The 72,089-nt window shown below is 43.2% G+C and overlaps 1 protein-coding gene across 1 annotated transcript; it reads left to right on the top strand.

The window, feature by feature from the left end:
* The first annotated feature begins 45,777 nt into the window (after window positions 1-45,777).
* Window positions 45,778-47,545, top strand: ALG2 (ALG2 alpha-1,3/1,6-mannosyltransferase). Its single transcript, XM_075744588.1, is given in 3 exon segments — window positions 45,778-45,836; window positions 45,838-46,171; window positions 46,618-47,545. Coding segments are annotated over 3 exon segments (1,281 nt in total). The 5' UTR covers window positions 45,778-45,792; the 3' UTR covers window positions 47,521-47,545.
* The last annotated feature ends 24,544 nt before the right edge of the window (window positions 47,546-72,089 follow it).

The following is a 72,089-nucleotide window of genomic DNA, read 5'->3' as shown; positions in this document are numbered from 1 at the left end:
TTTGGTTAAACCATCATGCATGCTAACCGTTGCTTCCTCTTTCCCGGTATCTGACATCAGAGCCATGCCGTTTGAGGAAGTCACAGTTACAGCGACTGTTTCGGAGGACTGCTCCCTTCTATTTTAGTCTGGCTGAGAACCATCCCATCCCTTTATACTCTGCTTCTGGCTAAATACACTTATATCTGTAACCTGTACACACAGGAACATTGTTTGAGAAGACCAGAGGACAAGAAGACATTTCTGCACAGAACAAAGGAGCAGAAAAGGAACGTGTGGCTCTTTTTTTTAATTTATTTAGTCTGTATCGATTTGAAATTCTTTAACAACAGCAGTGCTTTGATTGATGCGAAGTCACAATGAAGTCACAGTAGACTTGGCGGTGTGATGAATGCTCCTTTGACCTTTAGAGATGGTTGGCCTCATTCCCCCACTGCTGTGCACCTAGGGTTGTAATTTATACCTGTGGCAAAGTGGTTACCAAATCAGCATGGCAGCAGTTTATAGCGACTTGCGCGAATCACAACACAAGGAACCAGGCAGGGGGAAATCAGGCCCAGTGCCTTCTCTCACACGGCATCAAAGAGAGGATCTTCTATAATTTACTACAATACCGCCTAAGTACCAACCTAAAGCAAGGCCCTGCCAGGCATCCTACAAACACAGTATAGCGGATGGCCGCTTGCCGCAGCCCGAGAGCTTGTCTACGGAGGGAAGTTACTGCTCATTAAATGAAGGTGTGTGCAGGGAAAGCAGCTTTTTGTGCTCCGGGAGGAGACGGTGCAGTTTGCCAGCTCCCAGTTTATCCCAGCACAGAGAGTTCCCGGGCTGACCGCAGGCGCTGTGTAAACCCGCCTGGCTGCACAGCAGCTAGGCAGAAGGGCTGAAGCCCCACTAGTACCCCTCCTAAATCTACCCTGCTTCCCATGAGGATTAGCCCTGTGCAGAGAAATCTCTTTAACCCTTTGCAAGTTGTAAAAGCCCGGGAAACAGGCAGAAGAATTACGTCGGGGAAGAGGTTTGCAGAGCTGTGCATGTAACCCTGAAAGGATGGTACTGGCCACATCTACAGGGCCGTGCTGGATCGCTCCTAAGACTGTCTAACTCATGGTGGCCCAAAGTGGAGGAACCTATCTGTGTCCACACCGAAGGCCCTCAGGCATCCCAAATCCCTCCTGAGGCGGAGACCAGCTCTGTGTGAGATCTCTAGCATGATGTCAGTCTCCAAAGCCCACCAGGAGGGAAAGGGGTCCATCATCGAGGCCCTTTAGTCATCATATCAAGGCAAATGCACTGTGGTCACCCTATAACCTCACCATGAAGCCCTACAAAGGGGTCCTGCCTTACTGAGCACTATCTAAGATCACCCAAAAGCAGATCTAGCTGATCACACGAAGGTGTGCCATGTCTGGGGCAGGGAAAACTCAACCCATCACCTCTTTGCCTATGACTGGGGGCCAAAATGCCCCTTTTCTGAAAAGAGTGGGCAGGCTTGAACAGAAATAAGAGAGGTCTTACACAACAGGTGTTGTGACCATGGGAGTTCCTGGGCCCTCTCAGGGAGATGGCTTTTCAGATGGTGCAAGGCAAGTTTGCAAAGGTGTCTCATGAAACGTGCCTCCACTAAATACAGCGATCACCCACTCCCAGACCCTAAGAACAAAACCAGTTCCCGGCAGAAGAAATACAACCCCCCAATTTCTTCCAGATTTCCAGGGCACCTCCCAGGACCATCTTATTCCCTTTTCTTTAGAGGTGTGTGTTTGGAGTCGGTGATACACAGCAGTTTCTGACTCTAAGAGAGCAGCCCAAGCAAGTGTCCTAGGACAGGACAATTTGGGCTGAGAGTCACAGCCTGTGACCATAGGAGATGGCTTGTCTTGCCCTTTGTGAGAAAAGTAGAGTCAGCCAGAGAGCAAGGTCTGACCAGGGCCTACAAAAGGAATACAGAACTGTGCAGCCTCTTTTCTGTCTTCCAAAAGTACTGCGATTCCTCCGTGTATATCTAACATACTAATTTTGAAAGTGCCCAACAGGAACTGGGATTTAGGCTTATTGGCAGTGTTGTGATAGGCAAGTTTGTAGGAAACGTGTATAATATCACCCCAGACGCCAGTGGCTCCAGGACTAGGCAGGCTGTGTGTAAGTCCAGGAGCACCTGCACTTCATACATTCCCTTGCAAAAGGCAGGGTATGTTAAAAGGAAATACAGCAGACAGTGGATACGCTGGGGGAACAAGCATCAAAAGTTCACCCAGCTCTGAGATATGTGATAAAATAGTCTTCACGGAGCAGATAAAACGCCATTCTTTGTCTAAGGCCATGTCTAATGCCACCTCACTCCATGACTAATTTCTGCCAGGATTAACTCCATCAACAATTTCACAGAGCTCCCCTAGACACACATCCACAACTACATCCCCGTCCCACAAGTCTTGCCTCCTCTGTGGCCAGCAACACCTCCCGGCGACCCCCTGCACTGCAGTTCTTGGCTGAAGGCAGGACTTGGTAAGGAAATGGAGGGGACAGTGAACTTCTGCTTCCACAGGCTCTCCCTACTTCTGAGATGCCTTCTTGCTTTTACAAGCACCCAAGGGACAAGTGCTGTTTATCTAGCAAAAGCTCTGTAATTAGTTAACTTAAACCAAATAGTGGTTTTGAACCAGTTACTGTTCACAGCCCCTACTACATACCCAGATATGATGAAGCCTATGAGGTGTCTCAAGCATAACTCAGTGCAGAGTTTGTCCTGTGTGGTCCTTACCAGTGATGGTGCATGAGTCAGCTGGCTAACCACTAAAAAGCAAAACCATACTCCTCATAAGCTTTCAATTAGAAACAGTAAATTAACAAAGCCACAATCACTTCTTAAAAGCTTCTTTTTCAAAGCAAGCCTTTTCCTCTGTCCTTTTCAGATCCTGAGGTGAGGATGAGCTCCATCTCCTGAAAAATTTGAGAGGAGAGCAGGGCCAGGTGAACAGCAACGCAGAACATCAGGAAGATTTTGGCTGGAAGGGGTCTCTGAAGGTCTCCACTTCCACCACCTACTCAGGGCAGGGCTAGCTTCAAGGCAGACCGAGTTGCCTTGCAAGCTTTCAATGTCTCCATGGACAGAAACTCTGCAATGTTTCAGAGAGATCTGTCCCAGTGTTTGACTAAGTCTCCTGGTGAGGAATTTCCTTCCTAAAGTCAGACCTTCTCTTGCTGCATCTTGTGACCATTGCCTCTTGCCCTTATGCTGAGCAACTTTGAGAGGAGTCTGGCTCTGTCTTCTGTGTAACCCCCCTTTAAACAGTTGAGAACAGCAATTAGATCTCCCCTTATCCTCTTTTTCTCTGGGCCAAATACCCCCAGTTCCTTCAGCCCACCCCACTATGTTACACACTCCAGCCCACAACACAGGAGCATTTTGCTCAAAATTAATGACACTACTCCATTCATGCAGAGGTCAAACCCAATGACCTCAGGATGGCACCCTGTGTATTTTAATGATAAAATGCTGACATTTTAAAATAATTTGAAGATTTTTTTGCTCATTCTATATAAGTTAAATGCTCATATAAAACCACAATAAATTAAAAATTATATGGAGTTATGTTTTATTACATAAAATACAGCAGCAAAACACATCCTAGCAGGTGACCCTCCCTCTCTGTTAAGTATTAAGCCTGCCACTTGGCCAGCTGAGCTACACTAAGGATCAGATAAAACCTGCAGATTGATTAGACCCAACTGGCACCTGCAGAATTAACACCTGCAATTTTGGTCAGCTAGCTAAACTAATTGAACTGAGCCACACAAAGCTATCAGATTTCACTCCTTCTCTTTTCACACATAACTCTTGACGTCCTTTGCAAGCAGTTGTGAGAGACTGCATATTTGATTTAGTCTGAAATTTGATCATTTTCACAGGTGACCGCAGCTTTTTAATGCAAACATGGAGATACCTCTTTATTCTTGCTGCAGAACAGAGTGGGTTTGGGGTTTTTTTATTCTGCTTTAGGAAACTGCCATTGGATATTCAGTGACAAGCAGTTTGAATAGATAAGATTTAATTTTTGCTACAGCCCCAGTTACAATAACAATCCTTACATCTCTTGTAATTACCACCTAGCATTTCCACCCACAACTACATAACAGCCTCTCTTTCCGTATATTTAATCACCCTCTCCTAACCTCCAACTCAACTAATGGAGCTGCTGGTTGATTGGCAAACAAATAATCACCTGAGTGCCAGATACAGACAGCTGCACTGCGTGTGTGTCACTCACGACCCATCTGCAGGACGCAGCAAATGCCAGACGCTTGTCTTGGAGCAAGCTTGGCAGCAGGGCGCTGGACACAGGGAGCGGTGCATACGTGAACGTGTGTGCGAGTATGTGTGCGGAGAAATAAGAGCGAGGAAAGCAAGGAAAATGTTACGGAAAGGAAACATTTTTAAGAGTTTGGTGGAATCTCATGTAGTCAAAAAAATGAGCTGATTGCTCAGATTGTGTGGTGAGAGGAGATTTGGTAAGTGGTCCTGACTAATGTGGTGTGTGTGTCTCACAAGTTTTGTAGTTTCTAAACACTACAAGAGGGCAAGCAGTTACGACTAATATAATGTTTGGCAAAATCTCCTGACTAAACCCAAATTTTACATTTGATTCACAAAGTGACTGCGCAGTTCAACAAAGGTGGGCTTGTAATAATTGTCAGCATTATTCACAAAATACATTAATATTTTGATATTGCACACATCACTCTGAAAAGAAGTTAGAGATTCAATGCCAGCTTCAGTGTATTTACACTAGAATGCTTCTGAAGTACATCTGAGAATTCTCATTTAATGACGTGATATTTTATTTTAAAATACACATTCAGGTGTGTGGTGATTATTCAGGAAAGATATAAAGCTCACTCAGATCCACTGGCTTCTCTAAGGCTGGATCTTGCTTTATTGTTTGATTTTCTTGACAAAAAATGGCATTAATACTTTAGTGCAAACTGGGATTATAGCAGAGCCTTATTAAACTGAGCACTGCAAAAATAAAACAAAAGAGACCAAACTTTAGAAAGTAAAGATTTGTTGGGCATCCTTCCACTTGGAAAGAGATGGTGATTAGGTTAGAGGTAACCAGTCTTTTTTAACTAACCTTAAGCAAAACTCAAACTTGTGTCCAGTGTAGATGCACATTAACACCATATTAACGTATTTACTTCTTTTTAGCGGTAAAGACAGATGCTAGCAAAGACACAGTCAAACTGAGGTAAAGAGGCATTAAACTTTTCCCTTACATGAGTGTAACTGTAAATGTTGGATTGGATGTTGCAAGCAGAGAAAACAAGGAAATGGATGGGAGCAGCAATACCAGAGCAGAAATGTTTTCCTCATCTTATTAGGGAATGTCTGCCTCATTACAACGAGGAGGAGAAGGGAAATGTCCTCTGTCTTCATTACACTTACTGCTTCTGTCCTCATAAGGCTTTAAATACCCATCCACTTGTTTAGATTGTACTATTCCCTCAGAGCAACATATTGTCTTCTGTGTTTGCCAAAGATGACAGAAACTCTCTTAAAGATTTCCTCCTAGCTGAAGTTGCCCACCAAACTAGAGAACTCCCTAGGTCTAAGTCTATGTGAGGAAATGCAAGAATCCTACGCAGAGCTCACCTGAATATTTCCCTGGTAGGATAATACCACTGTGTGCAATCTCTGCTTGTGCAAACAAAATTTGAGAGCAAACACAGGTGAACCTTCTGAAAGATATAATCTCAGAAAATACTCTAAGATGCTTCATAAATACGTGCTTTGTGGGCTATATCTATACTGCTGGATCAAAACTTCATTCCTTCTACACTTTTCCTTCCATACCTTGGCATTTAATACTAATTTAGTTATGTGGAATCATCCATAATCACATTTGCCATAGGTGAGCTATTACCAGAACTAGAGAATATTCATTGCTAGGAAGAAACTGAACTAAAACCGCATTTGACTGCATGTGTTATAATACGTAAGGGAAAGAAGAGAGTGCGAACAGCATCCTGCCCTCCTGCTCTGCTGTGTAGTGTTGCAGCACTGACTCCATGAGAATTTGTGTGTGTGAGTGCATGGGTGTTGATAAATCACGGGTGATACTAACTTTCTCAAAGTAGGGAAGGGAAAGGAGGGTCCACAACCCCACCCGCATTGGCTGTGTATCGATGCCCACTGGCATCTGAGGAGAGTGAACTTCTGTTACCTACAATCTGTTAGATCTAACAAAATGAACCCTTTTTCTCCATAAAATAGCACTATCTGGAAGTAATCTCCAGGAGAACAGTGTAGATGGAGGGGGGAAATGCCAAACTACGTATTTCATCATTTGCACTTAAGAGAGTGGTATGAGAAGTGGTTTGAACAATCCCCTTCTGAGCAAAACAAACTGAACTCGGTGCCTGAAGGTCTTGAATGCTGGCATCCACCTATTGGGTCACAATTTATATCCTCTGCATCTATATGACAATTATACATTTCCTTCCAAATTGTTGGTAAAGGTACTGAGCAAAGCTCAACCAGGAATAGCTCCTTATGCAACTTCAGTTCAAAATTTACAGCCTTCTCTGCCAGCTCTTCTAAACCAGGGATTTCCAATCTGTAGTATATAAAACCCACTGACAGTCTGCGTGCAACCTCAAAGGAGCAGCCAAACACAATTAAAACTCTGTCCTGCTGCTTTCTTCTGGAGGCAATGAGAGACCACTTGAGCAGGTAAGAATTTACTGTCATACTTGGGCTCAGTCTCACACTGTGAAGGGAGCTACTACCGTGTAGCTGCTGTCTAACAGCCTCTTCTCCCTCCACCACTTAGACTACTACAGGACATACACACAGAAACTAAGGGCCAGTTCTTTTTCCTCTGAATAACTACTACAGTTGCTTTCGGTTTCACTGACAGCAATATTTGTTCTGTAGCTGAATCACAGAAATCACTACAGGATCATACTGTTCAGGGATAGTAATGGAAAGAGAAGTAGTGTCAAAGTAAATCCAAAATGGACAGCTGAAAAAGCTGAATGTGGTAGTAAAATCTCAAATCATTACGAGAAATTAATTAATGAAGGCAATAATTCAGCTAATAGCCAATCAAAAGGAGGTGACGTTGGAGACGTGAAAATGAAAAGATCAGAGAGGACAGAATCAGATAGCACCTCACAGAGTAGGCATTCAGATATGAAATGAAAATGAAATGAAAACAAAAGAAGAAACAAGGAAGACTGTAACAATGACACAAAGGAATGGAAACCATCAAATATAACAGAAAAATCCAGGTAATAATATTCATAATCCCAGCAAAGGTCCAAGTCAGTCCCAGAAAACTCTAAACAACTTTTGGAAGTTGAATTTGAAGAAAGAGTGTTGATTATTAACAAAGGCATGCTGGGGAAAGGGGGACAGATGGAAAGACAGATGACAAGCAAAACCAACCTTTCCAATCTTTTATGTCCATTTCACCATTGCATCAACATCTTTCCCTTGTCATGTGCGTGCACACACACACATGCTCCACTTCTTTCCTTGCTTCGGCCTCTTGAATTCTGTCACTAATCAGCTGGCTGGGGTCTCATATAGTCTTTGTTCCTTTTGTGTACAAATAACTAGCCCAATGAAGCTGCTAGGATTCCTAATTCTGTAGCTACAGAAGAATTTACTTACAAAGACCTAGTTAAACATAAATTCCAGCAAACTCTAAGACATGTTTGAGAAGTCAGTGTATCTCAAGAAGTTATTGTGAAATTAAGAGCTGAAATGCACAAATCTTTGGATCTCTTGAAGGGGATGCCCTACACTGCAGTTTCTTTGTTGTCTTCAGAGGTTGATGGGAAATTATCTGCTGAATATTTTTATTATTGTTAGAAAACACGAATTAGTCAAATACAAACTTTTGGGGAAACCAGGGCAGTATCAACAAGGAAAGCCACGAATTTTGGTCAAAACCAGAAAGGAATGCCAGGATAGCTAGTAATTTGCTTGTGAGGGAAACTTACGTGGCATGTGAAAGAACCAGACACAAGTCCCAGCTCTGCTTGATTCACAACAAGAATATGAAGGAAGCCAAGTCAGTCTTTCTGTGGTTCAGTGACTGTTAATACAAGACAGAACAGACGCAACTGGAAAGCCTGAGAAAGTCCCACACGCACTCCCTTGCAAAAGGCACTGTCTGGAGACTAGGGAGGCCACAGCCTAGCTTCAGGAGAACAGGCGCTTGCAACTACATTGAACCGTCTCAGGTTTATGTTGAAATGTGGAGGGAATGTTTACAAAATCTCAGTGAGTTTGATGGGCTATTCTGCACCTACCTCCACGCTCCTCCTCTCTCACAGCCCTCAAAAATGTACAATCCTTGTGTCTCCACTACACCCTCCTCTGCGAGCTCAGAGGAGCAACATGTTGGCTGAAGCAAGTTCTTTTTGCTTAAAAATCTAGGGGCTCTCAAGGAAAACTGCCATTTCGATGAGTTACTCTTCAATCTCTGTCACCTCCCCTAAGCCTCTGCAGGTGTTGTATGCATCAAGTGCTTTTTTTGGGCTGCAAGGAGACAAGCGTGTTACAGACTCACTAATGGCTTCTTTCATTGTTTCAGCCTGCATCTGGCTTGGTTTTCCTTTCTTTTGTTTTTGTGGAAGGACAGGAACTGTGTATTCCCTAACACAAAGGAAACTGAAGGAGAGTAAATGAGAAGACCACAAATTAAACTTTTATAGAAGTTTAAAACTGCTCATTGCAGTTGTATGATCTAGGATAAAGGTCGTTAAAACCTGTAAGGGCAACAAACCCCAACCAAACCCAATGAACAAAAATCAAGAGAAAGTTTCAGGAGTCATGACTCAGGTACCAAATCATTTTAAAAGTGCACAACAAAGAAAAGTTCAGCAGAAGTGACTTCAAGCTCCCTGAAGAAGTATGAGAGGAACCTGTAGACAGATGAGATACATAGACTGGGAAACAGAATGAACTCTTTCCTCAGTGGCTATCAGGAACAGGAAGAGCAGTGTTTCAGGAAACATTTCCTGGAGGCAGAAAAACATGACCATTCCTTTGTCAGGACACATGTCAAAGAAAAATGCAACACCATTAAAAACATTCCTAGAGATTTTTGCTCTTGCCCTGACCCAGAAACCTGTCTCATCTTGGTAATACTTGGTTTTGCATCTGTGCAATCACACGGGTATCTCCTAGTACTTACAGATGTTTATCATAGAATCACAGAAACCTTGCTTGAAAGGGACCTGTGGAGATCATTTAGTCCATTCTCCTGCTTCATACTGTGGGTACCACCCACACGAGCTCCCATCAGCTGTGGTTTGGCCAGCTCTTGAAAATTTCCCAGGGTGGAGATTGCACAGTCTCTCACAGTAACATGTTCCAGGGCTACACTACATGTCTCATGGGTTTTCTCAACTGTCCAACCTGAACCTCCCAACTGCAGTTCTTGGTTGTTGCTCTTTGTCATATTGTCTGCTACTAAATAGTAGAGTTTGGCTCCATTGCGTTTGCTATTTCCCCTCCACTTGCTGTAGGTTGTTGCTAAGATCACCCTAGAGCCTCCTCTTCACCAGACTAATCCCTCAGCCTCTGCTTGTGCTCTTGGTCCTTCACTGTCCTCTGCTAGACTCCATTTAGCTTCTTTACAGCCTCCTTTGAACTGGGGAGAGGAAGGAAGGTCAGTACAGGATGCATGATTCCAGGTATGGTCTCACCAGTACCAAGAAAAGGTGGATGAGAACAACAACTTTGCTTGATCTGCTGGGTATGCTCCTTCTAGCCCGCTGTGTGGTTTACCTTACAATGACTTTTGACTCAACCATACATGGTTCAAACAGTCCACCATAACCCTGAGGTCCTTTCCAGCCAGGCTGCTGCTTAGCCAGTTACCACTTTGTACCAATGCCAGAGTTATTCTGCCCTCAATGCAGAACCTCGCATTTCTTCTTGCTTAATCTCATGAAATTTCTGTTGTCCCAATCTTCAACTTTCTGAAGATTCCTCTGGACTAAAGCTCTGCCATTCTGTGTGTCAATCACTCCTCCCCACTTAACACAGTCTGCAAATTTGCTAACGGTGCCATCTGCCTCCTCATACAGGCCACTGCCTTCTTGTCTTTGCTATGTTTGAAAATGAATTTCAAGAAGATGTTCTTTTTCAGTGCCTGAGGTGACAATAACTGGCATATTGTTCCCTGAATTCTCCTTTTTGCCTTTGAGAAAGATAGGCCTTTAGCCTTTTTCCAGTCTTCATGGACCTTTGCAAATCACCCTGATTTTCACAGATGATAGGCCATACCATCAGATGCATCTCATCAAGCCCTACGGATCTGAATACATCCAGTTGTGGTCATCTATAACTCATTGCTCCTTCCCTGTAGGTTATCCTCCATAACAAATAATGCTGGTACATATAATGCTGGGAATATGCATTGTAAAAGCTGGTGCAAAAATGGCATTTGGGACCCTGTTTTATAATGTTTGCCGCTATGTTGTTCTTCCCTGTTCGGTGCACCCACATGCTCTTTCAACTTCTTTTGAACTTAGTTCCTGTAGAAACCCTTCTTGTCCCCCTCAATGTCCTCTCCTCATCTTAGCTCCAGCTGGGCGCTGGACCTTACTCATTTTTGTCAAAGAGTGATCAAACTTTTTATACTCTTCCTTTGTTTTACATTCATCTTTTCAATTCTTGTATGCTATTCGGCTACATTACTGGCTCACCATGCAGCTCCCTGCTTAGTCACGTGAGCCTCCCGCTGAAAGCCCTTCCTGCACAATGAGGCAGATGATTGTTCCTAACCTCTCAGTAAGTCTTTTTTTGGCTTTTTTTTTGCCTGTTTGGGTTTTTTTTAATCAGCCAGCCCTCCCGCATCCCTTTCCCCTTTGGTAGCTTCCTCAGGAATTTTGCGTACAAATTCCCTAATTAAGCCAAAGTCTTCTCTATAAAGTCCACAGTCCTAATTCTGCTGCTTCTCTTCCCAGACTACTTCTGTACCTTGAACTCAATCATCTCATGGTCACTGCAGCCTAAGTTGCCATTTCTGCCATACTTTCTGTCAGTTCTTCCCACTTCATAAGGATCAGGTCAAGTACAGCCCCTCTACCATTTGCATTATAAAATTGTCAGCCACATAGCCTAGGGACTTCTTGGATTGCTTACATGGAGCAAGGCTAGCAATACCTATCTGGATAGCTGAAATCTCCCATGAAGACAAAGGCTTGCAATGAGGAGACCTCTGTAATTGTCTGTAGAAAGCCTCACCCTCTACATCTTGTTCAAGGGGTCTTGGTCAGACCCCACCACAGCATCTTCAGTGTAACTCTGCCCTTAGACCTTGACTCCTGACAGACACATGGTTGGATTTCTACTAGAGCTCTGCAAAGTCAAGGAGCACCTTTGCAGAGAGGACAGCAATCCTGCTGATCTTCCCTAAACAGCCTGTGCTCAGTCGTGAGAGCTCTCCAGTCAGGATCTAACACATAGTTTATATATGTTTCAGAAGAGCTCTCACCAGAAGTCTTCATATCATGCATTTTGTGTAAGACAGTGTTACACAAAAAATTACTGCTGTTTCCACTCTTTTCTCTATCTTTTCTACACCACCTCTTCCTATTAAGTAGTATTTCAGCTCTTTAGGGTTAGGCTTCCACATTTTTATTTCACACACTTGAGTTTCTACCCTCATTGGCATTGGTGTAACAATCACCTTTTTAAAAGTGTAACATAATATAACTGGGTGAGTGTTGGGGCTGGGGGTGGGGGGTGGGGCAGCAGAAAAAGAGGAGTAACAGGTTCCCAGTAGTCATACTTTGCAATTCATCAAACTCAAAAAAGATGAACACACCTTAAAACACTTAAAACAATTTAGCATCATTTACAAATGTAAGCAAAACTCTATGATCTAGTTATGGTCATTTATCATTATTAGGAACAGGAAAACAGTTAATCTTGATTCCATTCAAACGAATGGGAGATAGACCTGTAGGTGATCAAGAAGAGTGAATAGACTGTAATTATACTACTTTTACTTGAAATTCATTGCAAAATTATGCGCAATAATTATGCCACTGTTGTACTGAAGCCAAAAATGAATTAAAAAATACCCTTTACTTACACAGATTATATTCTACAATCCTTTCTATGAGATCTAAGAGGACAAAACCGGATAAAGACACTGAAGTTTGTGTGTTAATCTTCCAACAGAATACACTAGTAGTTATTGATGAATACGAATTCATGACCCTAAAGAATATTCAAAGGAATTAACAACTCTGTGGTCTCCAGAGGGTGAAAGCAGATGCTGCATACTGACTTCTCCTTATCCTGTGCCACTTGCAAGGTGTGCTTTTCAAGATTTAGGAGGCCACAGACCATAAGCGTGCCCTCCAGAAGGTCTGTAGGGTTCATGAAGCGATGGCTCTTCTTGAACCCATCCTCCCATGCTTACCTTCACCTTCTACTCCAAATCTTTCTCCCTGCCAATAGCACCCGAGTCAGGGACAGGAAAGGGCATTTGCCAGCTTCAGAGGTAGCTCTTATTAAGCCAGTAATGACCTGCCATGCCTAGAAATAGCCTGTCATGACAAAGTGCCTGGATTACAGGACAGTGTACGCAACTCTTGACTGATCATGTGTTCTTCATCCGCTCCACTCACATGTACTGGTGCCTGCTTACGCCAGCAGCCATGCCTACTTGTCCAGCTGGCTGCTGTGCTGGATTCAGGTGGTGAGAAAGAAATCATCCCCACCTAGCTGAACCACCACCACACCCTTCCTTGTATGAGGGGCTTTTCTCAGACCCAATAAGCAGTAAAACAATACTGAGATATTAATTAACTTCTTACAAGCTTCCACTGTAAGTATGGCACAGTTCAGATTTTCTGTCAAGTTGTAACTGGTATCCCCACTGTAAAATATCTTTTAAATGCACTTCTTCAAGGAGCAACATAAAGCAAACCTGGTGATTAAATTCATTGTCACACCCATGGTTGACTCTCATCTGTCTCTTAATCTCTCTTTCCTCCCTATGTTGCCTAAAAGAAGCATCTTTTCACCTCAGTTTTTCTCCTTAGTCTTCAGCGTAACGAATAATAATCAAGGACATGAATCTGGTAGTAGGTGGCTTCTGTACAGAGCTCTTCTTCATTGCTCTTGCCAAGATGAACAGTGCTGTCCCACTCTTTCCTGCCCAGCATTGTACAAGTGGGGAATGTGAAGGCCCCAAAATGTGAATTATTGAGCTAGCAAATGATGAAGCCAAACGCCATATAGATCCTGCTGTCACTCTAGCTAGAAGGTTTGTTCTCGTCTAATCTCAACGATCACTACTGATGTGAGTCATGTTTCCCACGCTGTCACTGATTCCTCACCTGTGTGATGCTGCTAAACAGGGGTCTGAAAGGGGATTTTAGACATCAGGTCCTGCCCCAATTACTCACACAGAGCTAGCACCGTTATGCAGAGACAGATGCAGTAATTAGACCCATGACACACCTCAGGGTTTAAATATTGCTCCAGCCTCCTTACATGTAGGATTTCATGAAACAACCTTGGATTTTCTGAAGGTGCAGCACAACCGCAGCTGCAGGTTGGTTTGAAGTATTTTCAGGCCTTGAGAGCAATTTTTATTTATTTTGTTGGGGTTTTTAAGTCCTTAAAGAGTAGAGCTTCTTCTTGGCAAGTACGTGTAAAAGCAGGAAAGCAACAGACAGTGCCAGCCTGACTCTGAGAGACAAGATCTTTAAAATAGTATTTCCGCTCCTTTTGAGGCTACAGCCTGTGGTTTTGTATGATGTACCTGTGTGGCAACCTATTCAAATGAGGCCACAGAGAGTCTTTTATGTTAAAAGATATGTGAAGGAAAGAGGAATTTCCAGTGGAAAATGTGATTGAATGGAGAGATGTTCACTTGGACAATCTCTTACCAAAGCACAGCAAATAACTAGAGGTATCTGCCAATTTTTTTTTCCATGCCATGAGGCACTCTCTCTTTACTGCTTACATCAATTAGAACTCATAATGTAATTACTGGGCACATGAAGGCATCATGCCTCCCTTCAGAAAGGCTCACAAGCCTGCCCACTCATGTTGTGGTCTGCAAGTAACTATGAATCCCCCAGCACTTTAGTGATGTGTTTCACACCTCAGCTCTGGGCTCTGAGTGATGTTTTTAGGCTCTTCTAGCCCTGACAATTAGAGACACCATTCTTCAGGAACCCTCAGGCTTAGTCAAACAGTCTCTTTTTTCATATTTCATATTACTAAGAACTACTTTTAGAACACGAGGCTCACAACGTAGTATATAGTTAAGAAAAGAACCCATCTATTAACTGAATATTTCAAAACTCTGGTAATACTACAAGACAGTGTAAGTACGTATGTGTTCACAGACTTTGAAATCAATTGTTCTCAAAATGTGCATGTGGGGGTTTCAATGTCTCAGGGAACTTGTATGTGCACGTATATTTATCAGAATGTGCACGTATATTTATCAGAATCACAATTTTTGTACACATCAAGCTGTTTTCCAGCTATAGGTACTAATTATACTGATCACTGAATTTGTCAACAGGCCTGGGTGGTTTTTTTTTGAAAACCAGAATGATCTCTAAAGCTGATTCTTAAGGGAAATGACAGGGGAGACAGGGTCAATTTGAAAAGGGCAAAGGGAATGGAAATGTTATAGTTTGGGGTTTGGGTTTTTTGGTTTGCTTTTTTTGCCAGACAAGTGTGATACCATTGTTCTTCATCACAAGTAACAATAACTACAAATGCATTTATCCTATGATGACAGTGGTCTGATTTGGAAATAAAAAATTCTCTACCAGAAATAATCCATGTTGTGCCCAAAATCTCCAAAGCAAAGCTAGGTCCAGACCACAAAAAGAGCTGCCTGAACAGAAGATAGTAAACCAAATACTCTTGCTGATCTGAGCCTACTGTTCTGCACCACAGTCCCACCTGGTCTCACCCCAGCTGTACATCCCAGTCTCCTCCCTGGCATTAGCTCTTACATTCCTCTGCTTTACTGGTGATCCAAAAGGGTTCGCTTCTGTTATGTGGTCAGTTTTTTTGATCTGCTCACTGTGTAGGTGTGCCAGAGACACTACAAGAGAAGTGCCAGGAATGTGTAACTGAGCAGGGATATTCAGCAGCGGTCCCAACTTAAATGTTGTTTATCTGCAGCCTGAGACTTTACAGCTTGTGAAATTACCCAGGAAAGTGCAATGAAGGGATAAAAGTGAGAGGTCAGTGCTCAATGGCCTTTACATATCTTGTCTTTAGGGACTGGGGCACCTCTGCACGCTTGCCTTCCACCTTCATGCACAGCAGGGCCAATCCTAGGCACAGAGGATGCAGCTGCCTTGGGCAGCAGGTTGATAAATGACCACGGCCCTGATGTCTGTTCTGAATGCGCTGGAGCTGCAGAGAGCTAGGTCAATGGCCGACACCAACGAGGGGTGGAGAAAGAGGTTTAAATTGAGGTCTTCGCTCTCACTCATCCCACTTAACAGTGACAAGAAGATGCGTTCCCCAGGCTCTCTCCTCTCTCTCTGAGCTAGCTCCATTTCCTCCCTTCTCCTCTCCCACAGCGTGGGTCCTACCCCAGCATCTCACTTCAGAGGCAGCAGCACTGAGTTCGGTTTACAGTGCTAAGAAGCCCTGAGCAACCTTTGCCATATGGCTGCGAGTAGCCCAACTGCACAGCTGTGATCACAACAGCTGCCAGCACTCGTAATTCATACATTGCACAAATCTGGAAAAGGCAGGAGGTTACAGGCACCCTCACCCTACCTTAAGTGCTCAGCTAGTACAATCCACAAGAGCTCGAACGCCTTTGGAGACATGGTAGTCATCAGCAGTCAGGTCCCTAGAACTACGGCTGTCTGCTGTGTACAGCCATGGACGAATTGGTTATTGTGGTTCTGCAGCCACGAGGTTACCACAGTTGGTCATCAACCCAAACAGGCAAAATGAGAATGTCAAAGAGTGATGAAGGATTATACTGGTACTGAGCCAAATGAAGCTGAAGTGATCTACCCAAACCTTCCGTAGCAAGCAAAGGAAACTGTCACATAGCCACCATCTTCTTTGGCATGGTTTCTGCAAGGCTCAAAGCAGCTAAATTGGTTCAGATACCACCAGCACAACCCTCTGTCCTGTTCTGGATGTGGACCACAAAGAGCTGCTTGTGGAGCTCATCATCATAGTGTGATGGGGGTAGGGGCAGTTGTGGTTGGTTGTTTTTGTGTTAGTTTTTTTAAAGGTCAAACCAGCTGAAAACTGCAAATGAATTTGTATCAAAACAAAGTTTTGCAAAAACGAAGGCAAATTAAGTCCTTTGCCCAGCTTAGTACATAACTGTAGTTTCTTCCCATGTCCTAGCACAGACACATCCGAACTGGAAACAGGGGTGATCTTAACAAATGGTGTTAAACTGCATATTTTTCATTGAACTGGAGGGGACGGAAGCAATAAGCAGAAAGCAAAGACACCTGTTGTAAGCGTCCTTCAAAAGAAACTATATAATACTAATTGCAAGTTGTCATAACCTTTATAATGCCCCAAAGGCGTTGGGTCAATGTGTTAACAATTTGGTTCGTACACTTAGTGGAAAATAAAGCGCAAAGAATTTCAAGGTATGCTTGTTCCCTGCAAACTAAAAACTTTAGCTGTATAGTTTGATGAGTAGCTTTATGTTGGAAATTCCTTTATAGTTATAGAAAGAGTAAAAAAACCAACAACATTGCAGACCTAATATTGAAACAGTAACAGTGAAGGAACAAAAGAAAGAGAGGTTCCCTGGGAATGGAGGAATTATCGCTATGTAATCAAAGGACTATTTTTTTCTTCCCTGCTTTCTCAAGACAAAACTTTTGTTCCAGTCTCTCTAAAAAGAACATCTTTGCTTTTCAGGTGATGTCTGCTTCACTCACTGAGTAAAGAAGTGTGAGGGAGGACAGCGTCTGGGGAGAAACAAAGCCAAGAGCATTTATTGGAAGGTATTAACTGTATCAGAAAGAGTACTTCAGACTCTGATTTAATTGAAATCAGGAATGTAGCTGCAGAAAAGAAACATCGCCAGCATACCCTAGAGAGCAGTTCTGAAATTTGTGCTGCATTGACCACTGACAATCCATAGAGAGCTGGCAGGTCACGCCATGCTGGCTCTCCTCCTTGTTTCCAGCTGCTAAATTACATTAAAGTCAGCTTAAAATTCATTAAACACCTTCCTATTATTACTTTTCCATATAAGCAGTTGTTATAGCTGCTGCAGAGATATTGTGTGATGGTGACAGTGACGGGAGAGGCCTGAGTAAATATGAATGGGAAATGAGAGGTGATTTTCACCAGGAAAACGCTTGGGAACCTTTGCTTCAGAATTTAACTGTTCTTCAAAAGATGAAAGCAGCTACACAGTAGATTGTGAATTCAGATGCTTCAATGCTCCAGAGATACCTTCATACTGAACGTGGAGGTCACATTTTGTTTTGCAGTTTTGTATAAATTCTGAACCAGTGAGAGTCACCACTCTATGAGACTGTCACTGCAATGGTGCTGACCTGGTGTCACTGATAATTACAGGTAATTTCAAGTGCTGTCATTTATTTGCCTTTTTCAATCACTCAGCAAAGCCTTACAGGCTTTGTCCTGTATATAATGGTGTTGAAGGTAATAAGATTTCTTCCATCGGGGATTTAAGGAATTGGATTTAACTCAGAATTTTTTAAGGGCTTTGCACTATTTCTTCCAGGTTTTGGAAAAAATATTTTTTTTTTAGCTATTTTCACCAATTTCAGTGGAAGGTTTTTCCAGACCAGGATACAGAGGACTGACATTCAGGTGTTACCAGAAATATATTGTTACTCAGTTCAGAAGGGAAGATTTATAGGTCGAAGTGGAGGGGAGAACAGGGGTCCTTGCCTCCACCCCATATAAGCCTTTTTGCTTATATGTTCATTTTTTATAAAAGATGAAAAATATAAAGATTCTTTGCTTGAATTCTGGCCTTTAATGGCATATCCCATGCAACAAAGAATCATAGAACCATAGAATGGTTTGGGTTGGAAAGGACCTCAAAGACCATCCAGTTCCAACCCCCCTGCTGCCATGGGCAGGGACACCCTCCACTAGACCACGTTGCCCAAAGCCCCATCCAACCTGGCCTTGAACACTCACAAGGAGGGGGCAGCCACAACCTCTCTGGGCAACCTGTTCCAGGGCCTCACCACCCTCACAGTAAAGAATTTCTTTCTGACATCCAATCTAAATCGACCCTCCTTCAGCTTAAACCCGTTACCCCTTGTCCTGTCACTACACTCCCTGACAAACAGTCCCTCACCATCTTCCCTGTAGGCCCCTTCAGGTACTGGAAGGCCACAATTAGATCTCCCCGGAGCCTTCGCTTCTCCAGGCTGAACAACCCCAACTCTCTCAGCCTGTCCTCATAGGAGAGGTGCTCCAGCCCTCTGATCAGCTTCGTGGCCCTCCTCTGGACTCGCTCCAACAGCTCCATGTCTCTCCTGTACTGGGGCCCCCAGAGCTGGACGCAGTACTCCAGGTGGGGTCTCAGCAGAGCGGAGTAGAGGGGCAGGATCCCTCCCTCGACCTGTTGGTCACTCCTCTCTTGATGCAGCCCAGGACATGGTTGGCTTTCTGGGCTGCAAGCGCACACTGCCGGCTCAAGAAGAATCAAGTGGCATGAAATAAGTGAGGCTTTGCCAACAGGACAGGAATGACAGTCCAAGCCTGGTATTAAATGGTATTTTGAAGGTGAACATCAGTCACAGTGCTGTGCATTTATTACCTGCATCATCTGATGTACATGAGAAAATCATATCAAAGGGCCTTCAACAACACCTTTTAGCCTGACTGAAAGAACAAACTCATCAGTTTTTCCGGGAGAGCAAAGTAAGAATTTACTGGAGAAGGAAACTCTTTTTGAATCTAAAAAGGAAGATATAAACCCTCTTTAGTGACTCATATGACTTAGAGCTGTAGACACTTTTTAAAATAGTATTTGCAATTTCTGCAGGGAAGACTTTCAGAATAGCATCACTAAAAATACCCCAATGCCTTTAAAGATTTACTGTCCATGTCCAGAATTCTTGAAAAAAGTAGAATATTAAATTAATATAGATTCTACCAGAAAACCATGCATCTAAAAAAATCTTACAACTGGAGCGTAACAGACATGCAGAGGTCCATACACTGGAGACCCCTTCTGCATGCTATGCAGTTCCTCTGCATATGCAATTCCTACTGATGTCACAACGATGCTTCCGGCACACAGTAGGCATGTGTACTGGTGGCTTGTTCTGATCTTCCCTCAATATTTGGAGCTGGATTTGGCTTGTTTGGTAATTCAGGTGCACCAGAAGATATGAAATTTCTCATGATTGTGGGCTTCCCATGTCTTGGGGCTATAAGAGCAACCGAATCAGCTATTGCAAATGTGCAGAAGGACAACACAAGCCTGATGAGACTCTCCCAAGCCCAAGGGGCTTCTAGGGAACTCAGTTTATGCTGCAGGTTTCCTCAGCGGAATACCTGCTCCTGAGGAGCGATGAGCTACAGAGCCACCGGCTCTCTTTGGAAGAAGGAACTAATTTCATCTTCCTAGGTGGAGCTGTTCTGCCCCCCCATGGCAGGTCACTAGCAGAGCATGGAACCAAGCCTCTGCTTCACACAGACAAACCCATTATCTCATTGCAAGGCATGCCAGAAGATTTTATGCCAGAAGGAAGGGACTCGTGTTGGTGTTCAGAGCATCGTAATCTGTTACAATTGCACATGTCAGAAAATTGCAGGACCAAGGCAGCCGAAGGGAGTCTATAAAAAATTAATGGCTGACATAAATATTGACTTCCAAACAAAGAATGGTCGGAAGCGAAGATGCAACAGAAGTGAAAGTTGTGACTTATTACAGGCTTTCTGACAGGTTCTCATCTGGAGTACTGATTTTAAAAGATGAGGAATTAAAGGCATTTTTAGACAGGATGCAAACTTGGCTTCTGGAAGCAGAGGCCAAAACTGCATAGAGGGTGCAACTGGGAATAGGGTGCCTGATGATGTTAACTGCTCCACAGATGCAAACAATGAGTGAGATACAGAGCCAGATGCTGAAGAGGAATGAAGTAGAAAGTTTCTGTGGAGGAACCCAGCCAGCCTTTGAGGGGAAGAGGAAGACTATGCAAGTAGAAAGAATTAACACAAAGCACGGGAAGTTCTGAGGAGCACGGTGAAATGTTCCCATGAGATGAGACAGTCTGTCCCATTCCCTCCCCATGAGAGCCTAGGCAACACCAGCAGTCACTGGGAGCTGAACAGGGACTCGGCTGCATTCAGCTGACTCCTCTGAGAGTGGGAAGAAGATCGTGACTGTTTCCTGACTACATTCAAACAAATGTATAGAGCTTTTATGTGGGCAGGGGCATCTGGTTTTCACACCATATGCTACTCCTTTTGGAGTATAAGGATATAGCTGAGTAAATGCAAGGGGATGTTTATATGATGAGCATGAAACAGTCTGAAATGACACCAGAAGCCAGTAGTAATAAATAAATTTTGCTTTCCATCATGGGGCTCCAAATTCTCTCGGTAAACTTTACATTAATACGCTTGATCTTAAATGAGATAGTACTTGTGCATGGATGGGAGAAAATGCAGTTATTTTTCAAGATTCACCTGGACTACACTTGCTACTGCCCAAACATCCAAAATGTCACAAATGAAATGAACAGAGAAACAAAACCACAGTAAAACACCACAAAACTTCACAAAATTCCATCATGTCCCAGTTGATGTTCTCTCCCTGCAGTGCTTGCCACCAAAACTGCTGTACTCATTGATGCTATATTCATGGGCAAGGTGGCCTCTTGCCATTCAATGTTGGGAAGGTGTGACCCATTGACTAAACACTATTCTTCAAAAAAAACCCTGAAAAAATAAATATTGTAAGTGGTGCAGAAGTGCAGAATTTAAGAGGGCACCACAGGCTTCCTTAACCCTCAGTGCTGTGGGATCCTTTCTGTCTTGAAAAGGTTTCCATCAAACTCTTCTTAAAGGTAACACAATAAGGAACAGCATAGACTATTAGTAGACAAAAGGATAAAGAATAAAAAAGAAACAATTTCACTGCCTCTGGTGACTGACTTTATTAATTGTAGGCTGGGAGGAAAGATGGTCAAAAAGAAACTACTGAAGACCAAGGGAGAGCATCTGCCAAAAAGAGGTTGCATGTCTCAGACTCAAAAACATCTGTGTGTTGGTGCATACATACTATTTGCTATCAGTTTCTACTGTTTGCAGTGAATTTCATACTAACCTTACCTCCCAAGGAATGAAAGCATTATTAAAATATGAATGGTTTCCTGGAAGAAGCTTGATGAAAGAGCTTGAGGTGTATTGGTGCACATCTAAACTAGTTTTTACCTGTTGTTAAGAGTATAAATGGTTCCAAGTAACAGTGCCGTTACAGGAAAAGGCACACGTACAACTAGATGATGAATTTTCTTGACAAGAAATCTTTGAATTAAGTTGTCCAGCAGAGAAAGACTTGAAAAGGTGCCAAACATGATTCAAGCATAAAGGCAGGACACAACACAACTGCATAGAGAAAGTGATACAAGGGTCTGTTTCTAGCTGAGGGAGCTGTTTGTGATTAATTAGTAGTTCGTGGACATTTGCCATTCCAAGCCATGCTAACAACTCTCAATCAGACCTAAATTTCAGAGTTTCCACAGAGAAACATGTCAATATTGGATTTAGGAAGTACATATAAATCCCTGATGTATCATGTATGCACATATACATACATGTATACATATGTATTTCTGTGAACACACATCCATATATTTAGGAGCACAAATGCAGAGCGACCGATGTATATTTATGTGATTCTAAACGGATGTAGTTATGTCTATAACTATAGATATCATTTTGGCACAGTATAAAAATACTGATATACATTGGAGATTTCTTTCTATATCCAGAAGAAATAGGAAATACGTACATGAGATAAAGCTGTACGTAAAGATCTGGCAGCCTTACACACTGAGTAGGCCTGCGCTCACATTGAAGGTTGGGGCTGCATTAATGTTAGTTTCCTTTCAACCATGACAGGGAAGGAGGAGGGAGGTCTGGAAAGCACCATCTGCTTTTCCAGATTGCTGTTAATCTGCCAATAATTCATACTGGATATAAAGAATTAATGCTATGGGAGAACATTAAAGATATACAAAGCCTTCATCTTCAGCATATGGAGCAAAGACCAGCAAAGAACAGGCATCAGGTTGTCCTCATGGGCCAGGAGGGTGGAGAACCCTCAGAAATTCATCTTGTGGGTAAAAAAGAATGAAAACAGAGACTGGTGTGGAAAAGGAAGGGGATATTCCTCTGATAATCAAAGAAAGAAACCTGGAAATCAACAAGAAAAGCTTTGCAAAGAACATTTTAAGGTTGGAAAAGCAACACTGGAGAAACAGGGTGCAGGCCCAGCCATGCATAAGAATGAATGAATGAATGAAAGCCTGGCTCTGGGGACCATGCAGGCTATGCTTTGTGAGCCTGCGATGGCTTCTCTGAGAACACACACTGGAACCTGCCTCGAGCAAAAAGTCACGCAAAGGGAGCCCGAAGTCACTTGGAAAGGGTGGCAGGGTGGCATCAGTGAGAAACCAAAGCGTGGGGTGATACATCTGAGGTGAAACACTAATCCCGTAACAGTTGATTGTGTTTTTTACACTGACCAGAAAAGGTCGACATATGGTGTACTGGGAAAACTGCCAGCAAAAGTACTGCTATTTTCTGAATGTTTTTAACATAAATGTCAACCTTTTCCTTATCCATGCAGCTCTATTAGAGAAAAGAGTGCCAGTTACTACAAGGAGTGGTCTCTACTTCTCATGGCTCCTCCAAAGATGTAGGTTAGGAGTGAGTTACATACAGATGACAATTCACTGAAATAGGACTGGTTTGTCCCATACCTGGTGCTTCATCATGACGTGGGCAAAGGAACCTCTGACTGCACCTGTTCAAGTAAACCGAACAGGGTGTGCGCACAGGCCTGAGCACTGACAAGCGATCAGTCCTACCACGAAAGCGCTAGCACGGTTTGCAGCACAGCTTTGGCCCAGGCCAAATGTCATTGCTAATCTCTAGGAATCCTTCAAGAGCTAATGAAGGCCAACAGCCATGGCGGATGCACCCAGCCTCTCTGACAGGGAGGACGGCTTAGGAGAGTCTAGCTTTATGAACACGACCTCAGCCATGCCTGTTGGACCCAGGATCAGAGAGCAGTCCTTAGCCCACTTTTTATTTAGCAAGGCAGACACAGCCTTTGAGTCCTGACTCCATCTATTCCTGTGTGCCTCTATGCTTTGCTCCTATGGCCTTCACGCAATGACACACTGCCCTCTTCAGAGCAATTTGCCAGTTCCAGCACTTGAATCCAACCAATACAAACCAGTATGAAGGCTTTTGCATAGGCAAACATGGCATTTTGGATCCATCCTCCTATCCCTCCCCATCCAAGGTGGCAGAGGAGCTTTACAGAGGTGAATAAATAGCCTTTCAAAGCTCTTACCTTTGCACTCCTAGAAAGGTCCCCAGTGTCCTGTGCAGTGTGAAATTCTCTTACGACAACATTCAAGTTTCACACCAGAAGCAAAAGGACTTCTCTACTCTGACACTAGGAAAAAAAAATCACCCGCCTCTCCGAGGACAGAAAGCTGGTGCAGCAACATAAGTGATCTGGCAGTTCTTGCATAAACAGGAAGGGAAGAATTCCACAAATTTGATGACATGTGGTCTTTATTTTCAGAGTTGCTTGATTGATGAGTGACTGTGAAGGGGTGCTGTATACGGGAAGCTCTGCTGATGGGCCTTGTGATCCAAAGCTGGAAGGAGCTCTAAACTGATATCATTGCTACCTGATGACAATTTTCTGGCTCTGGGGGGTATTTCTTCTGTCAGACATACTGGATTTTGAGTGCCATCTCTCCTTCATTTCATATGTCTTTTTTTTCTCTTTTTTTTTTCCCCCCCTTCTCCTCTGAGTTTTCTTACACTATAAAATGTGTGAATGGGTATTGGTTGTAGTCTGAAATCATGAATGTAGTGTCTCTGTTTCACTGTAATTTTTACAGTCCCTGCTTTACACACAATTAAAACTACCAGTAAAACAATTAGTTTTATTCTCCTCTCCGGTAAGCTGCAGGTTCAGAACTTCTTGAAAGTTTAGCCTTTGTAAAAAGACTACAAAAGGAGCAGGGGCCAGAGTCTAATGCCACCTTAAGACCCTCCATCAGTAAAAGCACAGACTAATGTCTCACTTTCCAGAAGCAACACAAGGTTAGTAAATAATTAAATTTTTGGACCAAATAACATAGCTGGGAAAAAAAAAAAAAGGTAAGATTTTGGGCACGCAATGCCTTTAGGGGGTTCTTTACTATAAGGTATTCATGGTTTAAAGCTTTAGTATTCTAGATATTAGCCTTAATTTCCACAGATGCAAAATTAATTTTAAGCAAAAAAACTCATCACACTAAGTAATGTTCAGTTTACCTGCAACATGCAAAACACAAATTCCAGAACTTACACTTCTGGCTATATGAAATGCGCTTATATTCCATGTGTCCAAAGTATATGTTGTTTAACTTAGTGGTTTGTTTTATGAAAAGAAAATGAAAGACATAATTTGTATAGCTGCTTAATGTTTTATTCCTGGCTGGGTATTTGGACTAGGAAAACAACAGCTTTCCTTTTGGCTGTTAGTGTTTAATTATTCAATGTTAACAGCCAAGAAGTAAGCTGTTAGCCCTCCTCCTCTTCTTCACAGCTTTTCTTTCCCTAGTGGGTCTAAATCTGTCCTTCACACATATGAAGAGCAATTTGAATCACAGGGATTGCATTTTGGCCTCACAGGAAACAGCCTATGGCTTACAATATTTCCTTTTAATAGCAGTGTGTTTTGTTCTCCATTCTTTTAAAACAATGCAGTAGCAGCTTCATTTCCTCCGTCTTTGCTCTCCATTAAACACCATCACAAACCCTTCTTCACAGACCTGCTCCCAAGCTAAGCTCTGTCGGTACAATTTCTGAAAGTAATGACTATTCTACCCAAACCTCTGTACCTGCTGCTAGACAAAGTAAATAAATGTGGTGGTTTTCCTCCTGCTTCCTGACACGTCTCAACAGCATTCACAAGGTCTAACTAGATTAACTCCAGAAGCATTTATAAGTTTCCTTGAATGATGGCAGACCCTGGTATCAGAGGATGATGACTGCTTGAATCATTCCCAAATAATATCTAATAAAGTAAACCACATATTCACTATATTTGGGTCAAATGTGTGAAGGCCAAATCCAGTACCGTCAACTTCAGTAGCGTGCAAGCTGTCTTTTCCTAGAGACTCAAAAAAGTTACACATCTTGCCTCTCTAGGATGAAAGCAACTCATGACATAATCACACACCTTCATTGAACAGAGCTTTCCCTTTTACTATCATCTTCTGCAAAAATCTCTGGAAACTGCTCCAGCTAGGCATGACAAAAAGTGGGTATGTACCCCTTTATAACAGGTCATCCTAAGATACTTCTGCTATATCAGTCAGGGATACACAAACATTCATGACTGTTTCCTAATCTTTGCCATCAAATCATTGCATTCAGGTTATGTTATAGACTGCTTGAATTCCCATCAGTCTGATACACTTGAAATGATAAGGGCAAAAGTAACACACTATATATGCAAAGCCATGAAGTTACTGTGAGTCTAGCTGAAGTCTTAACAGTCTAACGAAAGAATTATCCATCCAGTTACAATGACACTAGCACTTCACAGTTCAAATTATATTCAGTTAAAATTGTACATACACAAACATTTTAATATCTACCCAATTTTTTGGTGGTGTGCTTTTCTTTCCACTGCCCATCTGGGTCTTCAGTGCAAGGGGAGGGAACAGTGAGCTATCAGTATTCAAGTCTTTTGCCTTCCTCAGCTTAGGATCTGCTTGGAGTCCTTTTTACGTTTTCTAACACGCCCTACACCTTGGTCTTTCTTCACTCATCTCCAACTCTCTGTTACACATGTACTCACTACATATGGTGTGTATTACATATGTTAGATACTTAGTATTTGTTCTCTTTATTATCCCTAACTGGTTTTACCCAGCTCTAAAGGTTGCCTTCCTTCGATCACTAGTAAGTGACCTCTGTGAGCTGTTCATAGACCTGGGGTCTCTGGTATCATCCTGCCTCTGTACTCTCCAAGGTGTTTTATTCTAGGATCAGGCATACATAGCTCATTCTACAGAGAACAAGTACTTGCTATTAATATCTTCTAGTTACAAAAAAATATGTAAGAATAGGTGTTACACTACACAGTTGTACAAAGCTGATCAAAAGCTAAAACAAAATAATAGTTACTTGGTCATTAGACAATCACTATTACAGGTAAACAAGCTAAAAGAAATCTGCAGGCAGGTCAAGACAAGTTCATACAAAGCCCAACAGGTCCAGAAGCCTCCATTGTTAACTTCAGGCAAAGCCTCTGGCCTCTTACAATAAATAGCAACACCATATCTACTGGGCTACAAGGCTACAGCTTTTCCTTGAACACTGGCCTTATGACAGAGATCTGAAAGTCTACAGCAGAAAAGTCTCAAGCCAAATTCTGAGTTTGGAAAAAATCTCTCAAGAATTTATGTCTTCAAGTCAGAAGTGGACCTCTGGCAAGTGATGGGGATTGTGATGCAAACCCTTTTTCTTCGATATCAGATCTTCAATTCAGACTAGATTAGAAATTTGCCCTCGTACAAAGGAAACAAACAGGCATTTTTATTCATATCAAAAGAAGAGCAAAACTAAAGATTTTGTGGCTGTGAAGAACACTGTAACACCCTTTCCGGTCCAGATGAAGCTTACTTGTCACCAAAATGAGGTTGTCATACTCCTGAAAGGTGCTCACTGCTCTCTCTCTAGCTGAAAGTATAGGAATAAACAGCAAACTTGAATCTCCAGGACAGTCAACATAATCCTCAGTCTCTGCCTGCATATCCTAATACAAATGCAGATTGAGTCTGAGGCTGTCTCTGACTTCTCTCTCCATTTCAATATGTGTATTACTTTCAAAAGAATGGTTATGCAATGCTAATAAAAACACACTTATGAAATCCGTGTAACTCTTAGCTTAGCCTTTACTCTTTCATGTGTTTTTCTTGTGAGGTTCTCTTATTTCAAGAGAGAAATGGAGTCTCATAACTCATGGAAGAAGCAACATGACCTTTATTCCTATTATCTTCCAAAAATACATGAGATTTTAATTCCATCCTAACATGCTTCATGTTGTTTCCAGGCACCCTCAACACTCATTATCATGTACCTCGGTGCAGATTCATTCAGGAATTTGGTGAAGAAACTTCCAGCTGATGACGTTGTGTAGAGAGGCGTTATTCAGGGACCACTGAGCTAAGCCCTCTACAAACAGACAGAATGCAATCCTGGACCACAAAGACTGACTTGCAAGATCTGCTCTGGATATTTTAAGAAATCTGGGAGCCAAACATTCTCATGTTCTGAGTCTACAACATGTAGAAAAGAGGAGGTTCAATTTTTCAGGACTTTGTCTTTTGTTTGAAACTCATCGTCCACATTGATTTGGGCGATTCATCTTCAAAAAAAAAAGGTAACAGGTCAAAAATTAGTTATTATACCTGCAGAATTTTTCAAACCCCAAAATTCCCCAAAGAAGTTAAGATTTCCTGTCTGTCCTGTATAGTGTAAGTATTGCAAAAACAAGGACACTTGCTTACAGATACAAAATAGATTGGAAAAACCCTTCCTTTGTGACCAGAGAATGCCTGCACCTTTAAACACTGGAAGCTGTTATTGATTTCCCCACCAGATGGAGTAGCATGTACAGTTTTGATGATTCCTGCAGCCATATGATTTATTTTTTTGGAGTGCATATTGTATTCTTAGCTAATATCATGGAACTATGTCTATTCAGTTCAGTAAAACGAAAATTCAACCTCCAAAGGCTGAATCAAGTCATAGATAAAACTGACAATCTTCTTTCTCTCCACAACTCTCCAGAACCTTTGATAATCTGAAGTAGGCTTTTATTGAGGTTCTGCTCTCCCTCACCTCTTTGAGGTAAACCTCAATCGCTGTCCAGCAGAAAGATCCCAAGTCTCAGAGAATGCAGACATTCGAGTCAGTGTCAGAAAGGGTCTGCAAGAGTCATTGGATAGTTCAGGTTGGAAGAGATCTTGAAAGGTCATCTAGTGCAGCCCCCTGTTAGCTACAACTCAAAGGTGGGTCACCTATGTGACCAGGCTTCCCAGGGCTTTATCCATTGGATCTTGAAAACATCCAAGGGAGGACACTGCACAACCTCTCTGGGCAATCTGCTCCAACGCTTGACTCAGGGTGAAAAGGTTTCTCCTTTTATCTAACCTCCCTCGTTTCAACTCATGCCCACTGTTTCTCATCCTCCTGCCATGTATTGCTGTGAAAAGCCTGCCTTCGATTTCTTCATGATCTCTGTGTAGGTATAGGAAGGCTGTTATTAAGCCTCCCCTTCTCCAAGCTACACAGGTCCGGTTCCCTCATCCCCCCCCTCACAGAGCAAGTGCTCCAGCCCCAACCACTGGATTTGCTCCAGTTTATCACTGTCTTTCCCATATTGAGGGCTCAAAACTGGACACAGCTGACACGTTGCTGTAAACTGACACGTTGTGCCACCACTCTCCTTTATTTCCTAGTATTGACAGCTCGTGCATGGATTAATGCTAAACCATGACACACAGGCAGTGCTTTCTGGCAACGAACAAAGGTGGGCAGATACACAAAGGAATTGGGATTGGCATTGATGCAGTGCAGAAATGAAAGCGGGGGCAAAGCACTGGCTTTGCTCAGATGTCAATGGCTTTATCCCACACACAACAACAAAGAACGGGACCTGTCATTACTGCCCTCCTTGGCAAGCAAAAGGAGACAGTGCCTGTGCAAGACCAAGTAAGACCAAGACAGGTCTTCAGTGAACTACATCCCATATATGAACTTGAGCTACATATGAAGATACATCTCCTACAAAGTAGCAATTGCAACTAGTCAGGATATCAGTAGGATGAGCAGAAGCTGTATGATTGTTTAGAGCAGAGAAGAAGTTGAGGGATTAGTCTGCCAAAACTTGAAGGCAGCAAATGGGGACAATAAAGAAATTATGGTGGTATTGCTTGTTACTAATAGCTAGTATTAGTGGTTCTTAGAAATTAATAATATCTCAGAATACTATGTTTTCTTTACTGTCTTATATCAAGACAAAATGTAGGTCTGCTTTTATTTTAAATTTACTTCCAGTTGTGAATGACAGAGTATTGTCTTCTGATGCACCTTAACGGTCTTCCAGGGAGACTGTGCTACAGGGGTTTTACCTGGCAGCATCAAGTGAGGGTGAGAACTGAAAAGTAAGAAGGGAAGCACTGTGTGAAAGCTCTTCTGTCACGGCAGGTGCTGGAAATATTTAACATGGCCATGCTAATTAGGCATTATGGTAACATTTTCAAGTCTGGGATCTGATGGTGTTAAATGCACAGTGAAAAAATGAGACTTTGTATGTGAAAGTATTGCTTTCACTCCACGCATTTGCTGGTTTACAATAAAACAATCGAGTTACACGTGGAATGCCAGAACCTGCAGTGCAATCACTCCACCACTTTAATCTGCCTTTGCAGCTTTTTCACAGCCAGGTACTTCACAAAGACACTTACAGTAAGATAGGATGCCAGTTTTTATGACAAGGTTCCTTGTCATTTGATCCACGAACTGTCAATAGCAGTATTGTTCCCAACTTTAGCATTATCTGAAAGCCACTGTCTTACAGTAGATGGTGGGGGAACAGGTTCTGGAGCATTAATACAATTGTCTCCCAGCACTTTTCTACTAAACATGGTGATTAGATGGCTTTTTAAGATAGCAGCTTTTCATTACATTCATTTCCATGCATTGTAGGGGCAAGGTAATACGCTTCCTTACATCCATACCATCTTCCTAAAGCACAGGCATATTTACATAGCCTGTGAATCAGCTACAGATTTTACTAAGCCTGGCATGACTACGCCTACAACTTTACTGCTAAAAGGTGTATTTTTACATAGGGAGATAGCAAACTGCTGCACTTATCCCAGCGTAACTTCTCAGACAAGACACGGGAAGTTCAGGTATCTTAAATTACAGAATTTGATCAGTTTATAAAATGCTTTTACATTGCATTGCCTGCAAAAGCAGGGAAAATTAACTTTGTAGCATCGGTGTTATTTTCTGCCTTTAGGCTTTGATGTCTATATGGCAAAGATGAGCCAGGTGTGAACATCCAGACATCTGTACCCAAGTTCTCAGAAAAACGTCCATACTTCAGCCACTGCGTGGGACCTGGCTGGTCAGCACTGGCAATTACATGGGATTACACAAATAGGGTTCTTCCTAAAGCTTTTAGCATCTGGCCTACCTGAGAACTGGGAGAAAAGCACTCAGTCCTGAGACTCTAGATGGTCAAATGCTCCCAAGAGAAAGAACCAGGACTTTCATCCCGACCAACAATGAGCCTGCCAGAGGCTCTTAAGCCAGAGAGCAAGCAAAGAGGGATGGGGGACAGGGCCGCTGGTAAAGTTATCTAAAAATCTGTGTCTGTGTAAACAAAGGGAAGAGGAGCTATCCACCAAACAGAGCACTTGGACACACAAATATCAGTTTGTAGTGGCTTTAACTTATTTTAGGGAGGTATCCTAAAGACTGAACCCTTTTTATTGGCAAAGAAATGCCTGGCAAAATGGTTACAGTATTCCTAGAGCTCCTTTTCCTTTCAGAGAATTAGTTCAAGGCAAGAAAGAACAAAGGGCAAGTATATATTTAAGTTTTCTTCCTTCTACTGCGATCACTGGGAATGCTGAGAGGAAATTCAGAAAAGCACACTTTTTTACTGAAATCATACCAGAAATTTACTTTTTTGTGTTGCTCTGGCCACCTAGTGCATGTTGTAGGCACCTTCTAGCATGGACTGTGAGACCTACACATAACAGAAATGGTGTAGGCTACTGAGAAGGAAGAACTTTATATAAAGCAGTTTATGAGCCAGCAGATAGATCTGAATGCACAGGTGGTGAGTGAGAAATGAACAAGCAGAAGGCTTGGGAACAGTGCCTAGTGAATTTTGGGAAGGCACAAGCACGTCTAAGTTTTCACTCGCATCCTCCATGCGAAGTAGAGCGCAAGGCTAGAGTCTGCTCTTATGTGAAATCCAGTATCGCAATGCCAGCCTTGCACACAAGCCCAGGCATATTAGGTTTTTGTGAGGATGCACAAAAACAGGGACAGGAGCTTAGAGTAAACCTGCAGTGATGCAGACTCATTCTCATGCTCCCGGCAGGAAGGCAATTGGTCTCACTATCTGCATCTTCAGCAAGTTTGTGAAGACACTGAATTTCAGAAAGTGGTAGCTAGGCTGGAGAATCTGCAATCTGAGGGCCCTTAACAGCATGGAAAAATGAGCCAATAAAAACCTCTTGAAGTTCAGGAAGGACAAATGTTAAGTCCTGCATCTTGAGCAAGAGCAACACCATGCAACAAGACATGGCCTGACTCACCAGAGAGCAATTCTGCAGGAAAGGACCTGGGTGTGCCACTGAACAAGTGGAACATGAACCAGTAGCATGCCCTTGCAGTGATGAAGGCTAACCATATAGCAAGATGCACAGAGCACGTCAAGGGAAGTAATCCTAAAGATAGTCCCTTATTTGACACTTATTTGGAATGCTTTGTCTAGTTGTACTAGTTTTGTTTGCCCAGTACAAAAGAAACGATAACAAACTGGAGAATCCAGGAGAGGGCCACTTCAATGGTTGGGGGCTGGAGCACATGGCATACGGGGACAGAGGCAACCAGGTTTATTTAGCTCAAGAGAGCTAAGGGGAAAACACCAGCTGCTGTCCTCACCTATCTAAGGTTAGAGAGTAGATGGAGCCAGAGTCCTCTCACCAATGCACAGCAAAAGGATGAGGCAATCACCGCAAGGCCAGACAAGGGAACTTCTAATTGGATATAACAAAAAAAAAATCTTCACCAGAAAGTGGTGAAGCACAAGGACAGGCACCCAGAGAAACTCTGAAATCTCCCTCCTTAGAGATTTTCAAAATGCAATTGGACAAGGCCCTCAGCAACCTGATCAAGCTTTGATGCTTGCCCTGCTGCGAGCAGGGGGCTGGACCAAAGACTTGCCTTGCTGGCAGACCTTAGAGATCAAGGAGGGAGCCGCACTGCACTGCAGCCAGATGTGGTGTGATGCACCACAGCTTATGGCCGTTGCTCCATTTGAGTCTCAAGATCCATTGCTCCAGAGCATAAAACTACACTGCAACCCAGTTCTTCCACAGCCTGAGGGAACAGCTGCAAAAGGGCTGCAAGGGACCGACCTAAAGAAGTCATAGTGCTGAAACACCAGCTTCACTGAAGACAGTACATAAGCTGACTTAACAGGGCAGGTTTTGACCTGCTGTGCAGAAGCACACCTACTCAAAGCTGCACTGCCTACCCTTTCCATGTACGGCCACTCCTAGTGACCTGTGCTCTACTCACCTACATTTGGGCAGAAGTCCACCCCACAGCCAAGCTACAGATATATTCCCAAACATTATGGTATGTCACTTGTTTTACTGGTGTGTGAAGAAAAAGACTGAAAATATCACATGACATGCTAAGAAAGGCTGTGAGAGGTTCAGAAATACTCCAGTATTTCTGAATGTCAAGGTTGTGTCTTAAGCTCCCACCACAATCATATTTCTAAAAACTTTCTGATGCCATCAGGTTCAAGTAACTTCTGAAGCCAACCTTTCTATCAGTCACTTGTGGCATATTTCAAAAGCATAGTATCAAAAGTTTGTCACGGATCTGACTTGGACAGCATTATAGCATTAAGACCACACATACCACAAACTCTGTCACAATCTGCCCAGTGCCCACAACTTCAAACACATATATTTTTGTTCCTTGTCTCTGTAAGGCTCCAAATATAAGAAATAAATAATTTAAAAAAGGCAATCTTTTGGAGGAAGCACGCTGGTTTAAAGCTCATTCCTTAAGTACAAGGGTCTATTTTTCTAATCAAATTGAATTTAATCACCTGTATAGCTCCTGGGTATTCATTTCACATTTACAATAAAGAGCAAGCTTAGAAAGTGGGTAGTAAAAGCATTAAATTTCCTTTTTGACCCAAATCTACAACTGCCTCATCCTCCTCACATAGATGCTTAGCAGCTTTCCTATTACCTTCACTAGAGACACTCAAACCCATCACACACAAAAAAAAAAGTTTGCTAACATTTCTCTAAGAGGTTTTCTTTTTATTCCTCATTGGTTACAAAATTATTTTGATACAAGACTAAAACTAGTCAAAATTTATATGCATTCAGTTAGGGTTTTTTCCCACTGCATAGGCGTGACTCAGTTGCCACACGTAGCACAAAATGCTGCTTAGCGATGGCAAGGCACTAGCAGATAGTCTCTGAATCCACATTGGCACAACCAACACGAAGCAAGTTAAAATGAAATGGTTCAGTGACACCCACATGGAAAAAATACATTGCAGCAGCATTTACTGACTTTTTTTCTTTTTTAAATGCTTTCCTGAATTGCCAGTTATTTTTTCTTCAGGGATCACAGTGCTGCTAAATTTTCTGCTCTTTGGAAAGTCTTTGTTGATGACTGTGGCCTGCCAAGTATCACTTCATGAGGTTTTTGGGTTTCATCACTACTGTGCACTCTCAGATTATTTCATCACCAAAATTAAGTTAAAGATCAGTAGCTCCGTCAGCAGCAACTGGGATGCAGGGTTGGATTTCATCTCAAACAATCTGGCACCTACAATGCTGACAAACGCTCCAACTATTCCGAGTTGCTGTCCACAGTTCTTCAACTGCCTGGAGCAACAGGCATCTACACAGCACCTTTTCACCTGACACTAAAACAAGTTAGCAGAACTACACGCTAGAAACGCAGGTTTGTCACCAGTGACTACAAAAGGCGTACAACATTTAGCAGCTACACTGTGGAAATCTCAAGTAAACTAATCTAAACTTAAAACTCACCTTAGAGAGGCGAGATTACTGTGTCCTTCACACAGAGAAAAGGAGTTCATCAAGTTTTTCTTTTCTGAGAAAAGCCAGGAAAAAGCAGGGAGAAAGGGCTATCACTGGATGAAGTAGTGGTTTCCATAAATATCAGGAAGGTTTCCATAAATATCAGCTGCAGGTGAACTACCTTGCTTGGACACCAGGACAAATAAAAGACCTCTGTGCTTTCTGCAAAACATAGATGCTTTTTCAGAGAAGCTATGCTGCCGTAGCCACAACAGCCTAAACAACTGAGATACAAAGTTTGCTGCAAGAAGTCATTTTACTGAAAAATTTTCCCCCCAAAGTGGTCAATCTTCATGCAGTGCTCCAAGACAAGAGGCCCTATCTGCTGCTCTTCTGTTCATGAGTTCTCCATGGGCCAGAAAGGGTTAGTTAGAAGTAATTTCAGCTTGGAGGTGGAAAACATTCTTGGAAGCAGAACTAGCAAAAATATTTTTCTTCTTCCCACAGGTGGTGTGAGATTCTTTCTCTGTTCAGAAACAGGGAGATAATCTGACTCCACAAACTCTTTCATTCAGTGAAGGCAATTCTATTGTTAAATAATTTTTCACGCAGACAGCAGGGAGATTAGTATTATTTAATTCCACCAGAAATAGAGGAAAGAAAGGTTCTATTATCCACCAATGTGAGTTCCTCCATGCATGAGTTTTCAACCTTCTGTAAAGTTTTTGTTTGTTAAATCATGCCCAAATGCCAAAAAAGGCAATAAAAAAAAGCACTTTTCAGCAACAAAATTAGAAAGCTGGGTCTACCAAGCCCCACAACCGCATCAAGTTCAAATTTACACTCAATTGCAACAGTTTGGTCCTTCGCAAACTTCTCAGCAGTTTGTATCATGCTGTTATGTTTTTTCCCTCACAGATGTCTTCTTGAGGTGAGGAACACATATGCTCTCCTCCACTGATTACAACATATACCGTACTCTAACTGCATGGTACTTTTATGCAAGAAAAGAGTAACGTTACTTACCAGCCAATCTTGGGAATGCAAGGCAACATTGCTTTAGGTTCTTTTCATATTACCTTACCAGAAGAACAATCAGAACAGTACGTAATAAACTTGGCAGGTCTCGCAGAATGGTGTTTGATAATTAATACATGTTGGGGATGCAGCCCCTCTGAAACTGCAGCATGCTGACTGTAAATTTAGTTCTGATTTTACTTTGGAAGCATTTCTTTGCGATAACGTCTTACCTCTGCAGCACTTGTAAATATATTTGATATCTGTAGTATCAGAGGAGGAAAACAGGTCAGTATATTTACTCAGTGATAAATGCTTGCACTATAAAAAAAAAAATCACACTAAACTAGTTAGCATTTCACTTGGATAATATTAAGACAAACAAACAGCTCTTTAGAGGAGGTAGTGCATGAAAAGTTTTGCTTAGTTCTGTTTTATGAAATTATAGTGTAACTTTAAAGAATTCCTCCATTTCTGGTTGGTCAAAAAATCACACACACTATTCTGGAAAGCAGCTGTGTGAAAAATCCTTCAAAATAAGAAACAAGGATAATTATTTGCAACCTGCAGCTGAATGTGAAATAAAGGTGTCAAATCCGTGGTGATCCATATTCGAACTTGGATTTTGTTGTAAGTAAAATGGATCTGTTCTGTTCACTATTGTTACTACCTGCCACCTCTCTGCAACAGAGCATTACCCTACATGGCACAATTCAGTATAATCGGCAGCCTCCAAAGAAAAAGAGACAACTGGAATACAGCAGGAGGAAGAGGTCACAATACGTGCCAGGGACGAGGTGTACTCAGTAACTTCACACTTGCTTTTGCTTTGCCTGCCTTTCTTTTCACCAACTTCTGAAATCAAAGCAAAAATCACAAACGCTATACAATTTTGCTCTCAACTCAAAAAAAAAAAAGCCAAAAGGGAGACAATCCCCTCGTATAGCTCACATCCCAAGTTAAGAATCATTAATACTCTTAATACTAACAATGCCAAGTCTACAAAACATAGCCTTCCACGAAACACATTTATATAAACAGCTAATATGAGGATGTCAATGCAGCCCTATTATCAAAGCTGGAAGTATATAACAAATTAGCCTTCAAAGAAACAAGAAGCATCTCTTTTTCCAGACCAAGAAAAAAAAAAAAAAGATATATTTTTCTACCAAGCCCCTCACAAAAGCCATTAATGTATTTATAAAATCATTTAGTCTTCACTACCCAATCTCAGTATAGCATCCACTCATCTCTAGCTAACACAGCTGAGGAACAGAACACAAGCTGTTCTGGTTCCTTCTTTGCACTGCTGTCACGGTGCAGTCTTATAAGGGTATATATACCATCTTATATTTTCAGAGACACATCCTTTTGCATTTCTAAGCTGATAAAGCAACCATACATATGTACATGCGTGTAGCTTTACAGATATAAATATATATATTCCTGTAGTAAAGGCATTGTAACTTACTATGAATAGTACTGAAGAGAGCTTACACTAGTTTATGTTATGTCTGATAGGCTCGGAGATCTTAACAAACAGCTGGAGATAGACGAGACATTGGAAAGAGCTGACAGTTTCTTCTTGGAGGGTAAATTCAGAGTCTGATGTGACAAAAGAAAAAAAAATCCTTCTCTGGCAAAAGAGCTGTGTATGTATTGGACAGTCGTGAATTACACACTTCACAAATGCCCCTCCTCTTGGTCCATTCAAGAATGAGAAACAGTGAGTGATAATCAGAGTATCAGTATTTATCGTGACATGATGGCAAAAGATGGGAGGAGTTCACATGCTATCTGCATGCACGCTACAAGAAAGGTTGGCCTGGATGTAACCAACTGGATACATCTCAGTAGTGAAGCCCAGAGGGTGGAGAGGAAAAAAATCCAACAAACCCAATTATTTTTGTGTAGTAAAGCTGGCTTCTACACAGACAGAAGTAAAAGGTAGTTCTGAACTCATGAAGCCTCCAACCCTACAGATCCATAGCTTGTGGGTGATTGACTTCAGTGTGCAAAAAGGTGCAAGAGTGAAGATTAAAGCTTTTCCTATCAAAAAGGCATTTAAGAAGTCTAGGTTTCCCTCTATTCTCCCTAGGTAACAAGTTAAAAGTGAGTCTTTTGCTCAGAGGGAACTTCTACAGTCTCCCTCCTCCACTACCTACCTATTCCATCCAAGAATAATGTCTTTCAGCTTCTACTCCTCCGTTAAATCAAACTGAAACTGGCTCACATACTCGGATCTACTGCTAGGGGAGGGAGGGAAAGCTTGAGCGACACAGACACGCTCAGGTACAACAGGACCATTTCCTTATAAAATGCCTTCTTCTCTTGAGGAATAACAGAGCCTGAGGTTGCAAATATTTTACGCAAAAATAAGATTCTAGTACTTCATCATGTCTTCTATGGAAATACAAGTTCTTACAGGTTTCATGAACCTTAACTGTTAAGGAGAAAAACTAAAGATCTTTGTGGACCTAGAGACTTCTGTAGCACTTAAATATACTATAAAGATTTACAATTTCTAACAGCTCAGCCAAGCTTGTATTTCAATCACATACAAGTAAGCATGAAAATCCAGTGTTTTACTAATTTCTATTCGTCCGATACGAAGCTTTGCAAACAACCATCCTTTCTTCCTTTCCACCTATTACTGAAAGACTAGTTTTCTGTATTGCAGATTAGCTACTGGTTATCAGCATGGCCATAATTTATTGACCTGGGCCAAATGCAATTTTGCCTTTGCAGCCTGCATTTCTTTACCTGTACTTCTCTGGAGCTGAAGTTTTGATAAACATCAATTGTAAGAATCCACTATAGCTCACATACATGAAACGTTAAAAATATGAGCATGAATATTTAACACTTTTATGCTAATCATTAAAATGATCACATATTGAAAACATATGATAGAGAAATCTGTCTTTTTATCAAGTACAAGGAACATCAAAGCAACCTATGGATGTTTCAGCTAGCTGCATCCAACTAAAGTATCATTTCTTTTATGAATTAAAGCAGCAAGTTGTTTTGGTTTTTTAAACCATGGGAAAGCTCATACTTTTGAAATATAAAGACAAGAAGGGGTGGGAAGTAATTTGTGCAAAACTGGAGACATAATCTTTGGCAGTGTATGCAAAAATCTATGATACAAGCCATTCTAGAAAACAAAATATTTAATCAAGGACAGCACCATCAAAATAGGCAACGTTTTGATAGTCAGTTGAATTAAATGTAGGCTGTACAGCAGTAAGCCTTCCCCCGCCCCTTTTCTTTTTCTGAGTTCATAGCTGATTTTGGTCTTTAAAAGCAGCAAGATACCAGACAAGCAAAAATATGGAAGGCTTTAAATGGAACTATTTGATGTGGCAAAACAGCTTTTAGGGACCAGAAGTGTTTCAAAAAAAATTGTTTCTTGCTTTGTTAGAAAACTATCATCAAGAGTAAGCAAGAGGTTACCTACTTGGATAGTACTGTCATCCATTATTCCTTTCCCTTAGACTATTTTAGAGTAGATTATGCCTTTCCCTTTGAGTACCACAAATTAAGTCAGTAGCACAGGCTGGCCACATGGTCAGAAGAACAACTGACTTCCACTTAGCATTTTCTTTCTTGCCTAAAAATGAAATCATTGACTGTATGGATTTTATTTTCTGGCTAGGCAAAGCATTTTAATAAGAGATTCTTATCTCTGCCTTTTGAAGTGGTGAGTGAATCCCCCTATTTGTTTTACTTTCCCTTGTGTTTTTACTTCCCTTCCATATGCATAGCGTTAAGTGATTTGTGGATCCATTTCCTTTGATACACAATTTATTTGGCTCAGTTTCCACCGCTTCAGTGTATTCTGCTACACCACTGCCTTTGAGTCACAAGCATTCTCTGTTTCTCAACTTTCAATCCTCAAAAAATATAACCCTCCTAGCATTACATTCTGTAAGACAATTTTCAGCCTTCTATCTTTCCCTCTACATTTACACTAGGAATTATGGCACAACCACAGCTCAAAGCAATTATCCTTATAGCCCTGAGACTACATTCCTTATTCTTGGTTTTGTTCTGAACAGTTTTTTTCTTTTCAGAAGGAATGCTACTTTAAGAATTGCTTTAAAGGAAGGTGGTGTGTAAAAGAGGCTGCTTCTACAACATGTCAGTAGTCAATGCTTGTTATCATAGAATGGTTTGGGTTGGAAGGGACCTTAAAGATCATCTAGTTCCAACCCCCCTGCCATGGGCAGGGACACCCTCCACTAGACCACACTGCCCAAAGCCCCATCCAACCTGGCCTTGAACACTTCCAGGGGTGGGGCCTCCACCACCTCTCTTGGCAACCTGTTCCAGTACCTCACCACTCTAACAGTAAAGAATTTCCTTCTAACAGCTAATCTGAATCGACCCTCCTTCAGCTTAAAAGTATCAAGGCTGCATAATCAAGAATATTGTTTTCCCATTACAAGCTGATATTCAAACAGGAATCATAACATGAACAGGCTAAAATAATTCTATCCAACTGTATGGAAAGGCCTGATTTGGTTACCTGAATCTCAAGACCACATCAACAGTGAGAAACAACTGAAAATACTAATACACCAATATGTGTGTACCTTTAAAAAGAGAAGGAAGCACTGTCTGACTGTTCAAAAGGAAAATAAAGAACAACACTCGGAAGGAAACTGGGGTGATTAGCTCAAGAGCCACTTAGCTGTATCTCAGCCTGTTCGCATGTCCTGTTGCTTAGAACACAGACATTGCTTTTCCAGTCCTCCCATTCCATTTTCCTCCCTAAGACTCCTTGAAAGAGTCTGACCTGCAGAAGAAATATGTCTTTGATAGGCATGCAATTATTCTTTTGAAAATCAGTTAGGCACTAGTTCAGGTTGTTCCTCAAGTGCAGTCTGGAAAACAAGCATACTTATGTACTTTCATGTATAATGAGCACTGAGTAAAGTTTAACTTGCATTTAGGAAATAAATCTAGCTATTTTTCTGGAGTTAACAGAAGAACATGACCAGTTCAACTAGCATACCTCGGTTTTATTTCAACAAACATGTTTGTTACCTTCACATGTTTGTGCAACCGATTTTGCCTGTCCCATTCACAAAAAACCCCAAACATCTTCTGGCATAAAATTATACAGCAACATACAGTATAGAAGAATCAGGTTTGAACTGTCAAATGGCATTTACTCAGAATATGATTATATATGAAAACCACAAATATAATATTTTAGCTGTGGTATATCAGAATAGGAGGAAAAAATACAGTTAAGACTGTTTCTATTTCCATATACAACTTTTATTGTAATACCTGTATTCTAAGTGTACAGATACAAATATAAAATGACCCATGACAGACTTTAAACCTGCCCAAATAGGAAACTGAGAAATTTATTCGGTATTAGAGCCAAAGTTGACAGGACTTCAACAGGTGATAGGAAGCTTCCCCAGTCTCTCTCCAAGAACAACCAGGATCCACCATATTTTTGGTCCAAGATGTATGCTTTAAGTTGGCAGCTGAGTCTATGAACGAGTGTATTTACCCCAGATGTGCAGCATAAACACAGAAGCAATAAAAAGAAGACTCATGACCAAAACTGGAACAGGTCCACTAAAAATAAAGAAAAAAAATGCATTAACATAAAAAGTCTGTTTTGTCCAAAGGCCAGTCATTATCAGCCAAGTGAACTCATCAGTTCATAAGCAATTGTTCGAGAAAACTCTTACTCTGGTCCCATAGAAATACCTTAAAGTACACAGAAATAAGATAACCATCTCCATCAAAAACTGCTGCTGCCCCAATGTTCTTAAAGATACAGTTTTACACATCCTAAATGTTATGTAACTGTAAAGCACAATATAGCAACAACCCCCCCCTTATTTAAAAAGTGATTAATGGTTCATTATTACTCATCGTTATGAAAACAATCTCCAGAAAATTATCATCTGTATTTACTTCTCAGATAGCCACCTGAGCAGAGATATAGTCAAATACAAAATCCAACAGAGTCCTCTAGCGGCTAGTAAAATTTTGGCATAAAATTTGCATTAGCTGTTTTTTTAGCTGTTTTATTTCATTTGAAAACAACGGCAGCAGTGGGTGAGAGACGGGGACTTCTGTTTTCTTGAAAAAGATACACAGAATGTCAAAGTTAACTCCATCATTAAATCACTACCTAAAATGTATAAATTAACCAATTTCTTTTTTCCTTCCCACTTTTATACATTGCTTAGAAATTGTATAGTGATGTTTTTAAAAAACAGTTTAATCTTAGGGTGCATGTTGAGAGACTGAATCAGCTGTTTCATGCTGTTCTGAGGCACAACAATTACACGCACCGGTACACAATTACACACACTCAACACTGCTTCATACCACTCACTTCATACAATCTCAATTCCGATTTTCAACCCGCTATTGGGAGAAACACCATGAATTCTGCTACTGTTTATAAGCACATAAATGTTACTTGAATGCAAAGTAAAAAAGAAACTGAAAATGGATCAAAACAATTTACTAACATTTTTCTATGAGATCATGGTCCATGTACTTCAAACGTCTGTAACTGTATGCTTACACTGAGTTTTAAAACTCAATTATTATCTATCAGACTTCTTTGTGTATGGAGAACCCTGAGTACAAACATAAAGCATTTAGCAAATAAACCAATGACAAACGATGCAAAATAAAAAAACCACACAGTGACTACCTAAGCAACTTCTACCAAGGGATACCTTTCACTAAGCAACAGAACGTACTTCTCAATCCCCAGTGGTTTATACATGAAGTTTATGTCCTACATGAAATAAATTGTAATAATATCAGGTGCACAAAGTCCTTACACTGTATCTGAATTACTATTTAATTATTTGAGCCTTTAGTAACAGTAATCTACTCTTTGCCTTCAGTAGTAGCAATCTGTAGGCTACTCTTTGCTGAAGGCACGCAGGAATAGAGAAGCATCACTAACCAGAACAGAGCAACATGGAAAAAACCCAGGGAGGATTGTTTGTATGTTTGGTGGTTTGTTTTGGTTTTCTTAAACATGCAGATGACATTGATCCTCACACAGAATAATCAGCTTTCCAATACTGACATGTGTATCTCATTTCCTCCAGTCTCAAAGACAACCTGCTGAAATCCTGCAATTCTCCTCCATGCACCTGCATCTTCTCAGCCAACCACACAGCTTAAAGAAATTGATAAATAACCTGATTCAGGCACCTCTAAAGATTTGGTATTGTGCATTCTCAGACTGTCTTTCATAAGGCTGCATATTATACCACAAGCCCAATTTGATTCTCTGTCACAGCTCCACAGAAAACACCACCTATAGTTCTTTAAGCAAGAAAGCTCAAGACAGGATACAGGATCCACAGATACCAAGTGCCACAGAAAGAGCAACAAGTTTCGGTTTAGTCTTTTTTTCAAAGTACGTGATACTTGATCTTAGTTTTAAAGAGAAAAATATCACATCCCACTCTCAACCAAACAGCCCACAGCTCCCTTTTGCTAATATTGTTTTTGTAGACATACATATTTTGTAGCATCCTGTACTACAGATGAATGTACTTTCCTGAGGCAAACCAAACTTGCTTAGTCAATATATTTATTATTTCTGATGTTGAGTACAGATGCTAAATGCTTGAAGCATCGGGGCTATAATTATGCACAATATAAAATATAAAACTTCTGATCTAGAGCAGAATTCTCCTGATCATAGCTAGCATGAAATAACCTGTTCTCAGGTGTTTTTAATGTATTTTTTTCATAGTAATTTTAAGAGCTCATATGAGAAAACACAAAACCAACCCACCACCAGGCTAAGCTTTCACATTGGTTTATGCAGTAGTGATCACAACCATTTTTAAAAACAACTTCAGCTGAAGCACTTCACTGAGGCAACCACAACCGCTCTATAATCCATTTTCATTTTTAAGCCTACTGAATAGGACAGAGATCATAACAATTGGTTGCTATGGAAAAAAAACACACATAGAAAAATACATGGAAAGCTGTAAGCAAGAAAGTTGCTCCCAAGCCATGGTTCAGAAAATGTTACAGCTAGTGTGCAGGTGATTTGTAAAACCAACTCAGTTTTACAGATTTGTGTCTTCCATTAAAAGCCTGACCATACAGCTACCCATGGTAGCTTGCAAAAAACCCCTCTTCCAGCATTCCAAAACCTTAGAAAACTGGGAACTGTTGTGTTGCAACATAAACAGAAGGGAAAAATCTATCTACTGACCTGCTTGTATTAAAGATTAGAACAATTAGGTGGCCATTCAACACAAAAAGCAAAACGAAAGGATTCACAAGGAAACTTACTGAAATTTGCAAAGCTGCTTTGACAGCCTGTGTCACAAGTCTACTGAAAAAAAAATCTACCTAATGGTAGAACACTTCTGTTTTTCTCAGTTTTACTCATATTTTTTTAAATTGAGCTTTAGTAGGCCAAACAAGACAGAAAATAGTTGCCTTCCCTATCTGCATAGATTTGCTCTAGAACAGTATCATTGCTCTTTGCCTTTTTTTTTCCCCTTTGCCTTGTCTCCTCTCCAGATTCAGAATGGAGAAAGCAAGACCTGCAGTAGCAGAACACCACTACTTCGATAGTTTGCTGTACAGTTTTTGTTTTTTGAAGCGTCAAGCACATATGAAAATGAAACCATGTAAGACAACTTCAGAGGAAGGATTACTTATGGAACAATCATTAACTAGACTATCACCAGGCCTTCCCCAAAGGTGCTGTTCGTGCAGCCAGCAACAGCCCTCTTAAAGGGCTCCAAAATAAAATATTCACGAATTCTAGAAAAAAGAAGCAACAGAGACATTCCTGAGTGTCTTGAGTCTCTTCAACCCAGAACAAGAGCCCATGAAGCATAACTCTACAAGAAACACACACTCCCACTCAAGGTAGGATATAGCATGCACCCTCAGATGAAATGGACCTTCCACCTTTGCTACCCAAGTATTAGGCTGCAAAGCTTGCTTGGGAAACTGATCTGAATGACTCAAACTGGCCAAAAAGTAAAAACTTGGGCTCTCTTTACAGCTTAAGGGACACTACCGTCATCTTTGAATATTCACCTTGTAAAAACAGAGACATACAAGGTATCGGAATGCTATTTGCTTTGCAAGCTTAGCTACAACAATTTATCTTCAGCTTTTTTATCAAAAACACCTAAGATTCTACACGCATGTGGCATATCAGTTATGTTTTCAAGGGGGGGGAGGGGGGAGAGGAGCAGCATGCAGGATCACAACATAACTATTAATAAAGAAAAAACAAAAGTTTAATTAAAATGAACAAAAACATGCATGTAGATGCCTAAACTCACTGTGACAAGTAATCTTTCCCAACTTCAAAGGGATTGCCTGCAATCTTCAAAGATCACTTAGGGTAAGCCTGGGCAATTACAAAATATAAGTTGTACCTACCTTTTTAAAACCTTACAACTTTAAAAACTACCTCTCCAGGTTTACGGATTAAAGATGATGTTTCATCCCAAATCTACCTAAGCAGCCATCAACTCAGCATATTTTCCCATGCAGACCAGAACATTGATCACTCCATTCAAAGACTGAAAGATTACACAAGTAGATGAAATACGCAGCCCGCGTGCCTGCCACCACTCATATATCAAACTTACACTTTGAGCCCCGGAGAGTCCTCAGTGTAGAATCGCCACATCCCACCAGTACCTGTGGAAGTGGCACGGCCTGCACTTCTTGTCCCACAGCTGGCATTTTTCCTTTAGGGGACAACAGAATGAAACAAAAGCCAAAATACGTTAGCGGTCTGCCAGCTCCTAGCGCTAAGCGCCCCAAGGGACTCTGCAGAAGCAAGACACTTGCATCGGCCTGTACAGCCAGGCAAGCAGAGGGCACGGGGCTACGGCCAGGCGCACCGAGAACGGAAGAGCCAGACCCACAGGAGCCCTGCCCGCACACCCCACGCACGGCCCGTTTGCCCCCGCACAGGCTGCCCTGCCACCAAGTACAAAGGACAGGGGGAAAGGGTCGCCCCCGCTACGAAGACGGCGCGGGCACCTACCTCTGCCGGACGGTGGAGCCCGCAGCGCGGGGAGCCACGGCCTTGCTGGGGGAGCGGCCAGAGGAGCCGACGCTCGTAGCGCTGGGGTTGGGCCCGGGCTGCAGAGAGGAAAGAGAACCGGGAAGGAGTGAGAAGCGACGGACGCGGCGAGGGGAGTGAGGGGAGAGAGGGGACCTCAGCCGCCCCCCGCCCCGGGCAGAACCTCACCATGACGACGGCGCTGGCTCCGAGGGTCAGCACAGCCCCACACACGCTCCTACACGGCCGCTCCGGCCACGTCCCTGCCCGCAGCAGGCCCCACCCCCGCGCCGCACCTCCCGGGGACTCGCGGCTGCCCGGGATGGTGCCTGAGCAGCGCCGATCGCTTTTCCGTCCCACCTGCCTCTCAGCGGCCGTTCCCGAGAGAGCTGACTCCGCGCGACGCCTCGGCCTCTCCCGCTCCCTCACCAGCGGCCGGGCCGGGGCGGCCGAACAGAGAACGCCCTGGACGAGGCATCTGGCAGTGCCATGGCCCCCGGCGGGTGGGGCCAAAGGGAAGGTCCGGGAGGAAGGCTGACGTGTCCCGCGGTGGTCGTTGGCTGCGCATGCGCGCTGCTGCCCGGTACGTGGCCGGCGGGCGGGCCCGTTCCCCCCGCAGCAGCCATGGTGGCGGCCGAGGAGGGTCCGTCCGTGCTGTTCCTGCACCCGGACCTGGGGTTAGGCGGGGCGGAGCGGCTGGTGGTGGACGCGGCGCTGGCGCTGCAGGCGCGGGGCTGCCGGGTTCAGATCTGGACGGCGCACTACGACGCCGAGCGGTGCTTCGCCGAGACGCGGGGGCTGTCGGTGCGGCGGGCCGGCGGGTGGCTGCCGCGCAGCCTGTGGGGCCGCGGGCACGCGGTGTGCGCCGCCCTGCGTATGGCTTTCGTGGCGCTGTACGTCCTGCTGCTCAGCGGCGAGCGGGTGGACGTGTTCGTCTGCGACCAGGTGCGCGGCGGGGCCGGGCGGGCGATGGGCCCCGCTGCTGCGGCGGGGGGAGGCCCGAGGGGAGGCGGGGGTGTCTGCGGGCTCCGGGACAGCTGGAGGAAGAGGAAGGCGCTGGCGCTTGGGGCTGCCCCCATCCAGCTCGCCTCTGGTGCTGGGCCATGGCGGGAGGAGGTGCCTGGGGAAGGCCCGGGGCTTGATAGAGCCTGGGCGGGGAGGACGCCATGGCGGCCTCACAGGCCGAGGTGAGGGAGGGAATCTAGAGCCGCAGCCCTGGACGAGGGAGTGCAGCTTGGTGCGCTTGTGCAGGGGAGAGTGAGAAGGAGAAGGCACTTGGCTTGCAAAGGACTGGCGCTCAGGGCATGGCTTTGAAATCACATGTACGCGCCAGCGACACTAACACAAATAACCAATGTTTCCTCTTGCCCTGTCTCTCGTGGTTGCACTAGGTGTCTGCTTGCATACCTGTACTTAGACTGGCCAGAACCCGTAAGAAGGTTTTGTTTTATTGTCACTTCCCTGACCAGCTTCTGACTGAGAGAGAATCTCTGCTAAAGCGCATCTACAGATTACCGCTCGACTGGCTGGAAGAGCACACGACTGGCATGGCAGACTGTATCGTTGTGAACAGCAGATTCACTGCCAGTGTGTTCAAGGACACGTTTAAGTCCTTATCTCACGTAAACCCAGATGTCCTCTACCCATCCCTCAATATCAGTAGCTTTGAAACAGTAGTTCCTGTGGGCATAGCTGACCTGGTACCCGAAAAGAAAAAGTTCTTGTTTCTTTCCATTAATAGATATGAGAGAAAAAAGAATCTGGCACTGGCTCTTGAAGCTTTGCACGAGCTTCGAGGAAGACTTGATTCTCATGAGTGGAATGAAGTTCACCTGGTTATGGCAGGAGGTTATGATAAGCGAGTTCTGGAAAACGTGGAGCACTATGAAGAGCTGAGGAGACTTGCAGCCAAGCTTAGTGTTAACGACCATGTCACTTTTCTGAGATCATTCACAGATGAACAGAAAATCTCTCTTCTTAGTAACTCTGTATGTGTGCTTTACACACCAAGCAATGAACATTTTGGCATTGTTCCCCTGGAAGCAATGTATATGAGATGTCCAGTTATAGCAGTTAATTCAGGTGGTCCTTTAGAATCAATCTTGCATAATGTTACAGGATTTTTGTGTGATCCTCTGCCAACACAATTCTCTGAGGCCATGGAAAAAATTGTGAGAGATCCTCTCTTAAAGGACACAATGGGAGCAGCTGGGAGAGCCAGAGTTATGGACAAATTTTCCTCAGAAGCATTCACAGAACAGCTGTACCAATACATATGCAGATTAACACAATAAAATTATATTCCCTTAGTATATTTTATAGCTTTGTATCTCTCATTTGTAAAGGGGACTAGTATTCAATATGACTATGATGAAGAACCCAAGGCATCTGAATTTCCTTGTTATGCTTCTTGTGCTGCCTTATGTTGCTTGATACAAAGAACTAGCAAAACCTGTCCTGCTGTCTTATTAGAAGGTTAAAATTTTCATGTGGTAGGCTGATCTACCATTGTAGGAGTTCTTTTGTGTACTGTGCCTTGGGAAAGGGCATAGTTAAATGGCAGTAACTTACTAGGAAACTAGTACTTTAATACTGTACAGTATGGCTGATTCAATTTACAAAATGTGAATTTGTACAGATAAGTGCAGTTTTATGTATTTAAAATTTTCATCAGTACTTTTTAGGTAAAACAGTTATCAGCTGAAGTATGGAGAGAATTGCACAGTCCGACCAACTGCATGTTTAAAAAAACCAACACCATTAGGGATATGAATGGTACAGTGTGAAAATGATTGACCTTTTTCTGTACTTCTCAGATCGCATCATGTAGTCACACTGGGTGTCATAAACAAGCTTACAGGTGTGTGCTGAGACTGGAATAAAACCAAAGACATCAGACTACCTTAGGCAAAAAAATTAGTGCTGAAATTCTAAGTCTATGCAGATACCTGCAGTGCTTAAGGATGTAATTTTCCTTTGAGTTTCTGGTTTGTAGAGACTTAAATGATATCCCCTTTATTTAATGTTTCATTTTAAATGACAACACACTTTAAAAAAAGGTGGTAATCTGGAGCAGGCAACAAAGGTTTTATTTTGCCTGGAGGATACTTTTCTCCTAATGCAGTGACTGCATGTTTTTCAAGTGTAATACCTGGTTTTGGTCAAGGAATGCCTTTTTTTTTTAATTACCTGTCTTTTTAGGGCAGCTTTTTAGTTGGTTCTGTTTGTTTTCTAATAACACGCAATCCATACAGTTGATTTTTAAGTTTGAAAATGGATTGAGTAACTGAACAATTTGTCATTCTTTGAAATCCAGTTTTATCTATAAAATACAATTTTGTAGTCCAAATTCTGCGATTTAGTTTTGGGCACTTTCACATTTAGTACTTCACATCAGGGAAACCAGTCTTTCTGTGGCTTGGGACTGCAACCTAGGTCTCAGTATAAGGCTTTTATTTAAAATAAAACAAAGATCCAGAAACTAAGTCTGTCCTGAGGTGGTGTCACAGACCCTATTTCCAACATTTCTGTTCGTGTCAGAAGAAGTGGCAAGCCTGAATTGTGTCATCTTGCTTGTTCCTGCAATTGTGGTCCTTCCCCACCCATTAATCCACTTGGAACAGATAAAAGTTTTCTTGAATCTTTGCATAAGTTTTTCAGGATGGGTGTAGCAATGAGTGACTGAAGGGCCTGGAGAGAGAGCATGGAAATAACCTGCAGTCGTTGACGTTAATGCATTTGGCCTGGGTTTTAAGCTGCAGTTAGAAGGTACAAGATGTTTGGAGCTGATTCCCGTGGCTGCCCTCCAGGTTGCACTGGAGTTGACCCGGAACCTAAGGTACACGCCAGTGCACACTTGCCAGTGTCACTGCAGGGGTAGTTCCATCTGTGCTCAAACCTTGGCCTTCTCCAGCCTTTTCCTGAGCGGTGTGGGCGGCAGGCGAGTGCCTAGCCCTGTGCCCTGCAGCTCCTCTTGGCTGCATTTCATGAATTGCGCTTGGATGTGACCTGCCATCTCACGTTTACCTGGTGATCGCTGGACTGTCAGCAGTCTCTTGCTGTCACCAGGCTGCCCTGCTTCTGTCGGTGATATCACTGTCCCTCTGTGATGTGGTCTTCCTCAGCTTTCAGCTGTCATCCTTGCGGAGCAGCCCCAGTCTTGCTGCTTCCTGGCAGGTAGCACAGGCCATGTCAAGCCCTAAGCTGACTGTCATGGAACTTTGTCTTCAGGCTGCCCACCAGCTGCAGGTTAAACTCAAAATCCTGCAGGAAGCTGTGGTCAGCATGGAGGCACAGCCTTTCAGGCTGCTTCAAGATCTCTTCCTCCCCATCTTGAGCAACTTGATCTAGTGAAAGATGTCCTGCCCATGGCAGGGATGTTTACTAGATGATTTTTAAAGGTCCTTTCCAACCCAAACCATTCTATGGTTCTATGATCTTCCAGAACCATTCACTGGGGACTATATAATGGTCTCAGGATTTATTAGATGTGGCTAATCTTTATAGCCTATCCAGGGGCTGTATATCTGAAGGGACATTAGATGCTCAGCAGTAATAACCTCTCAGCTGTCAGGGCAACCTGAGAGTGGATTGTGATCCTGTGAAAGACAGTTGTGACCTGTGCTTCAAAACCTGATGACTTACTGATTTGGAGCAATTTTTGGGGGACCACAACTTTGCAGTGGCCAAGGCTGTCTTGTCGGACCTCCAGCAGAGAAAATAGTTCGCCACTAGCTACACAATTAAATTCATGGAGTTTATTGTGGAAACTGAGTGTGAAGAACAGGCCTTTATGGCCCTCTACAGTCTAGGGCTGTCTGAGGCCCCCAAAGATGAGATGACTAGGACTGGCCTACCCCCAGAGGCTGGGGCAGCCTGTTAGACTGGCCTATCTGGAGAAGCGCCTGGCTCTGCCAGGAAGAGCATAACCAGACCTCTGGAGGAACATTGCCATGTTTTGCTCTACCTTCCTTACTGTTCCCACAGGAGGAACCTATGGACATAGACGCCATCCCACCTCACCCCTCATCCCAAGAATGAGAACACAGATGGAGAAAAGGGGATTGCTTTATTGTGGTAGAAATGGCAACTGTTGTCAGTTGCCTGCTCTGACAGTCGCTTGTGAGGTACAGCTGGTGTGGCTGGCAGACTTCTGGGTTGGAACCAAAGTTAGTGACAAATGGACAGTTAACAAAGTGTGGAGAGAGGGAAGTCTGGCAGACAGGGTGGGGAGAGAAGCAACTCATCTCTCAATTGTATTCCAGGTTCTGGTGGTAGCTCAGCAGCACTGTTGGTTCCTCAGCTACCTCAAGAATGTGCTACCAGTCCTCAGAGGCAGTTTTGATTTTCAGGTGCTGCTTGACCCAGACGTCATAATTCCTCTCAGTGAGGGTGAGCTGCCTCGAGAAACAGACATAGGGTCCTGCTGTGGGCCAGCTTCTGGGAGAGTATGGCCCCTATGACACAGAAACATCTGCTTCCCCAATGAAATTCCAGCCAGGCCCTGGGTGGGACTGTGAGGCAGGCTGTGCTGAATGCCTGTTTCAGTTCCTCAGAAGCTGCGTGTGCTTCTTATACCCATAGAAAGTGAGGTGCCTTCCAAGTAGGTGTTGTTGCAGGATGGTACTGGAAAACCCTGTTACAAATCATCAAAAGTTGGCAAATTCTAAGAAACTGCAATCCCTGCCTGCTAGAAGGGAAGGAGTGGAAAACTGCTTTCTGAATCAGACAGATGCTATGAGGATATTGCAGTACCATTTGGTCTCTTCTATGCTCAGACCACTTTCCATCATTTTGTAAGTGATGTCTTGCACAGCCTGCTTGATAACTATGTAGTGGCATTCTTGACATCTTCATGTTCTCTGTTGCTCAACAGGCACACAGGCTATGCCAGGGAAGCCCTGAATCACTTGTGCAGTAGTGGCTTTATGTCAAACCCCAGAGATTTGCTCTTTTCAATAGCACAGGGTGGAGTTCCTGGGGTATCCGGTGGACCCCAACTGCTGGCATGTGGATCCAAAGTAGGCTGAAGCTACCTTAAGTTGACAGGCTCCTTCTGTGAAGGATCAGAAACCCCCATACTTGTTTTTGACAAAAAATACGGGGCACTGGCAGTGGAGGTAGAGGGCCAGATCAACCCATGTACCACATTGTCCTTGAGATGCTCCTTGAGGGCTGCTGATTTGGAGCATGACAAAGCCTAGATGCTCCCAAAAGGTGCTAACAGAGTTGGTGAGCAAGGGTTTTGACTAGGTGCAGGGGAGGCTAGAGAAGCCTACAGGGCTGTGATCTCCCTTTGCATACTGATCACAGTTCCCTGCGGGGCTTGAGGTCGAAACAGAAACTGCAGGGTGGCCATAGGATCAAGTCTTATGACACCTAGTTGCAGGGAGGCTGTGGGGGCAAGTCCTGGCTTAGTCTGAGGGCCAGGCTCCACGGTACTCAAACTGCCAGGGAGCAGAAGAGCAAGACTCTTCCACAACAGAGAACAAGCCAGTAGCCAAGGATGGCCACAATGAAGGCTGGGCAATGATCTCACTGAGAAGGTGCAGTCCCACTGCTCTTGAACTGGGAAACTAAAGAAGGCCTGATGTCAAAAGAAGGTCCTATCAACAGTTCAGTGATCATCAGGCAGAACCAAGTTGACATGTCGGGTTCAGGTTCAAACATCTCAAGGACAGGACTACAACACAGCTCACGCAGGATCTGACGGCCCTGGCCTGAGCATAAATGGAGCCCCTGCACCCATGAGCAGTGGGTGTGGATGGAGGACCTAGGTAGGACTGGTCAAGGCCAGTAAGGCCAGTTAGTATAATGATTCCTGGACTGTTGAGAGACCCAGTCACTGCCACCAAGCTGCTTGGGTACAGTGGAGCTGTGCCTTGGGTGGTGAGGTCACTGTCCCACGTGCTGGGATAACCCTTGGCTCCTGGCTTAGGTGCCCTCATGCCCGCACCTTCACTGTTGTGGCTCCCTGACAGCTGAGGGACGGTTGTGGTTTCTTTGTGCTGTTCAAATGGATTTATCTTCCATCACTTTTTCCATTTTCCCTTTGAAATTCATGGAAATGTTTATTTTCATAACACCCAACTACAAGGACTTCCATGGTTTAACTCCCCATTGCATGAAGACTACCTTCTTCAGACTGTTTTGAATCTAGTACCTGCTTGCTTCATTTTAAGCCTCTTAATTCTTATTTTAGAAGAGACAGTGAGCAACTAAACCTTATCCATCTTCTCCACACCATTCATAACTGCAGTACAGTTGCAGAGGCCTCCCTCTTTGCTATCCCTTCTCACTTTCTCCTTCTGGAAGGAAGCTCTATGCTGCCTCCCCCAGAGCCCTCCTCCTCAGCATAGGATAAGGCAGGAGATATAAAGGTAGTGGTTTTTTTTCTTATTTAATTAATCAGCCCTAGATTACCTTTTGACAGAGGAGGCACAAATCAACTCCTCCTTGGCTTTGTGGTTTAGGTTCAGTAATCCTCATGCCCTGAGTGGATTGCAGCTTGAAGAATAACTTTACATCTGTGTAAATAGCATCGGGATTTTTTGCTGTGTCCAGTATTTATTTTCTGTCTTTAAACTGTTGAGTGCTACTGCTGTGCATGAGGAAAGCTAACTATGTTCTAATACTACATAGTTACTCTGAGTTTAAACCTTTGAGATTAAAGCTGTGGTTGTTCTTAAATGTTTTCGGATTACGCAGAGAACGTATTGATGTGTTCTCTTGAGCATCTCTTCATCTAGTCCCTTACTTTCCTTTCACTACTGCTGTTTTAAAGACCCACACATGAAAACAATGTTTTAGGTTTACAGAAGAAGGAAACTTTGTTTGAGAAGTTCAAGCACTCAATCAGTTCCTTATTCTATGCTAGTGTAGGTTTGTTTCCTCTCTGCTTCCTCTTCTCCTTTTTGGAAATCTGACAGAAATCTTGATTATGCAAGTAGAATTAACGATGTCCTTGTCAGTGACAAGCCACCTATCAGTTAAATAGAAACAGCTCCATCATTTTAACATGAGCTCAACATGAGCCGGCAGTGTGTGCTTGCAGCCCAGAAAGCCAACCGTGTCCTGGGCTGCATCAAAAGAGGGGTGACCAGCAGGTCGAGGGAGGTGATCCTGCTCCTCTACTCCACTCTCATGAGACCCCACCTGGAGTACTGCATCCAGCTCTGGGGGCCCCAGTACAAGAAGGACATGGAGCTGTGTGAGCGAGTCCTGAGGAGGCCATGAAGCTGATCAGAGGGTTGGAGCACCTCTCCTGTGAAGACAGGCTGAGAGAGTTGGGGTTGTTCAGCCTGGAGAAGAGAAGGCTCCGGGGAGACCTCATAGCAGCCTTCCAGTACCTGAAGGGGCCTACAGGAAAGATGGAGAGGGACTGTTTACAAGGGCATGGAGTGATAGGACAAGGGGTAATGGGTTTAAGCTGAAGGAGGGTCGATTTAGATTAGATATAAGGAAGAAATTCTTTACTGTGAGGGTGGTGAGGCACTGGAACAGGTTGCCCAGAGAGGTTATGGAGGCCCCATCCCTGGAAGTGTTCAAGGCCGGGTGGGATGAGGCTTTGGGCAATGTGGTCTAGTGGAAGGTGTCCCTGCCCATGGCAGGGGGGTTTGGAACTAGATGATCTTTGAGGTCCCTTCCAACCCAAACCATTCTATGGTTTTATGATGATGAGAGGACAGTAAGTGCCCCTGTATTTTACAAGTCAGAATGCTCTAGGGGATATCAAGTACATTTTGTTGTGCTGTCTCTAGACCAACACAACACAGCAAAACAAGGCTGACCAGTGTTGGGCTTCCAAAATGACAGATTTTTAAAGCAATAATTATTTTTACCTGTATTGAACCTGTTTTAGAAATTCATAGTCTTTGTGTGTATATCTTCCCCCTTTCACCTTTATTTAAATAAAAATTTATTTAAGAGAGTTTTATTTAAATCAAATTGCAAGTTCCTAGTGCACTCTGCCACCAGAAAAAATATCCAGTATTGGCCTAGTACAATTAAATAAATTATCATTAGACTACAAGAAAATGAAGGGTTTAAATTCCTAGCCCACCAGTGTGGTGTGAAGGATGATGCAACAAGAAGGAAATGGTTGCAAAGAGAAATTAATGTCCTATCCTTTTCTTCCCATATTTGCACATCTTTCTACCTTCAGTTAGAACCCAAATATATAAAAAGAAGTCAAATAAAGAAAGAGAATAGTTGGAAAAATAAGGGCAGAGTATGTACAAGGATACTAGATGTTAACAAAGGAAGGTGAGATGAGAGGTAATTAGGCTTTAGAATTTCTTCACTTACCAATACTGTGGGCTGCAAAGTGGAAACCCACAGTTTTCCTTCTTCATTTTACCTTTATTACCCATAATAAACAAGATAATCCACAAATAGATCATTTCATATGCATAATTTTTATACACTCTTTTTCAGATTATAAAAAGAAATCGGAGTAAGAGCAATTTCAGGATTAAACCAGCCTGCTTTTTTCCCTCTCCCCACCCCCTTTCATTACTATTTTTTACAATTTTACCCAATATAAAAAATTTATAGATTTTAACATTTACATGAAGTCTATAAAAACCTCATGCTACATTATCATATTGCTAAACTTTATTCCTTTTTATTATGGCTTTATTATTCTCTCTCATGGATGAAATGGCTGATATTTTATTTTGAATTGTAATTTATTATACAGTTAATATCACAGGGGTATTTTTAATGAAACAATAACTGTAGAATACTGAAAAAATATAGTATTATGAAAGGGGTATGTTCAATAGCATGAATGTTAACACAAACAGTAGAGAAGGAAATAGACATTTTAATTATAGTTACCTTTATTTGCTTTTATGGTGAAAGTACAGCATGTGACCCAAAAAGAAATAAATCAGAGGTTAGTTTTTATTGATTTATGGATGTGCAGTTCTTCAGTGCTGGTATTTTATGCCTGAGATTAACTGAGTTGATTCCAGATTTTTGCACTGTTAGTCATATGGGAAGACCAACAAGTTTGACCTCATGAACTCTGAGACAAATCTATTAACATTATGGTATCTTTATGATTCCAATTCCTGTGTGCTGAAAGAGAGGAAAGATATAACGATTTAGAAAATGAAAATAGAAATCATTTGGAGTTGTTTTACATACAGAAAGGGAACAAGACTTGCTAAGTTTTAAACCCCTTACATAAGATAATCGGTCACTGGGAAATTAGCCTTCAAACAACCTATACTACAACCACAGGCACGTACCATATTTTAATTCAGTGAACTTTTCCCCGCACTGTTATACACAGAACTCATGCACCGTATAGCAAGGTTTGTGAAAGATAAAAAAATGAGAAGCCCTCTTCAGTTATTCCTGGGCAAAAGTGAGGAAAAAACTCCACGTAATTATTTGTTGTGTCTCTTAAATACTTACAAGTATGTAAAACAAATCACAGGAGCATCACACCTTGTCTGAATCGCTCTTTTGTAATCTTGATCCTGGCCTGGGACTAGCCCTGTAAACAAACCTATAGCCAAACAAGGTGCTATGTGTAGTAACAAACAGTAAAGCCTGTAATGATTTATTGCAGGAAAAGATCCTGACCATCACCTCCTCTAGGAACACAGGACAGGAGGACAGAGAACTATGGAAACATAAAACCTAGTAGGAATGTTTCTGTCATTGGCATCTGTCTTCTAGCACCCGGCACATGAGACAGAAGCATTTGTCTCCTGCATCACCCTTTTAAAAAACCTTTTCTTCACAAAGTGAAACCCAAGATGATTAACGTGGTGAAGGATTGCTCAGAGGGATCTAGTGACTGCAGCCTAGCAGGGTATTTGACGCTCTACCAAGGTGAGAGAGGTCCAAGCAGAGCTCCTACAGGAGCAGCGCAAGTAACGCAGCTGCGGAATGAAGATGCCTGATGTTCTAGTGGGGGCTCATCAGTGGTCAGGAAGAATGAAGCCATCTTTGGTGCTAATGAAGGAAACAACACTCAAATAGGCCAGGAAGAAATCCAGGACCACCTCAATCCCCAGCTATCTCAATTTCCCTCCAGTCCATCCTTTCTCTTGCCCCTCACCACCCGTCCAGATCCGGTCAGGACAGAGTTAGACTGCCAGGGAGCAGCAAGGGCCATTTGGTCACTAAGGTTCAGGGAGCCAGGAGCAGTGCGTAATCACATGGTGGGCATCCCACAGTAGCAGGCAAGGTGAGCAGGGCTGGCCCGGGGATGGCAGGATGTGTGAACTGCCAAGCATAGCTGTTGCACAGCTGTGAACTTACCTCAGCAGAAAGAGAACCAGAAGGTAGCCTTTGCTCTAGGTAAATGGCTGTATCACCTGGGTGAATGAACTGGCTGTGTAGCTGTTTGTTGGTCCCTGAATTAATCAAAAGAATGCAAATATACCAGCACGCCTCAGCCTAATGTAGATATAAAATACAAACAACAGACGAAGAACGCTGAAGAGAGCTGTGGGCTTGAGTGGGTTTCAACCCACACATTCCTTCCTGGAGGCTGGGAACACCCAACATCACGATGGTGAATATATTCTAGAGATTAGTAATGGAAATCACATTTGTATTGTGACTTAACTGCATATTACAGTTACAATACTATTCTCAGTATGATTTGTACCCGTACTGTGATTTAAGTACATTGCCGTATCACTCATATAGATCAAAAACCCATGTAACGTAACTTAAAAAAAATGGTAGGCTTGGTGTTAAACATCAAATCCTTCATGCATGGCATATGTAACATGGCATATGTGACCTGGTCAGAGAGTGGAATGTGCCCTGTGAAGAGGGGCTGAGGGAAGCAGGCTTGTTAATAGCAGCCATCCAGCTCTTGTAAGGGGTTACTGGAAAGAAGGAGCAAGGCTCTTCACCCTGGTGCATTGAGGGATGACAAGAGACAGAGGGCATATATCAACTCAAGGTAAGTTCCAATTGGAGATAAAGAAAAACTTCTGGTCACCGTGAGAAGAGACAAGCCATGAAACCAGCTGCCCAGCCGGGTATCGGTCTCCATCTTTGGAGATTTTCATGATCTGACTCAATGAAGTATTGAGGAGCCTGGTCTGATCTCATAGCTGACCCTGCTTTGAGCAGGAGGTTGGACTCTGGCCAGAGAATATGCGTGGAGTACCTCAGAAGTCACTATTGGGTCCAATAGCATTCCACATCTTTGTGATGGAACAGGAAGTTCACCTGGACGCGATCCTGTGCAACCTGCTCTAGGTGATCCTGCTTTAGCACAGATGTTGGATTAGATGATGTCCAGAGGTCCCTTCCAACTCCTACCATTCTGCAATTCTGTGATTCTGTGAAAAATCTGGATGATGGTATTGAAAGCGCCATCACCAAGTTTGCACATGACGCCAGGCTGGGAGGAGAGCTTTATATGCTGGAAAGTAGAGCCATCATACATGGAAGTCTGGACAGTCTGGAAGACTGAGCCAGCAGGAACTGAAGATAGCAAAGGTAAAAGTAAAACCCCACACCTGGGACGGAGTAATCCCAGGCAGCAGTACAGGCTGGGCTCTGACTGGCTTGGGAGCACCTGTCTAGTGAATGTAAAAAAAAACCCCAAACTAAACAGCCTCTTCCATGTGCACTGTCCACAGCTATTGAGCAATCACTTAGTTCCATTTATCTATGAGGGCTATATTCTGACACTATGAGAAGTCCCAGTGGTCTGAAATTGTGATCTGAAAGTGATACCAACAGGACTGTTTATTCCTGCCTGAAGGATGGGAACGCCTCTGGAGGGACCCACTGGATGTCACTGTATGAATAGAAATCATTTCCTACTGCTTCCCCGGTTTCAATTGGTTTCTTCGCTTTAGATGTAGCAAACCCAGTGCCATGCTTCTGTGTTAAACTTGTGCTTGTGCAGATACCTAGCAGCAAAAAAAGAGACACTAAATAGGAAAATACAAAATATTTTTCTGGTTCTGTTGATGCTGCTGCTTTCTCCTCTGCATGATGACACTGGCTTAATATTAGCACTAGACGGCAAGGTTCTACAGGCTTACTGCAGGGTGAGACCAAATGCATAAGGTCTTTTTCCTCACAGCACAGTTACATTGTGGGAACTCTTTTCCTTAGTGCTAAAATAACACTAAAAGCCAAAAACAGATTCAAGAAAAGGTTAGGTAAATAGGTTGAGTTAAAAAGTGATGGTCCAAATACAGTCATTGCTTAGAAAATCCATCAATAACTGGTAATTAGGAGCTGGAAACTATATTAGATAACAAACAAATAATCTTAGACATAAGCATCTGCTTTCAGGCATGGCTGAAAACAGAATATAAATCACATCTAATCTTTGATCCATATCCAGACCTCTTCTGTTCTTAGGCAGAAACTCACTATCCCTAAGTATCCCAAACCATAGAAAAATGGATCAAGAAGGCATCCAAAGAGCACATGCAGTGCTTAAAGGAAGTGAAAATAGACAACCCCCTTCCAGAAACTGTTCCTGTCCCGGAAAAAAATCTGTGCATCGTCATAAACAGCAATACACTGAGACAATTCTGCTGAGAAGGGATGTTTAATTCATCCACTGCTGGTATCTGCTTTAATAATACCTAAGGGAGAGGATACTTTGTCACCTATTTCAGCAGCATCTGATTTTCTGCATAGAAGTATTCTTCTAACACTTCAGCATGAATTCAGGACAAGAAATTGGCACTTTTAAATTAAGCTGTGACTGACTTGCTGTGAATAAAGTGAATAGTACTGCAAAACATCATTTACGAATTTTTGATCACTAAAGCTATGTGAAGCTTCATGATGGGTAACACACTGCTTGTGTTCCTGCTATATTTCATAAATAATCTGGGATGCTTAAGTCTCAAAATACTTTGTATATATACAAACCCACTGTGGAGATCTGATCTTTTAAGTGAGACAGGCCCAGAACAGGCTGTCCTCCATAGTGATAAAAATTCCTATATAAGTTATCTTTCTGCCTGTATATTCTTAAAGGGAAGTCAGTTCCTAGAACTTGAGGTTTGTGGGGTGTCCTGGTTTCAGCTGAGAGGGTTAATTTTCTTCATAGTAGCTAGTGTGGGGCTATGTTTTGGATTTGTGCTGAAAATGGCATCGTGCTCGGTTTATAACGAGCTTGGGGAAGAGGAAGGGGGGGGTGGCAGCGTTCGGAGCGATGGCGTTTGTCTTCCCAAGTAACCGTTACGTGTGACAGAGCCCTGCTTTCCTGGAGATGGCTGAACACCTGCCCGCCCATGGGAAGTGGTGAATGAATTCCTTGCTTTGCTTTGCTTGTGCGTGCGGCTTTTGCTTTATCTCAGCCCAGGAGTTTTCTCACTTTCACTGTTCCGATTCTCTCCCCCATCCCACCATGGGGGGAGGGAGCGGCTGTGTGGTGCTCAGCTGCCGGCTGGGGTAAAACCACGACAGTCTTTTTTGGCACCCAACGTGCGGCTCGAAGGGTTCAAGATAACAACAGATTTGATTGGAATGCGCTAAATTGAATTTATAGCTGTTATTAGCTATTTAGTATTTAGCTGTTTAGCTATTAATTGTCAGGGTCCTGTGCTTGCCATGGGCCTTGCTTGCCTTACTGTACAGTAGAGTCCAGTGCTCGTTAGTGGCTGCTTTTTGCTTCCGCTGCTCTCTGCACTGCTGTACTGCTGATCGTCTGACTGTGCTGTGCCTGGGAACATTCTGATAACAGCAACGGTGATGCGTCTGGGCTGGCCGATGGCCAGGGCATCGCTGCTGTTTCTGTGCTGCTGTCCTGGACCTGCTGGAAGTGGGAACTCAAAGAGACGGTGACCTGTGGATGAGTCCATGTGGGAGCAGGACACCTTGAAGCGTCTGTAGCCATGGTTGTGTCTGTGCCGCAGCAGGTCTATCTCGAAGTGTCCGTGGCCGTAGTTATGTCCGTGGTACAGCAGGTATACCTCTGGAGGGATCGTGAGCCAAGGATGAGTCCACGCTGGAGAAGGTACACCTTGGAGCATCTGTGGCAAGGATAAGTCCATGCTGCAGCAGGTACACCTTGAACCATCAGTGGCTGTGCATGGGGTTGTGCTGGAACATCTCAAAGTGTGTGGCCATGGATGAGCCCATGACAGGGCAGGCTTATTTCTGAAGGAACTGAAGTGACTGTGACTGTGGGCAAGGCCACACTGGAGCAAGTATATCTCTGAAGGCATTGTGGCCCATGGAGAAGGCCACGCTGGAACAGGTGCACCTCGAAGTGACTGTGGCTGTGGATAAGTCCATGCCGCAGCAGGTGTACCCCTGGAGAGACTGTGGCTCATGGATAAGGCTCCGCTTGGAGCAGGTACACCCCTAAGGGACTGCAGTCTGTGGGTAAGTCCAAGCTGGAGCAGGGGCAAGGGGAGGAGTTCATTGGGATGTTAAACCCGATGGTCTGGTCCAAAGGGACCAGGGGTGGAGATTGTAATGGACATACCTTTAAATTGTTGTAACCTGGGATTTGAGTTCCATGTTACAGGAATTACTATAGCAGGAACCACCTGAACCGATGGAGGACAAGCCTTACAAGAAGCAGGGCAAGTGCAGCAGTGACCTGAGCTGTTTTTGGTGCCCAGTAACTCCACGCATCCCACCACCTCTCCTGTCCTCAGTGACCATCATGGCGAATGGAGCCCAAGGTTATGGACTGAGTGAACCCAATGGACATTTTGTGGACATTTATGGACATTTTAAAAGGGTGGTCCATAGACTAAAGGAATTATATCAGCATATTATATCATATCAAGGGATGAGAAGGATGGTGGTGGTTAATGAGGATGTATTGGATAGTGTGGGACCTGAGCATGATGTAAATAGTATGGAATAAGGGGTGGATAATGTCCTGATTTCAGCTGAGAGGGTTAATTTTCTTCATAGTAGCTAGTATGGGGCTATGTTTTGGATTTGTGCTGGAAATAATATGTAGATGTTTTTGTTATATAGACCTGTTGTTGCTGAGCAGTGCTTACACAGAGCCAAGGCCTTTTCTGGTCCTCACACCACCCCACCAGCAAGTAGACTGGGGGTGCACAAGGAGTTGGGAGGGGATACAGCTGGGACAGCTGACCCCAACTGGCCAAGGCGATATTCCATACCATACGACATCATGCTCTGTTTATAAGGAGCTTGGGGAAGAGGAAGAGGGGGGGCAGCAGCGTTTGAGTGATGGCTTTTGTCTTCCCAAGTCCCCATTACGTGTGATGGAGCCCTGCTTTCCTGGAGATGGCTGAATTCCTGCCCTCCCATGAGAAGTAGTGAATGAATTCCTTTGCTTTGCTTGTGCGTGTGGCTTTTGCTTTACCTATTAAACTGTCTTTCTCTCAACCCACGAGTTTTCTCACTTTTACTCTTCCGATTCTCTCCCTTATCTCGATCGAGGGGAGTGAGCGAGCGGCTGCGTGGTGCTCAGCTGCCAGCTGGGGTAAAACCATGACATGGGGTTATTAGTGACACTACATTTCTAGAGGCTGAAGCAGACATTAATTAGAATTAAATTTAAAATATTCTCTGCAGTGAGTAAGGGCCCTCGCCATTAATCTAACATGGTTGTCTAACCCTACAGCTCTAACAAACTTCTATATTTGACAAAGGAAAGAGATTTTGATTATGTGCCAGTTTAACTGAAATTATGCAACACAAACTCTGACTCATGCAGGTGACCAGGCTCCCTAAAATGTAGTTTGAACAATATCAACTATGGTCATCTCAAAAAAAGCACCTCAGCAAGGATTGTAGAGGCAGATTTTTAAAAGATTAATAGACGGCTGTGTTGGTTTTGCATGGCAAGGTTTTGGTAGCGGGGGGGTTACAGGGGTGGCGTCTGTGAGAAGCTGCTAGAAGCTTCCCCTGTGTCTGACAGAGCCAATGCCAGCCGGCTCCAAGACGGACCCGCCACTGGCCAAGGCCAAGCCAATCAGCGCCTCTGTGATAACATATTTAAGAAAGAGAAAAAAAACAGCGCTTTTGCAGCCAGAGAGAGAAGTGAGAAGATGTAAGAAACTCTGCAGACACCAAGGTCAGTGCAGAAGGAGGGGCAGGAGGTGCTCCAGGTGCTGGAGCAGAGATCCCCTTGCAGCCCATGGTGAAGACCATGGTGAAGCAGGCTGTCCCCCTGCAGCCCATGGAGGAAGGATGAGGGGGTGTAGAGATTCCACCTGCAGCCCGTGGACGACACCACACCGGAGCAGGTGGAGGCACCTGAAGGAGGCTGTGACCCCGTGGGAAGCCCACGCTGGAGCAAGCTCCTGGCAGGACCTGTGGACCCGTGGAGAGAGGAGCCCACGCCAGAGCAGGTTTGCTGGCAGGACTTGTGACCCCATGGGGGACCCACGCTGGAGCACTTTGCTCCTGAAGGTCTGCACCCCATGGGAGAGACCCACGCTGGAGCAGTTCGTGAAGAACTGTAGCCTGTGGGAGAGACTCACGTTGGAGAAGGTCGTGAAGGACTGTCTCCTGTGAGAGGGCCTCCATGTTGGAGCAGGGGAGCGATGAGAGGAGTCCTCCCCGTGAGGATGAAGAAGCAGCAGAAACAACGTGTGATGAACTGACCGTAACCTCCATTCCCCGTCCCCCTGTGCTGCTGAGGGAGGCGGAGGTTGAAGCTGAGAGTGAAGTTGAGCCCGGGAAGATGGGAGGGGTGGGGGGAGGTGTTTTGAGATTTGGTTTTATTTCTCATTCCTCTACTCTGTTTTGCTTAGTAATAAATTACATGAATCCCCTCTCTCTGTTCAGTCTGTTTTGCTCGTGACGATAATTAGTGAATGATCTCTCCCTGTCCTTATCTCGACCCACAAGCTTTTTGTTGTACTTTTTCTCCCCTGTCTAGAGAAGGAGGGGAGTGATAGAGTGGCTCTGGTGGGCACCTGGCCCCCAGCCAGGGTCAACCCACCACAACGGCAATCCAGAAGGATTAGAGAACATGCATCAATCTGATAGGAATGATTAAACATTAACATTCCTTCCTTTAAGGTGCAAAGAAGCCAGTGCATAGATTTGTAGACTATTCCTTGATTTTTATTTGGTTCAAGTGTGAATATCATCCCTAAAAGGAACTTAAAGCAAAATTCTGTAGTTGAGCAAAGGAGACTGTTTTGTATGCTTGCAGTTACCGAGAAATGATTCATTGTTCTGCTGATCCTTATAAAAGGACAAGAGAAAGTGAATCCTGAGGCCACTATACACTGAAGAACAGCAAATTTCAAAGAAGAAAGATCCATTTTGAAGAAGCACAAAACGATCACAAAAGGTATTAAAATAAATGGTTGATAAAAAGGATTGGAAAGATATGGAATGGCCTGAGATAAAACACTCTGTGCCAGGATCTTCTTCAAACTGAGACTCAGGAGAAACCAAGACTTCCACAGGAGATTGTAACAATGGCAGGAGCTTTAGCAAGAAATATGTTTTTCTCCAGAGTAAGTAGCTTCCTCCTTGAACCATTCTCCTAAATGGCATTTTTCTCAATCAGACATAAAATGGGCCCTAGCTACATGCATTTCTTAAAGAACAAACTTTGACTAACAGCAGTGAGTAGGATGATTTACATATAATTTTCTTCACAGTAATAGGGATTCTGAATTTATATACATGTATATGCATATATTTGATTTATTTTAATGAATGGAGGAAGGCACAGCCCCTTCACCTAAAGTCCAAGTGGATAAATATATTCTGATTTAAGAAAATATTTAACATCTTCTTATGAACTCAGCTGGGTACAGTAATACTCTTCATACGTTAGTCAAGAACCTGATATAACATCATTTTGGGTTGCTAACCATGAAATCAATTTTATGTGTGAGCAACATTGTAAGTGCCTTGTGCCTGTTGAAGAGTGGTCCTGAGGACAGGAAGAAACACCCTGAAAACAAGCTGTACCATGTTGCAAGCAGCCACACCTCAAATCCAGATTCCCACTGCGATAAGCAGCGGTTATATTGCATTGATACCCTGTGTTCTCTCTCTCTTGCTCTCGCATCCCCGCCCAGTGCACTTAGTGTTTGCTTTTATCAAGTTTCATTTCCTCAGTCTCTTTATCTCTTTATTACTATGTTACAAGAGGCACTTTCTTATGACAAAATGCTCAGGAAGCTGTTCACCTCATCTCAGACAGTTTCATCCTAGAACGGCTTGCATGGTCACCATGTGCAAGAAGAAAGGAGCAGAAGTTGCTGCTTTAATGCTGCTAGTTGTGATTAATGCTTCATGTAATCGTACGTGGCACAGAGATGCTATTCACTTAGGAGCGTGTGAAAGCCATATAGAAGAGTGAAAGAAAGGTTAAATCTACAACACTCTGGGATCTGTGAGGCTTCCTCCAATGACCATGGTTTCAATGTGGAAAAGAAGATCCCTGGTGCTCAGATAGCAGTACACAGTCACTGCGATATTGCAGCTGCTTGGATGGAAACTCCTCTGGATAATAAGCAGATGATAAACAGGCAAGAAGATCAAGTCCTTTTACAACTTAATTCAAATCTCCTTTCTCTTGCCTGCAGGACTTCTTCTAGTTTTCACCTTCCTTCTTTAGAACCCTTTTATATCAGATTCTCTCACCCAGGCAAAGAGCAAGGTCATTTACAATGGCAATAGAAAATTGATTAGAACAAATAACAAAGGCTGTAGTTTCAGTGAGTTAAAAAAACTTTAAGAGCATTAAACAGATGAAACTCAGGCAGGATCTACTTATGTCAATAGACTTCCACAGTGGGTTTCAAGACAAGTGTTTCCTTATCGTAGGACTCTACGTGTTTCCTCCACCATAGTGATTCTAGGCTGAAAGCTCACCCTAGAACTGTGCTGTTAAGCATTAATGCACAAAAGGCCAAGCAATTGATTGCCAAGGTGCTTGCAAAATGACAGGCTACACCACGCTCACGCCAGGCCTTTACAAGCAAAGTAACTGAGTTCAGATCTGAAACTCTGACCTCCCCAAAATATTCAAATTGCCCATTAGTCAGTGCTCGGTGCTGGTCTTGGTGGACAGGGACAGGAAGGATAAAAATAGTTTTTCCCTTTGCAATGCTGTTTGCATTCTCCCGGTAGCAGACTCCCTTTGCTAATTGCAAAGAGTATTCCAACTCCTACAGAGGGAAAGAGCAGGAGAAATGGATGGAGGTGGGCCTACGGCCAGGAAGCTCTCCATAGACTTTCAGACGACATCTCATTTAAGCTGATGAAACTCACTTTCACATGAGTTGTGACATAACCATGGCAGGAACTGACAAGTGTCAAAATCTTGCTGAACAAATAAGATTTCAAGTCCTATCTCTCTGTACCGAGGAAGAGCCAGCAAATATTACACATTTACCCTGCTTTTTCCCATGGCACTAACTCCTCTCATCAGCTTCATTGGCACTCTGTAAGCATGTCCAATTCACGCTTTCACTTAGAATAGCTGCTGATATTTAAACTGAACTTTTCATGGCTCTCCCATTGGGGTGGGACACCTTTCTAAATATCATTCTACTGTGGCGAATAAAGAGTTACTGGATGCTCTGCCATCAGTATTGGGGTTTCTTTGCAGATTCTTGAGCCCAAGAAGAAACCCCTTGTGTTCACCAGGAGACCAAGGAATGATTTTCTTCACAGGACAGAATATATCTCTTTCCCTTTTTTCAATGCTGTCATCACACACCAGTGTCTTAATGGAACAGACCAACAAGTGTGGACCTGGGCGCAAAGGACAGATACCAGTAAGAAACACATAGATTTAGGTATCACTACATCATGGTGTCCAAATGCAAACAGGGGGAAATTTCCAGCAACGTCTTCCTCCTTGCAGTGACGTAATAAGCATACACCAGAGGATATTGTGACCTCTTGCAATTAATCAGGTCCTACAGCCTCTTTTCTTTCATAATAGTGTCTACCTGATGCTGCTGCATAGAGACAAACCATGGCTTCCCCATAGCCACTCACTGTGCCTGCAACTGCGGCCATGGGGAGTGTCTCCTGGCAGCTCTCATCCCCACCACTCAGCCCAGCTGCTACGACAGGCATGAGGTCTGCAAACTCTGCATGGCCGAGTGACTGGGGGAGACACTCTCAGAAAGCTGAACCACTATGACCTAGAAGGACTACAGTTATTATTTCTTGGGAGTTAACAAGTGTTACACAAGTGTCTGTGTTGTACCTTTACATCTGTCCATGCCCTGCCCCTCACGTGAAGGTGAAAGTTGCCTTCTGCTCAATCACCCTTTTCCAAGAAAGGTTTCTCCACATGTCTAACCATGCCCTGACAGCTACTCCAAACTAGGCGCAGCCTCAGGACAGGCTCCAGCATACAAAGGAGTGGAGCATCTCAGGACAATAGAATGAGGTGGGGTGAGCCTGTCCATTTGCTCTGTCAGAGCACGTTCAGGAGACGCGCACAGATGGCAAACTGGACAGAAGTCCGAGAACTTTTGCTAATGAACCTCCCTTTACTCCTGCATAGATTTCCTCCTGGAACTCCCTCACTTGCTTCCTTCCAGATGTATTACCCCTTGGGATTGTACATATGGGTCAGCTGTACCCACAGCAGCCTCTGCTGCTAGTTCCAGGCTTGGGGGTAGGGTGGATAATCCACACGCACCATGGTAGAATAACATGCTCTTCCTCTTCTGGACCTGTACTACATCATCTGCTCAACAGAGTGGTCAGTTCACTGCCAGTCTCAAAATTCGCACACACCTTTAGAGCGGATGCTAATATATTTCAGGTTTCTCCTCAAAGTAGGCTATAAACTAAGATCAAGAGACCATTTGTACTTACGCAGCAAAAGTAAGATGGTTGTCCCCTTCTGCTTCCATTGTTTGTGCTGCAGTCCTTTTTCCTGGTAATTCCTCTTCATCCTCCAGCTACTTGATAGAGCAAGCACTCCCTTGAGGAGTCAAGCCAAGGTCCACAGTGCAGAAAGATGTGCGATATGCAGTGAGCAGGCACGGTACAAAGGAAGCCTCCCTGGCAAGAAGGGGTCTGCAATGCACAGCAAACATCTTCCCAAGGGGAAAATAGTGCTTGTAGGATTGATGAAGTGTTCTACAGAGCAAGCCTGACTGGGGAAAAAAGAAGTTCTTCAGCCTATGACTGCCTCACTTGTGTCTGGGGACTTTTAGAGAGGAGGAGAAATGGTAGAGGAAAGAGGGAATATCATAAGACTGAAATAAATGAGTTCTGAATCAATAAGGTGTGGTGGCAAATGAGGGAAGGCATTTGACAAACCTGATGAAAGAATCCACAGCTCTATAAACCCCGGATTAATGATTTTTCACACACTGGTACCATCTGCACATGTGCAGTACACTGAAAAATGATAGTAATGTTATCTCCATATCTGATGAAAGAGTTTCCCCAAGGCTTTGCAGAACCTACAGAGGGCACACAGTTTGCACATGTAGGGATGTTGTAAGGCTTGTTGGCATTTAGCTTGGCCTCACTGAGACCCCTGAACACCCTCTGACTGCGGCTACACATCCCAGGGGGTCAGGCAGCCTCAGTGCCGTGATGCAAAAGGGTAACCAAATACCGAAAGTGTCACTGTCCCCCGAGGAACAGAACAGCAGCTAGTTCCTGCAGAAAGACATCGTAGGCACTGTGAATGGATCACATCACTGTCTCTGAGTCACCTCATATCCCCTGTCTGTCTGCTAATGGGTCATGGATCCATCTGCTAGATCATGGATCAATATCTCTTCCCACTAGACAGCCTGCAAGAAGCACGTCCTTCTACAGAGCATGCTGCCACCACCACAGCTCGCACATGATGCAGGCAAGTAGTGAAGGCTAGTACATTAGACAGGTCTATGTTGCGTGAGCAGAGGAAATGAGAGGATTGCTCTTGAAGCTTTCGTAGGTTCCCAAATACTTTACAGTACGGATGGGGCCTGGGACCATAAAGGCCCTGAGATGTGGGCAGCACAGGCTCACACCAGTCTGCTCTCTCATCCAAGTAACAAAACACATAGGTGATCCATCTAGGACAAAATGATGCATCTAGGACTGCACAACCTACCTGCAGTAAATAGTTTATCCAGTGGCTTATCTGCAGCCACCACAGGCAACAGAAATCTCTCCATTATTTATTGTTAGTACCTCATGAGTTGACATTTAATTTAAGTCTTCCACTGTGTCTTGCCCAGCAGCTTTAACATTATAAATAAAGAAGCACTTTCTTTCCCATTTAAGAACTAGCCACAAGGATTCAGATCTGCTTGGGGAACCTTTTCATAAGGCTTGCATTCTGTTGTCATAAATGGGTGGTGTTCAGAAGTTTACAGGCACCTCTGTTTTGAGGAAAGTTACCTAATTGCTGAAGGCACTATTGCTTCAAGGCATCTGTTGATGTCCAGCCTTCATGGGCAGACATGTTTTCCTAAATACTATATAGATGAGAAAGTTGTTTCTTTTGTTCACAGCTGCAAACTTCTTTACAAACAGCTTTTTCTGAGAAACTTTATTTTCTTTCTGTTATGAAAGCTTCTGTAGCACTTGGGATACCAGGCATTTTGACACAGAGGGCAGTCGGGTTGGCCATGCACAATGTGCCCTTGGCAAATCCATGTTGAGTATTGCTGATTGCTTTCTCGTCCTGCACATGCTCAGGTAAGGATACCAAGAGGACATGCTCCATGGTCTTTCCAGGGAGGGCTTTCACCATGTGCTTTTCTCACTGTACTTCATCCTTACTCATGCTGCTGTAATTGTCCTCCCTTTAGAGTATCTCAGATACTGTATTATATTTTTTTGTAACAAAGACAGTAAACAGACTCACCACCTTCAATCAGATGACAATCTCCAGCATAAAAGTGTAAATCATATAAACATGTAGCCTGCATTCTCAGAAAAGATGAATGCCAAATCCAGACATCCTTCAGATGCAAAAACTTACCAAGAAACATAAAATAAAAGGTTTCTCCTCTTATATAAGGAAACCTCTCAGTCCTGTGTGAGGATGGCCTGAAACCTATCCACACATCTTACAGCTGGAACTGAGAAGTAAATCAGGCCATCTGCTCTTCCGACCCCTTGCCCATGTAACAACACATTAGCCACTTTGTCATTAATAGCTTTTCAAAGCACTTGTAGAGGCATTTCCACGACTTATACTTTCATAGATACTCACTTGTGTTAGCATTTGAAACCTCTTTATCTACATTACGTTTGTGCTATGCTTATTACCATAATACCTGTGTAGCATAATATATGTGGCCTCAGCAATCTCCTGGGAATAGGAAAATATTACCTTCAACTTACAGGCAAGGGAAGGTCCGTATGTTTTAAGCTCTCTGTGCTCAGCTCTTGTTCTCTGACAAGACTTACCCTTTAATTTCTGAAAACAGGACTTTGTTTTGGTCCCTTGGACCCTGCAGCGCTGCTCGCAGACACATGCCATTAAAGTGCGCTCCTTGGACACAGAAGCTGCCCTGTGGGAGAGGAGGAAGAGAGCTGACAACCCACACAGCAGAGACCACAAGTGAATTCACGTCCTCTGGCTCGGGCTGTAGATGGGGGGGCTGTGCCAGCTGCTTCTATGCGGAGCTGGACCCACCAGACCCACCAGCATCTGCTGGATCAGGTTCCCTGGCTGAGGGAGCAGCTCCCCGCGGGGACTGGAGCCATCCTGAACTGCTCAGCGCTTGCCCTGGAGCACATACTGTGCCAGGGGCTTGTCCACGTGGTGATCACAAACTAGAAAAAGTTCCTGTGCTTATATTTGCTTACTTAATGTTTGTAGATGGTGTATTTTGAAATGGCTTTATTAAGGAAGCAATTTGTGATTACATTTGAATAGCAGTGGGAACTCAGTGTTGTTAAAAATAGCACTTTGACCATTAATTCCATTTCTTCGCCTTTTATTTTTGTTTTCACCACATTTATTTCAGAAAAAAAGCACTTTATATTCTCTTAAGGGAGAGGTACAACCAATTAGTGGCTTATATACTTGGTCTATTGCCTTCATGAATCTGCTTCCTAGGTTCCAGAAAGACTTACAATTTTCTGTCACATCTATACATCTTGAAGACTGCATGAACTGATTAATACTCTTCCTACAGTCTAGAATAGTCTGTATTCCTGTGTTCTGAGGTTTTGTTAATATAACCGTGCATGCAACTTCAAGATCAACTGGAACTTTTACTCAGCAGATGACACAGTTTTACCACTTATCTGTGTGTTTCTTTAACAGAATAATATATAAGGGAACAATTCATCTTTATCTTTACCTCTATTTTCAGGCTCAAAAAATAAAAGACCATGCTGCTGACATTTATTTGTCAGCTGAAGTAACTTTCCATGCTTTGGAAAATAAGACTTTTAGCCCTAAGGAAAGGATCCTTCAGTGCAGGAATAATGGCTTGTGTTAAATGTCTTTGGGATAAAAAATTACTTCACTAAGAACATTAAGCACTGACTATTCCATGACACCTTTCAAGTACCACTCTCCTTGCAGCAGAAACTAACAGCCTTGAGAACCATGCCCAGGCTTTCATTTCAGTCTCTCAAAGCATGTGATAGCTCAGGATGGGAAATAGCTCAGGAAAGGATCAGCTGGAAGCTCGCTGAAATAACGAAGACTTCCTTGGAGACAGAGAACAAATGGGAACGTGACTCCAAGGCTGAGTGGTGCTTCTCCCCTTCCTAAAGGGCTGAGTCCTCATCTGGGTGAATCCTCTGAGCTCGAGCATTCAAGGCAGGACTTCTCCCTCTTTTGCAGAGTCTGTTTTGAGCAGGGCCTCATCTGATATATTTGGATTATGGAGCAAAGTCCTGGCATAGACTACAACGACAAGACTATGCTCACCAACATACTATTAAGGTGAAAAGCAGAGGTGCCAGTGTGGGGTAGGGTCCAGCCGGGGGGAGCTCTGAGGAGTACAGGCTGGAATTCAGACCTGTGAAGTGGCCTTCTAACTCCATTCGAAGTCTAAACTTAGTCTTCTCAGGCCACTTATTCAAAGGCTTTTTTTCTGGATTTCTAGCTGGAAAATCCATGGAAGTTCAGCTGATATTATGAGTATGCAGTGCGTACAGATTTTAAACCTGTCTGTAGTTCTCTTTTTAATAGTACACAAAATTAAAGCATCCAAAATTGGAATTTTCTTCCCCCAAAAAAGCCACCAGTGCAACTTTGTGATTTGTTTCATCTGTAATGCAGGGACAATGATGTCTTGCTTTTAAAAGATGAAAATGATAATAAAAATCCAAATGAGATCCACTTTGCCTAACCCTGGATAAGACTGACATGTGGAAAAATCACACTTACCTGTAAACTCCTTTCTGACCTTGGTTTTAAAACTTCTGGCTCAATCACTTCCCAGTCGTTTTCTAGCTATAGTAACTTTTACTAGTAGAAAGACTGGCAAGTTAAAGGAAGCGATTCTTCCCTGTACCACACACTCATGAGTACTCGTCTTTACCTTAGAAAAATGGATAACAAACCTGCATTATTTAATGTATATTCTAAAAAGAGCTCTAGAAGTTCTTGAGAGGCATTATTATTTATTTATGAGTGAAAGTGTTTTGCTATTGATTAGAGATACACCAGACACATACCCAAATAAAGTTGAAAGGCAAAATGTTTTAGGTATCAGAAGTGTCCCTGTGAGCCCCTGATTTTCTAAGCTATCAGTAGCTCTTTGGCTACTTATGTTCTAAAGGTAGGGTTTTAACTGTGCTTTTTAGATCTGAAATAATAAGGGATATAAAGAAGATGGAGAATCTCCTCAGAGGTACACAGAGAAAGGACAACAGACAACAGATATAAGCTGACTAGAATTCTGACTAGATGTACAGGGAAAAAGTCACTATAAGGGTGGTCAAATACTCGAGCAAGTTGCCCAGAGAGGATGTGGAATCTCCATCATTGGAGATACTT

Source organism: Balearica regulorum, chromosome 2 (genome assembly GCF_011004875.1).
Source record: "Balearica regulorum gibbericeps isolate bBalReg1 chromosome 2, bBalReg1.pri, whole genome shotgun sequence".
Lineage (NCBI taxonomy): Eukaryota > Metazoa > Chordata > Aves > Gruiformes > Gruidae > Balearica > Balearica regulorum.
This window is presented reverse-complemented; position numbering and strand designations above follow the sequence as displayed.